The 72,089-nt window shown below is 43.8% G+C and overlaps 1 protein-coding gene across 1 annotated transcript; it reads left to right on the top strand.

Annotated features, from left to right (window-relative positions):
• The first annotated feature begins 55,684 nt into the window (after positions 1–55,684).
• Positions 55,685–57,294, top strand: LOC130357871 (protein spinster homolog 1-like). Its single transcript, XM_056560618.1, has one exon. It carries the CDS (start codon positions 55,700–55,702, stop codon positions 57,212–57,214), a length of 1,515 nt encoding a protein of 504 aa, XP_056416593.1. The 5' UTR covers positions 55,685–55,699; the 3' UTR covers positions 57,215–57,294.
• Positions 57,295–72,089: the final 14,795 nt, after the last annotated feature.

Genomic DNA, 72,089 nt, shown 5'->3' with positions numbered 1-72,089 from the left:
GAAGAAAGATCTTGGGAACCTGAGGAGCACATACTGGACCAAGGTCTGATTCATCACTTCCTGCAGCCCAAAAAGAGGGGGAGACCTAAGGGGGGGGGGTACTGTTACAAGTGGCCCCGCGGCCAGACATGCTTGCCACGGGCTCACTTCTACCCCGCTGTCTCTGGCACGAGCGGCACTGCTGCCTCCTTACCTGTCCCTGTCTGCAGCCTCCTGGCTGGCGGACATGCTCCCGATGCATTCCTGGCTCCACTGTGCTCTCTCACTGGTGCCACGCGTGTTCCCGGCTCCTAGAGCGCACGCAAGACGGCTCTCTGAAATTTGAAGGGCCAGCACACCAATAATTGGGCGCTGACCCTATAAGTAATTCTCACTTCCCCTTGACCCCTGCCGGATCTTTGTTGCCTAGTTGCCTTAGAGAAAGCGTTTTCTTGTGTCTTGCCTCGCCGTGTATCTGACCCTTGCTACGTATTCTGACCTTGCTTCTGTGCCACCTGCCTTCTCACCTTCTTGCTATGTTACCAGAACTTGCCACCTGCCCTGACCTCCTGCCAGTCCTGACTACGTCTGTGCCTCTACCTTCCTGGGCCACGTTAGTCCTCGGCTGCCTGAGGGGACGTGTCATACCAGTAGTAGCGACCAGATTGCCGCCTGCCACAGCAAATCCATCCCGCATTGCGGCGGGCTTTGGTGAAAACCAGTGGCACCTTAGACTCCGCTCCCTGGTACAGCCCACGCCATTATCCCCACATTGAATCCACCTTACCACAGCCGTTATAGTCCATTCATTTTTTTTTCTGTATATTTCTTTTTAGGTGTGTATTCACACACTAGTTTATTCTGAGCAGTTTGCTATTCTCCCTGGATTGGGAATGGTTAATGCATTCTCTGGTCGTTTTTGTGCAATACTGCTACTATGATGTCTGTTTGTGCAATACTCTGACTATGTCTGCTTGAGCATTTACCTTGTATTTATCTTGTGATTTTATCTGAGTTTTAGCCATGGTTGAATAGTCTTGTTTATTGTAGATTTTAGTCTGTTTTTTTTGTCTGTTTTTAGGATTTATTTCTGTTCTGCTCAGTCTGTGTTCACAATGTAAGAATCCTGTCCTGTTCCTCCACATAGTGGAGTTTGGTTTTGAATTTATCCTGTCTTGTATCTTGAAATATATCCTCTTTTGAATCTTGAGAAATATACTGTCTAGTATCCTGACCAGTGTTCCTCCACGTTGTAGAGTTTGGGGTTCTTGTATCCGTTTTATGAAGTTTATGTTTGTTATCTGTGTCCAGAGTGAACAGTGTCCTATCAGTTTAGTGTTTTAGCTTTCATTTCTTCCATCCATCCCTTGCATCTCTTGGATTCTGCTGTATTCTTGTTGCATACCTAGTCTTGTTCATTTTATCATGTCTGCCATTTATCTGATATCTGGTTTATGAACTGTTTGTTAATACACTATTTTCTGGCCTGTTAGTATTTGTATCCTGTCTGGTATATCTGGTTGTCTGGTAGTTTTCTGTTTCTGGCCTGTTACTGACTATGTATATTATATGTTTTTACACCACTGCCATGTAGCGCAGGGAGGTACCGGCTCCAAGTTGTCGATTCACCGCTTAGGGTGAATGGGCAAGTAGGCAGGGAGAGTGTCACTAGGGACAGCTTAGGGCTCACTCTCCCTGTCCCAATCGGTCATAACAATCGCATTACCAAAGTCAGGTAAAACTCCTGACAAACTGGCTAACTTACGCCCTATTTCACTAATTAATCAAGACAAAAATTTTTTTTGCATAGGTCATTGCAACTCACCTAAAATCTATCCTACTGCCGGTAAGTAGACAGCTCTCACCTCCCACTGGACACAGGTGTGCACGGACTGGCGGAAGCGCAACCGCCCAATACAGCAAACAAGAGAGAACGTCCAGAACTCGATGGACATCGAGTGCTGGACGTTCTCTCTTGTTTAAAATCTATCCTACTTACACTGATTAACTCAGATCAGGTGGGATTTACTATTGAATGCCAAGCTGGAGATGGAACTGAGTCCTAGATTTGATAGCCTGGGCTGAGAGGAAAAAAAACGCCTTCTCTGCTTCTTTACCTGGATGCAGAGAAAGCGTTTGACAGGGTGCATTGGGGTTGTTTGTCAGAGACAATGAAATCATTTGGGTTTTCACAAAAGATTATATCTACTATACTGTCCCTGTATTCAGCACCCTCAGCTAGAATATTCACCAACAATTTATACTCTGACCCATTCGAAATAAACAATGGTACATGACAAGGTTGTCCCCTTTTGCCCCTCCTGTTTATTTTAGCGATCAAGCCATTAGCTACCAAAATCAGAAACAGCCCAAATATTTCAGGATTTGAACACCCAGACGGCGTGAGTAAATCAAGTTTATTCGCCGACGATGTACTGTTACTGTTAATGAAACCTGAACAGTCATTTCAAGAAATACAAAAAGAGTTGCATGACTTTGGTTAAATATCTTGCCATAAAGTCAATAGTACGAAATTAAATATTACTGTAGGCAGAAACAGAACGAAATAGTTAGAACAATCTTACCTGTATACTTGGTCAAGTAAAGGAATTAAGTTCCTAGGCATAACCTTAAAAGGGTACTCCAGTGGAATTTTTTTTTTTAATCAACTGATGCCAGAAAGTTAAACAGATTTGTAAATGAGCTCTATTAAAAAATCTTTACCCTTCCAGTACTTTTTAGCAGCTGTATGCTTTTTTGTCTGGTCCACAGTGCTCTCTGCTGACACCTGATGCCCGTATCAGGAACTGTACAGAGCAGGAGAAAATCCCTATTGCAAACCTATGCTGCTCTGGACAATTCCTGACACGGACAGAGATGTCAGCAGATAGCACTGTGGACAAGACAAAAAAGAAATTCAAAACTAAAATAATTTCCTCTGTAGCAAACAGCTGCTAAAAAGTACTGGAAAGGTAAAGATTTTTTAATAGAAGTCATTTACAAATCTATTTAACTTTCTGGCACCAGTTGATTTAAAAAAATACAAAAAAATGTTTTCTACCAGAGTACCCCTTTAACCAAAAATGTCAGAGAGATTCCTGAAGCCAACTTTCCAAAATTATCCAACTGGAATTGGATAAATACTTTAAGCAAGGCTGGTCTTGGCTGGGAAGAATGAATCTATACAAAGTGTTCTTTTTTCCATGAATCAACTACCTATTTTGAACCATCCCCTTTCAAATCCCTAACAAATATTTAGAAAAACTTCATACACAAATGTCAAAATATATTTGGGGCCTGAGGAAACTTAGACTTTCTAAACACTTCTTATCAAAGAAAATTATGGCTGAATATCAGCTGACTGGTGGTGATTTGCACTGATGTGTGTTGTTTCATAATGTTTTATAACCATTTTGTACTGTTTTAAACAGTTTATTTCAATCTGCCAGGTATTACTGCAAAGGCTTAAAACACACACACACACACACACACACACACACACCTAGAAGTCTTCATAAGGGAGGAAGGAAGTTGCTCTGGTCTACACTCTCTAGTGAGAGGAAAGGGAATTTTAGTCAGTTGGGGGACTTTAATTGCATTTATATAAAAGAATTCCTTGAAGTGTCAGTCACATATCTATACTGACATAGACTATTTACACAATAATATTGAAACGAATGACAAACAGTGAACAAGAGACAGGGTCATGGGTGCCTGAGGATTATGGATGTGTGTGAGGAATGAAGGCTTACCCATCTGGTCCGATCCCACAGAAGCTGAACAGATGTAACAAAAATGTTTTAAACAATTCTGGCTGGCCATGATAGAAAGAATCACGAACACACAGGGCATCGCAGCTTGCTGTTTTCCACCACATTCATTGCAAAACATAAACTAATGGCACTATGGGGATCTATTGTGGTATGTGTTCTGTTTCAAAGATGTCTGGGTATTTTAACACAATGTCAGTAATACATATAGTAAGTCATGCCAGAGGTAAGCCTCATTAACTAGGAATATTGTATCAACGTGTCCATGTAATTTATGATGTATGAGTCATATGTGTTTTATGTGTGTTGAGGTCTTTGCATGTTTGTTCCAATGTTTTTCTTTATCTTAGGCACCTCTAGCTACCTAATTGTCATCATAGTAATCCTATAAATAATAAGATTGTGTAAGAGATAATTTTGACCCAAATTTATAGACACTGTTCAGAAAATTTATAGATACTGTTCAGAATTAGTTAACATGCTAACATTTTTTTAAAGGCAGCACCAAAATTGGCCATAAGTTGGTTGTGGTATTGCAGCTGAGCTCAATTCACTACAATAGAGCTGAGCTGCAATAACACACAGAGCCCATGGACAGATATGACGCTGTTACTGAAAGCCACCATGTTTTTCTAATTTTGTATAATCTTTTTAAGATGTAGCTTGTTCTATGTCGTCATATTCCTTTATAATCAGAAGTTATTTGCTTTAAGATTTCAAAGCCTGTTTTATTTTTTCTTAATTTAGCTATAAGAATTTCCCAGTGACCACAGCAACTTTGAGCAGAAGGTCCTCATCGAGAATCCGCAAACATAAGTCCATGGATTCTCTTTCATGAACCTCAGAGAGGAGGAAATACTTCAGAAGTGGTCACAATGATGTTGTGATGTCATCAACACAGGACAATTCAACTGAAACTGGAAGGACCACTGGAACATTGAATTTGGCAGGATGCATGATTGGAGGAAGTTACACTTTTGCATTGTATTGGGCAGCTAAACGTCCTCCATTACATGAAGAAATGTGCAGCTAGTGGCCGATCATTTTTGACTAGTCAATATGCCCCAATCAGCGGACGAACAAGCACTTGCTCATTCATCAGCTGATTGCTGGTGATTAAATCACCCCATTTAATAGGGCCCTACTATATGATGTTGTGATGGTTGATTTGTTGAACAAGTTTAAGGGGGGCCTATATATTACTCTTGTGACCAGGCAGTAGTTTATAACCATTGATTATTAATGTAACTCAATGCTGGCAATGCTAATATCTGTAATAACATTTAGCTTTGTACTGACTTCAATAGAAGGTTGTGTCAATAATTTAATGGTAATTGCTTCATATGTGGGCAATTACTAAATATCCACTTTGTTTAAGGCTGGGTTCAAAACACAGAAAACATTGGAACTCTTTCCATTATAGTTTTTTAGGATGTCAGTTTCACTCCTGGTTTTGGCCATAAATACTGTGTGTGAACCCAGCCTAAATCTGTGCATGTGATTTATAAGGAATAAAAAAAAGGGTAAAACTAATGAAAATGTATGCAAATTAAAAGTTAAAACCACTAACGCTGATGGTCACTGTAGATTGCACTGACTGAAATACTGTTTGATTACTATTATGCACTTTTTGCTATTCAGTTTTGTGTACATTTTTGAAAAATTTCCAATTACAAAAAAATTATGTTGATGATCCCTATCACTATTATTTCCTTAGCGAACACTTTTAGTGATAATTTGGCCAGTTGCTGCAGTCAGTGTGCAAATAAGGCTATTGTGGAACCAACCTACAGTACTGTGCAAAAATGCTACAAGGCTCCAATTTTTTTATTCTGCTGCAGGCAGTGACTAGAGATGAGCGATCTTTTGAAAAATTCGATTTGCCGGATTCAGCGAACTTTTTGAAAAAATTTGTTTTGATGTGAATTTATTCGCGGCGAATCTATATTAAAAACGGGTATTTCTGGCCTACAGAGAGCCTCAATAGGGGTGTAAAACACTTTGCTGTGTTCTAACATGCATATGGAGTGTGCTGGGGTAGTGAAATAATACTGTTATTCAGAATAAGATGCAGATTACCGGCATCGTTTTTAGAATCACTTCCGCAGAGTGGCATAATGACAGAGCCTGGAGGTGGCATCAGTATGAGGAGACCAAATAGTGGCTGAATGACACAGCGTGGAGGTTTTGGCAGTATGAGGAGACCATATAGTGGCTGATTGACCCAGCGTGGAGGTATTGGCAGCATGAGGAGACTATATAGTGGCTGAATGACACAGCATGGAGGTGTTGGCAGCATGAGGAGACCATATAGTGGCTGAATGACACAGTGTGGAGGTCTTGGCAGCATGAGGAGACCATATAGCATACAGTGGCTGAATTACACAGCATGGAGGTGGTTGGAGCATGAGGAGACCATATAGTGGCTGGATGACACAGCTTGGATGAGGCTGAAGCATGAGGAGACCATGTAGTGGCTGAATGACATAGCGTGGAGATGTTGGCAGCATGAGGAGACCATATAGTGTCTGAATGGCACAGCCAGGAGTTGGCAGCAGCATGAGTAGACACTAGGCCTTCACAATCCCTAAGATTAAAAGGTGAATTCTGATTTTTAAACCGAAGATTTTGGGTAGCTAGTGCTACCATAACAAAATGTTATTTCCCAGAGCCAGGCCGACCAGCATCAGTAAACCATAAATTGCCTGAATGGTACAGCCTGGAGTTGGCTGAAGCATGAGGAGACCATATAGTGTCTGAATGGCACAGCCTGAAGTTGACGGCAGATGAGGAGACAATAGGGCCTTACAATCTCTAATAATAAAAGATGAATTTTGAAATATCAATTGAAGATGTATGGTACCTAGTGCTACCATGAACATAAATAGGTAATGTCCTAGGCTAAGCAGCATCACTAAACCATGTAGTTGCTATATGACACACACAGGAGCAGGCAGCAGCATGAGTACACAAGAGGGATTCACAACCCCTAACATTAAAAGGTGACTGTTGAAATCTCTATTAAAGATGAATGTTAGCTACTGCTACCATCCAAAAGTTTAAGGCCCAAGCCCAGCAGCATCAGTAAGCCAAGTAGTTCCATAAACACACAGTCAGGAGCAGGCATTAGCAGTACACCAGAGGGTTTCACAACCCATTACATTGAAAGATCAATGTTGAAATTTCTATTAAGCATGTATTTAGCTCGTGCTACACATCCAAAAATGTAAGGCCCAAGCCCAGAAGCATCAATATGCCAAGTAGTTCCTGAAACACACAGTCAGGAACAGGCATTAGCAGTTACACCACAGGGTTTCATAATCCCTTACATTGAAAGATCAATGTTGAAATTTCAATTAAGCATGTATTTAGCTCATGCAAAACATCCAAAAATTTAAGGCCGAAGCCCAGAAGCATCAGTAAGCTAAGTAGTTCCTGAGAGATACAGAAGCAGTCAACAGCAGGCATCAGCAGTACACCAGAGGGTTTCATAACCCCTTACATTGAAAAATCAATGCTGAAAATTCTATTAAGCATGTATTTAGCTCTTGCTAAACATCCAAAAGTTTAAGGCCCAAGCCCAGAAGCATCAGTAAGCCAAGTAGTTCCTGAAAGACACAGAAGCAGTCAGGAGCAGGCATCAGCAGCACACCAGGGGGTTTCATAACCCCTTACATTGAAAGATCAATGTTGAAAATTCTATTAAGCATGTATTTAGCTCTTGCTAAACATCCAAAAATTTAAGGCCCAAGCCCAGAAGCATCAATAAGCCAAGTAGTTCCTGAAACACACAGTCAGGAGCAGGCATCAGCAGTACACCACAGGGTTTCAGGGTTTCATAACCCCTTACATTGAAAGATCAATGTTGACATTTCTATTAAGCATGTATTTAGCTTGTGCTAAACATCCAAAAATTTAAGGCCCAAGCCCAGAAGCATCAGTAAGCCAAGTAGTTCCTAAAAGACACAGAAGAGGTCAGGAGCAGGCATCAGCAGTACACCCGAGGGTTTCAAAAACCCTTACACTGAAAGATCAATGTTGAAATTTCTATTAAGTATGTATTTAGCTTGTGCTAAATATCCCAAAATGTAAGGCCCAAGCCCAGAAGCATCAATAAGCCAAGTAATTCCTGAAACACACAGTAAGGAGCAGGCCTCAGCAGTACACCACAGAGTTTCATAACCCCTTACACTGAAAGATCAATGTTGAAATTTCTATTTAGCATGTATTTAGCTTGTGCTAAACATCCAAAAATGTAAGGCCCAAGCCCAGAAGCATCAAGAAGCCAAGCCAACACAGGAGCAGTCAGTAGCAGGCATCAGCAGTACCCAAGAAGGTTCCACAACCCCTTACATTGAAAGATTAAGCTTGAAATCTCAATTAAGCATTTATGTTAGCTAGTGCTGCCAGAACATATTTGGAGTTAATATCCCAGTACCAGTAGCATCAGAAAACGATATATTGGCTGAATGAAACAGCCTGGAGGTGGGGAAAGCATAAGGAGCCCATGTAGTGTCTGAATTGTACAGCCTGATGGTGGCTGAAGCATGAGGAGACCATTGAAATACAAGAATTTTAAACAGAAATCTAAGATTTTTAAATTGAAATTGAGGATTTTGAAATGGAACTTTTAACTCCCAAGTTTTAGTGGCCCGGGCCCCGGCGTGTGGCTACAAAGGACCTAATCTAACAAGAAGTCCCTTGAGGGGAGGGGCATCTAACTGGACATGACGTAGGACGCCGAGTTTCTGCTCCTGCTATGCACCGAGTATCCTGAAGCTCCTGAAACTGTACCAGCAGACCACGCTCAGCAAATTTCTTATTTCCCTGCAGTGGTTTAGTGTGCTTTGGAACTTTTACCGCCCCCCTTCCATCTTGGTAGCTACGTGCTCGATCCTCTCCGCGGTTTGAGGACCAGGGGCTCGTGCTGGAGTAGCAGCACCTGGGGAGAAGTGCGCACAGACAACGGACACGGTATACTTGTGATACATTCTGACAGGAACACTGAACGAAGTGTGTGCCGGTGGATGAACGGCTAATTGCTGAAGTAAGTGTTGGGATCTAACTGCACTACAGATTGTTGGATATGTTAGACTGTAGAACCTCTGCTGTGGAAATTTAAGCACTGTGTGTAGCCAATGGACTAGTCTGGCCATAATATAGTAATATAGTTCGGTCCCATATATCCTTCAGTTGCCCGCTCTTACATTAACTGTACAATTGTATATCTGATATGGCGAGTGCGGCCAAAAGAAGGGCTAAGGCATTGGCCAAAGCCCTAGCCATACAAGAGGCAGCTATAGCCAAGGCCTCTTTTGATCTTGCGGACTCTGAAGAAAACCGGAGAGCTAGGACGAGATACACTAATTCAGAGATATGCAATCAGCAGTCTGCTTATATCATTGAAGGAGCTGTTAAGACATCCACACCTGCAACTGATACAATAGTAAATCAACTCTCTTTTCAACAGAGCGGTGACCGTTATGAGGAACAGGATGACCCTGAGGATACTGCAGGTCCGATGAGCTCGGGAACTGTAAGTCATAGGGCGGGGGGCCATGCTGTCTCTAGTATTGCTGCAGAGAGTGATATATCTGTATACCTGGATGATGATAAGGGACAAAAAGAACCCACATTAAGAGATATATACCTAGCGATCATGGGCTTATCTACCCAGATTGGTCACGTACAGCAAGATTTTTCTGTGATCCGCAATGATATCAAAAATATTTCTTCTAGAGTGACCGAGGTGGAGCAACGTATTGCTACGGTGGAAATCAAACTGTCTGATTGTGATAATGCTATTGTTAAATCATCTCAGGACATTAATACAGCAGTATTGAAAATTGATGACATTGAAAACCGCCTGCGTAGAAATAATATTCGTTTTATTAGTTTTCCCGGAAAAAGCAGAGGGAAGTAATGAGGCGGGATTTATTGAGAATTGGCTTATGGCTCAGTTTGGCCGTTATCTCTTGTCAGCTGTATTTGCAGTGGAACATACGCACCGCCTCCCCACTAGACCCTTACCTCCGGGTCGCCCCCTCCCCCCGCCCTATACTTGCAAAATTTCTAAACTACCGTGATAGAGAGACTATACTGCGGAAGGCTAGAGAGTGTTCTGATCTACAGTATAATGGATCACGCGTCTCTCTTTATGCTGAATTTTTAGGAGAAGTGAAAAAACTAAGACTAAAATTTAATGATATTAAGAAGAGGATGCGTCTTTTACTTTTACCATACTCTATGATGTATCCCGCACGCTTGAGAGTTGTTGCATTTGGGAATACTAATTTTTTTAACAATCCTAAAGATGCTAGTGACTGGTTGGACACTAATGAAAGTCTTCTAAGGCAGAATATACAGACTGTCTCCTGAATTGATAGAAAAAGGGGAAATAAAGATATCAATGTAGATTATAAGTAAATAGGGGGTATAGAGGGGACAGCGGTGAAGAAAGGATTTCTGGTGGTATATAGGCAGCTGGGTTTATACAGAATATGGGAGTAGAGCATTAATCTATTTCTATTCAGTATATTACACTGTTAGGTGCATGGTAGGGGGGCGCATTCTTTTTGTGTTATTAGGGTTAGGTATTTAGAGATGCCTCCAATACCTCTTATAAGAAGAGGCTGTGTCGGGGGGGGTGTATGGAAAGGTGCCATGGGGAGAATTAGTCGCCCGTTTTGGGCGCCATCATTTTTTATTTCTCTCTGTGTATATTTTTAAAGGGATGGCCTCATTACTAGTTAGTTGGAATGTCAGAGGAATGTTAAATAAAATACAGAGAGATGCTATATTTAATTATTTCTTAAAATCTAATGCCGATGTGCTTTGTTTACAGGAAACGCATTTAACCCCTGACCGCCTGCATATCTCCAGTAGACCATCGATACAAGCTGCTTAACCTACTCGAATACTTCAAGAGGTGTGAGTATTTTTGTACATCGTAGATTGCCGTTTTGTCTACTGGAGAGGTATGTGGATGGTCAGGGGAGATATGTTATTATAGTTTGTGTTATTCATACTGTTAAAATGGTACTTGCAAATATTTATATTCCCCCACCATATTCTGCTAAAATATTGGGTAAGGCTCTCTCCATTGTTTCTACTTATCAAAATATCCCAGTATAACTGATGAGTGATTTTAATAATGTTATGGATTGTCAGATGGATAGATGTATGATTCGGAGCAATAGTGTACAGTCCAAATTATCCTCGCTTGGTGTCCTTATTAAGGAAACAGGCATGATTGATTTATGGCGACATAAATATCCGCGGACGAGACACTTTATCTGTTGCTCTGCATCATACCATATATTGTCAAGAATTGACTTAGCAATTGGGAATAACTATATCTACACGCACTTGTCCAAAATATATTATGACGCTTTCTCTATTTCCGATCACTCACCGCTTTGTTCCTCCTTTTTATTTCAATCAGTGAGCAAAGGGCTCACTTTTTGGAAGCTTAGCCCTTGTTGGTTCCCTACTATGAATAATGACAAAACAATTATAGAGAAGCTGAAAGAATATTTTTTGATCAATGATAATACCTCTTCCAAACAATTAGTATGGGAAAGCATGAAGGCGTATTTGAGAGGCATTTTATTTAAATGTATAGCTAGGGAAAAGCGAAGCAGAGCGATCCAACATGATAATCTCCAAGATGCAGTTCGGCTTGCAGAAGGGGAATTCATAGAGGACCCCTCAGAAACAAAGGCTGCGATTTTAAGGGGAGCCCAAAAATCTCTGAATTCCTACCTTCGGCAGGAAGCTAATAATAGACTGCTTCAGTATAGACAAGAGCTGTATGCAGAAAGAGAATCAGCTGGGCATATGTTAGCCAAAAACTATAAGTTAACGAAAGAGAATATTTAGACTCTCCATTGACAATGGACGAACTGGATCTTGCAATTAGATCATCTGCCAATAATAAAGCCCCTGGAGTAGATGGCCTCCCTTTGGAGGTCTATAAAAAATATTTAGAAGTTCTCCAACCAAGATTACAGGACCTCTTTAATGTTGCCCTGGTGGACCAGTATCTACCAGATTCTATGAGGGAGGCAATCATAACTTTAATATTAAAAAAATGAAAAGATCCTCAGTTACCTGAGTCGTACCGGCCAATTTCTCTTATCACAAGTGATATCAAACTTTTAGCTAAGGTTTTGGCTGGTCGACTAAATAAGGTTGTTTCAAATTTGATACATACTGACCAAACTGGATTTATTCCAGGAAGATCTACTACGACTAATATTAGGCGTTTATTCTTAAGTCTACAGATTCTTCCGGACTCTCCCAGAGACAGGGCCATTTTTTCATTAGATGCTCAAAAAGCTTTTGACTCTGTGGAATGGTCCTTTCTCTGGGCGACTCTGGAGGAAATGGGGTTCGGCCCTAGGTTTGTATCATGGATTAAATTATTATATATGAAACCATCAGCTCGCATTAAAATAAACGGGACCATTTCAGACAGTTTCCCTCTTTATCGAGGGACAAGACAAGGGTGCCCCTTATCCCCTTTACTATTCGCCATTGTTATGGAGCCTCTAGCAGAGCACATTCGCCTCTCTTCTGAAATATTAGGGTTTAAATATGGTGATTATATAAACAAAATCGCCCTATATGTGGACGATGCTCTGCTTTTCTTAAATGACACAAAGGGGTCGCTGAGAAATGCAATGCAGTTGTTAAACCAGTATGGGGAGCTTTCTGGCGTGGCAATAAATTGGGAGAAATCCTTTTTGTTGCTACTGGATAGATCTGCAACCGAGGTTCAGGTAGAGGGATATTGTACTATACAATGTGTAAAACAAATTAAATACCTAGGTATAGAAGTAACGCCTAATGTACAGGACTTTGTACCTCTGAATGTAATACCTCTACTTAAAAAAATGTAATCTAAGAGCAAGGCTTGGGGAAAACTTCCAATTACTCCAGTGGGCAGAATAAACCTAATCAAAATGATAATCACACCACAGCTTTTATATCTTTTGCTAAATTTCCCCATCTGGTTGCCACCTGCTTTGTTCAAGCGGGTTGATTCCCAATTGAGGGAATTGATTTGGAGGGGCAGGAAACCTAAACTGAAATTGTCAAACTTACAGTGCCTAAAACATGAAGGCGGTCTTGCATTATCCAATATCTGGGCTTATTTTCTGTCATCACAATGTAAACATTTTGAAAATTATGCAAGTATAGATCTTAAGAGCAGCTCTGGCCTAATGTTATCAAGGTCTCTGTCTACAGTAAATATATTATCCTTCTTAGAGAATGAAATGGTTAGGAAAATCAAACCCTCTCTCCCTACTGTTATATTAAGGGATAAAATCTGGAGTAGGCTTAAACGTATTCTTGGGGTAGCAAGCTTACATCAGTACACCCCAATATGGGGGAATAGTAAACTTAAAGAGCTGAATAAACTACAGGGGTTTGATAGATGGATGCAGAAAGGTGTTCTATGGCTATCCGATCTGTACGATGGGGTAGCTGTAAAATCCTTTCAACAACTCTGTACGGATTATCAACTGTCACAAAGTTTCCATTATCAATACCGCCAGTTATGCTATGCACTTCATGCTCAAAATAAACAGACACCTCTAGAAAGAAAGCATGACTCCATTTTAGATACTATGGTAGGTAAAGACGGCTCTAGAGATATGATACCTAAAATATATCAGAGAATAATGTCTCATTTACATGAGACCTTTAGTATACCTGCCTTTGTTAAATGGCAAGCAGCGTCTAGCTTAGATTCAATAGAGTGGAGATCTGTTTTAGAATCAGTGATTAAACAATCACTAGGAGAAGGCCCTCGGTTGTCTCAATTATATATTTTATACAGAGCGTATCAGACTCCCTCGCTTATATCCAAATATGGTGCTGGTATGGATTCTAGTTGCCCACGCTGTATTGCTACTGGCGTGGACATTGAACACATGTTCTGGGCTTGCCTAGTGATTCAGCTCTATTGGAGGTCAATTCTTAAGTTTAGTGAGAGCGAGATTAAGATAAAGGTGGTGCCAGATCTTAAAACATGCATACTTGGATATCTTGATAATTATGGGTTAGATCAATATACTCAAATTACTCTGAGTAGCTTGCTTTTTAACGTTCGGCTACTTATAGCCAGAAACTGAAAACAACCAAAAGCTCAGACGTTGGAGGAATATAAATTAAAAATGGAAAGAGTTATTTCCTGGGATAAAGTGATATATAATAAGCGAGGCTGCAGTAACCTATTCTCTCAAATATGGTCATGTTGGCCTGATGAGTAGATTATGCATTCTAAAGGAGAGGAAAAGAGAAAATAATTTTTTTTTGTATGTGTGTATATATATGTATACATGTATGTGTGTGTATGTGTATATATGTGTATATATATGTATATATATATATATATATATATATATATATTAAGTTTTAGTTGCTTTTTGGATACCCATGGCATCAGATTGCTGGGGGGGGGGGGGGGGGGGGGGTTGTATATTTATTTTATTTTGATATTGAAACTTTATATTTTTGTTTGATATGCGTTATGTACCATTGATGAATGAATAAATTTAATTTAAAAAAAAAAACAAGGAGTCCCATGTCCCATGTCAACACAATGAAAGAACCTGGAGGTGGCATCAGTAGGAGGAGACCATATAGTGTCTGAATGGCACAGGCTGGAGTTGGCTGAAGCATGAGGAGACCCAAGGGCTTCACAAAAATTGTCAGAACACCACCTGACATTCAAAATAATAAAATGATAGATATGTTCTCTGAAGAAAAGGATCCTTCATTAGATGACAATATTAGTATTGTGTGTTCCAGTGAGATTAGCTCATCGAAGGAACAGGAAAAGATGATCCAACTTAATTCTGCAATTGAAGAACCACAACAAACAATGAATGACTTAAAGCCTAATGGAACTGAGGAACTTCAAAATGGTAAATCTACCACCTTGGATAGTCTGTCAGTTCTAACAGCCGGTGGTCATTATCCACAGTTCCCTGTTTCTGCTAGTCCTTAGCAATATTCCTTTTATTACTGGTCTGGTAATAATGGCAATAATGCTGGGAGAGTAACTCAAGGATAGCCACATGTTTCCTGCAATACACAGCCAATACACGGAGACCATATAGTGTCTGAATGGCACAGCCTGGAGTTCGTGGCAGATGAGGAGACACTAGGGCCTCACAATCTCTCAGAATAAAAGATGAATTTTGACATTTCCATTGAAGATGTATGGTACCTAGTGCTACCATAAACATAAATAGGTAATTTCCTATGCCCAGCAGCATCACTAAACCATGTAGTTGCTGAATGACACAGACAGAAGCAGACAGCAGCAGGAGTGCACGTGTTTCATAACCCCTAAGATTGAAAGATCAATGTTGAAATCTCAATTAAGCATGTATGTTAGCTAGTGCTAATATCCAAAAATTTAAGGCCCAAGCCCAGCAGCATCACTAATCCAAGTAGTTCCTAAAACACACAGCCTGGAGCAGGCATCAGCATGAGTTTACAAGAGGGCTTCACAACCCCTAACATTATGTTAATGTTGAAATGTGTATAGAAGATGTATGTTAGCTAGTGCTAACATCAAAATGTTTTAGGCACAGGGCCAGCAGCATCACTAAACCATATAGTTGCTGAAACATACAGCCTTGATCAGGCAGCAGCAGAAATACACAAGGGGCTTAATAACGCCTAACATTAAAAGGTGAATATTGAAATCTGTATAGCACATGTATGTTAGCTAGTGCTAACATCCCAAAAATGTTGGCACAGGCCCAACAGCATCAGTAAGCCAAGTAGTTCCTAAAATACACAGCCTGGATCAGGCAGCAGGATGTGTACATAAGAGGGCTTCACAACCCCTAAAATTAAAAGATCAATGTTGAAATCTTTATTGAGCATGTATGTTTGCTAGTGCTACCATAAAAATGTGTAGGTAATATCCAAGACAGTCCCAGCAGAATCAGAAAACAATATATTGGTGGAGTGACACAGCCTGGAGATGGGGAAAGCATAAGGAGCCCATGTAGTGACTGAATGGCACAGCCTGAAGGTGGCTGAAGCATGAGGATACCATATAGTGGCTGAATGGCACAGCCTGGAGGGGGCATCAGGAGTCCTGAAAGTGACCCTAATCTAAGGAATTTCTGAAACTGGGGACCAGCACCTTAATTATGTTTTGCAGTATCCATGGCAGCACAATTAGAGAGCCTGGAGGTGGCAGCATCAGCATGAGGAGACCATATGCCAGCATAATGACAGTGCCTGGAGGTGGTAGCATCAGCATGAGGAGACCATATGGCGGCACAACGACATAGCCTGGAGGTGGTAGAATCAGCATGAGGAGACCATATGGTGGCACAATGAGAGAGCCTGAAGGTGGCAGCTTCAGCATGAGGAGACCATATTGCGGCACAATGACAGAGCCTGGAGGTGGTAGCAATAGCATGAGGAAACCATAGAGCAGCACAATGACAGAGCCTGGAGGTGGCAGCAGCAGCATGAGGGCCATGCCAACTGAGGGTTGAGTGTGAGGAACCCACCGACGTTGACTGGGTGTGTCGGATGTCACTTGAGATGAAGTGGATGACCGAGTGAACCGATCAATCATGGCTGCTGAGTTGCTGGTAGCGACACGACTGCTAGCTGACACCGGGAGCTCAGACCTCTCGCTGCGACTCCGGCTGGCACACACCCCTACTGTGCTGTGACCTCTGCCTGTGCCTGATGAATTTAGGCCACTCCTCTGTGCAGGTCCTGGCAATACTCTTCCTGACATATTTATTGCATATATGAGGGGAGTACACTTAAAACAGTATTTGTCTAGAAAAGCAGCAGGTGTGTACTATTGGCTGTCCTTTCACAGTATCTAGGCCCTTGACTGATTAACAAGTACCCTTGCCCGGCAAGGCAAACTCCACGGAACAAACAAAAGCAGGTGGTCCAGCACATCAAAGAATGCAGCTTTATTAAAGATAACAGCACACGTACAGGTAGATGTCAGACGTGTTTCGAGCGCATGCGTCCTTCCTCGATGACGTCAGTGTCGATCCAGGTGAGGCATTAAATCCCATCCTGGGGCAGAGAAGCCGGGGAGGGCACCTCCTGCTCCACCAAGAGCGACACCGATAGGAGAATCCATATCCAAAGGTCAAATCAACAGTGATAAAATAAATAAATGCACATATAGCAAAATTGACACACATAGTATAATAATTATACCAATGCGTGAGAAATAAGAGGGGGCAAGATACTAATAATGAAAAAGAAACTCCCAACGGACATTTGATCTGTGTCTAATAGATGTGGTGCTACTATCATTGAGATGCTCTAGTGCACGTATTTTGAGTTTTCTTGTGGTGTAGCCCACATATTTTAACTCACATGCCAAACATTCAATGGTGTACACCCCATTTTTACAGTTACAATTCATGTAGGAATTAATAAAATAAGTTTTAGTGCCATCAAAGTTCTGAAATTTTTTGGTAGGTTTAACATAATTACAAGTGCGGGAAACATATTATGTCCACACTTGAAAAAACCCTTTTGGGCCAACCAATTGCTGCTATTATGGACAGACATATGCGCCACGCTGGGTGACACCACGCTCTCTTCGACACCACATAACAACCCTCACTTAAAATACTAGACAAGGTTTCGTCTTGTTTGAGTAAGTGTAAATGCTTATATACTATTTGTTTTATTTTGTTAAAGTGAGGAGAATATGTAAGTGCCAATACGGTTTATGTTTCCTAACAGTTGTAGATTTTGGGGGATATAGGAGTTCTTCCCTGCATTTGTAAGCAACAATGGCCCTCATTTACTATTGCAAACCCGACATGTTTTGTCGGGTTGTGCACCAGATTCAGTCGCATTGCGCCAGAAATTCTGTCTGCGCCAGAATTGGAAAAAACCCCGACTAACTCTCCATTTCGCCAAGAAAATCCGAAAAATGGGCGTGACTGCTGGGAAAATGGGCATGGTCTCAAAAAAGGGGCGTGTTCCCAACATTTTTACAAAAACCCAACATATTTACTAAGGTTTCCACAGAAAAAGTTGTGCATTTCAGCTGAGGAAAACCCTACTGTTACGCCGAGCGCTCCGGGTCCCCGCTCCTCCCCGGAGCGCTCGCTACACTCTCCCCGCTGCAGCGCTCCGGTCAGATCCACTGACCCGGGGCGCTGCGATTCCGCTTCCAGCCGGGATGCGATTCGCGATGCGGGTAGCGCCCGCTCGCGATGCGCACCCCGGCTCCCGTACCTGACTCGCTCTCCCTCGGTCCTGTCCCGGCGCGCGCGGCCCCGCTCCCTAGGGCGCGCGCGCGCCGGGTCTTTGCGATTTAAAGGGCCACTGCGCCGCTGATTGGCGCAGTGATTCCAATTAGTGTCTTCACCTGTGCACTTCCCTATATCACCTCACTTCCCCTGCACTTCCTTGCCGGATCTTGTTGCCATCGTGCCAGTGAAAGCGTTTCCTTGTGTGTTCCTAGCCTGTGTTCCAGACCTCCTGCCGTTGCCCCTGACTACGATCCTTGCTGCCTGCCCCGACCTTCTGCTACGTCCGACCTTGCTTCTGTCTACTCCCTTGTACCGCGCCTATCTTCAGCAGCCAGAGAGGTGAGCCGTTGCTAGTGGATACGACCTGGTCACTTCCGCCGCAGCAAGACCATCCCGCTTTGCGGCGGGCTCTGGTGAAAACCAGTAGTGACTTAGAACCGATCCACTAGCACGGTCCACGCCAATCCCTCTCTGGCACAGAGGATCCACTACCTGCCAGCCGGCATCGTGACAGTAGATCCGGCCATGGATCCCGCTGAAGTTCCTCTGCCAGTTGTCGCTGACCTTACCACGGTGGTCGCCCAGCAGTCACAACAGATAGCGCAACAAGGCCAACAGCTGTCTCAACTGACCGTTATGCTACAGCAGTTACTACCACAGCTTCAGCAGTCATCTCCTCCGCCAGCTCCTGCACCTCCTCCGCAGCGAGTGGCCGCTCCTGGTCTACGCCTATCCTTGCCGGATAAATTTGATGGGGACTCTAAGTTTTGCCGTGGCTTTCTTTCCCAATGTTCCCTGCATCTGGAGATGATGTCGGACCTGTTTCCCACTGAAAGGTCTAAGGTGGCTTTCGTAGTCAGCCTTCTGTCTGGAAAAGCCCTGTCTTGGGCCACACCGCTCTGGGACCGCAATGACCCCGTCACTGCCTCTGTACACTCCTTCTTCTCGGAAATCCGAAGTGTCTTTGAGGAACCTGCCCGAGCCTCTTCTGCTGAGACTGCCCTGTTGAACCTGGTCCAGGGTAATTCTTCCGTTGGCGAGTATGCCGTACAATTCCGTACTCTTGCTTCAGAATTATCCTGGAATAATGAGGCCCTCTGCGCGACCTTTAAAAAAGGCCTATCCAGCAACATTAAAGATGTTCTGGCCGCACGAGAAATTCCTGCTAATCTACATGAACTCATTCACCTAGCCACTCGCATTGACATGCGTTTTTCCGAAAGGCGTCAGGAGCTCCGCCAAGATATGGACTCTGTTCGCACGAGGCGTTTCTTCTCCTCGGCTCCTCTCTCCTCTGGTCCCCTGCAATCCGTTCCTGTGCCTCCCGCCGTGGAGGCTATGCAGGTCGACCGGTCTCGCCTGACACCTCAAGAGAGGACACGACGCCGCATGGAGAACCTCTGCCTGTACTGTGCTAGTACCGAACACTTCCTGAGGGATTGTCCTATCCGTCCTCCCCGCCTGGAAAGACGTACGCTGACTCCGCACAAAGGTGAGACAGTCCTTGATGTCTACTCTGCTTCTCCACGTCTTACTGTGCCTGTGCGGATGTCTGCCTCTGCCTTCTCCTTCTCTACTGTGGCCTTCTTGGACTCTGGATCTGCAGGAAATTTTATTTTGGCCTCTCTCGTCAACAGGTTCAACATCCCAGTGACCAGTCTCGCCAGACCCCTTTACATCAATTGTGTAATCAATGAAAGATTGGACTGTACCATACGTTTCCGCACGGAGCCCCTTCTAATGAGCATCGGATCTCATCACGAGAGGATTGAACTTTTGGTCCTCCCCAATTGCACCTCGGAAATTCTCCTTGGACTTCCCTGGCTTCAACTTCATTCCCCAACCCTGGATTGGTCCACTGGGGAAATCAAGAGTTGGGGGCCCTCTTGTTCCAAGGACTGTCTAAAACCGGTTCCCAGTAACCCTTGCCGTGACTCTGTGGTTCCTCCAGTAACCGGTCTCCCTAAGGCCTATATGGACTTCGCGGATGTTTTCTGCAAAAAACAAGCTGAGACTCTACCTCCTCACAGGCCTTATGATTGTCCTATCGACCTCCTCCCGGGCACTACTCCACCCCGGGGCAGAATTTATCCTCTCTCTGCCCCAGAGACTCTTGCCATGTCTGAATACGTCCAGGAAAATTTAAAAAAGGGCTTTATCCGTAAATCCTCCTCTCCTGCCGGAGCCGGATTTTTCTTTGTGTCCAAAAAAGATGGCTCCCTACGTCCTTGCATTGACTACCGCGGTCTTAATAAAATCACGGTTAAGAACCGCTACCCCCTACCCCTCATCTCTGAACTCTTTGATCGCCTCCAAGGTGCCCACATCTTTACTAAACTGGACTTAAGAGGTGCCTATAACCTCATCCGCATCAGAGAGGGGGATGAGTGGAAAACGGCATTTAACACCAGAGATGGACACTTTGAGTATCTGGTCATGCCCTTTGGCCTGTGCAACGCCCCTGCTGTCTTCCAAGACTTTGTTAATGAAATTTTTCGTGATCTGTTATACTCCTGTGTTGTTGTATATCTGGACGATATCCTAATTTTTTCTGCCAATCTAGAAGAACACCGCCAGCATGTCCGTATGGTTCTTCAGAGACTTCGTGACAATCAACTCTATGCCAAAATTGAGAAATGTCTGTTTGAATGCCAATCTCTTCCTTTTCTAGGATATTTGGTCTCTGGCCAGGGACTACAAATGGATCCAGACAAACTCTCTGCCGTCTTAGATTGGCCACGCCCCTCCGGACTCCGTGCTATCCAACGCTTTTTGGGGTTCGCCAATTATTACAGGCAATTTATTCCACATTTTTCTACCGTTGTGGCTCCTATCGTGGCTTTAACCAAAAAAAATGCCGATCCCAAGTCTTGGCCTCCTCAAGCGGAAGACGCCTTTAAACGACTCAAGTCTGCCTTTTCTTCGGCTCCCGTGCTCTCCAGACCTGACCCTTCCAAACCCTTCCTATTGGAGGTTGATGCCTCCTCAGTGGGAGCTGGAGCTGTTCTTCTACAAAAAAATTCTTCCGGGCATGCTGTCACTTGTGGTTTTTTTTCTAGGACCTTCTCTCCGGCGGAGAGGAACTACTCCATCGGGGATCGAGAGCTTCTAGCCATTAAATTAGCACTTGAGGAATGGAGGCATCTGCTGGAGGGATCAAGATTTCCAGTTATTATTTACACCGACCACAAGAACCTCTCCTACCTCCAGTCTGCCCAACGGCTGAATCCTCGCCAGGCCCGGTGGTCTCTGTTCTTTGCCCGATTTAATTTTGAGATTCACTTTCGTCCTGCCGATAAGAACATTAGGGCCGATGCTCTCTCTCGTTCCTCGGATGCCTCAGAAGTTGAACTCTCTCCGCAACACATCATTCCACCTGACTGCCTGATCTCCACTTCTCCAGCCTCCATCAGGCAAACTCCTCCAGGAAAGACCTTTGTTTCTCCACGCCAACGCCTCGGAATCCTCAAATGGGGTCACTCCTCCCATCTCGCAGGTCATGTGGGCATCAAGAAATCTGTGCAACTCATCTCCCGCTTCTATTGGTGGCCGACTCTGGAGACGGATGTTGTGGACTTTGTGCGAGCCTGCACTATCTGTGCCCGGGATAAGACTCCTCGCCAGAAGCCCGCTGGTTTTCTTCATCCCCTGCCTGTCCCCAAACAGCCTTGGTCTCTGATTGGTATGGATTTTATTACTGATTTACCCCCTTCCCGTGGCAACACTGTTATTTGGGTGGTCGTTGATCGATTCTCCAAAATGGCACATTTCATCCCTCTTCCTGGTCTTCCTTCAGCGCCTCAGTTGGCTAAACAATTTTTTGTACACATTTTTCGTCTTCACGGGTTGCCTACGCAGATCGTCTCGGATAGAGGCGTCCAATTCGTGTCTAAATTCTGGAGGGCTCTCTGTAAACAACTCAAGATTAAATTAAATTTTTCTTCTGCATATCATCCCCAGTCCAATGGACAAGTAGAAAGAATTAACCAGGTCTTGGGTGATTATTTGCGACATTTTGTTTCCTCCCGCCAGGATGACTGGGCAGATCTCCTTCCATGGGCCGAATTCTCGTATAACTTCAGAGTCTCTGAATCTTCCTCCAAATCCCCATTTTTCGTGGTGTACGGCCGTCACCCTCTTCCCCCCCTCCCTACCCCCTTGCCCTCTGGTCTGCCCGCTGTGGATGAAATTTCTCGTGACCTTTCCATCATATGGAGAGAGACCCAAAATTCTCTCTTACAGGCTTCATCACGCATGAAGAAGTTCGCGGATAAGAAAAGAAGAGCTCCTCCCGTTTTTTCCCCTGGAGACAAGGTATGGCTCTCCGCTAAATATGTCCGCTTCCGTGTCCCTAGCTACAAGTTGGGACCACGCTATCTTGGTCCTTTCAAAATTTTGTGTCAAATTAATCCTGTCTCTTACAAACTTCTTCTTCCTCCTTCTCTTCGTATCCCTAATGCCTTTCACGTTTCTCTTCTTAAACCACTCATCCTCAACCGTTTTTCTCCCAAATCTGTTCCTCCCACTCCTGTTTCCGGCTCCTCGGACATCTTCTCTGTCAAAGAGATCTTAGCTTCTAAAAAGGTCAGAGGGAAAACTTTTTTTTTAGTGGACTGGGAGGGTTGTGGTCCTGAAGAGAGATCCTGGGAACCTGAGGACAACATCCTAGACAAAAGTCTGCTCCTCAGGTTCTCAGGCTCTAAAAAGAGGGGGAGACCCAAGGGGGGGGGTACTGTTACGCCGAGCGCTCCGGGTCCCCGCTGCTCCCCGGAGCGCTCGCTACACTCTCCCCGCTGCAGCGCTCCGGTCAGATCCACTGACCCGGGGCGCTGCGATTCCGCTTCCAGCCGGGATGCGATTCGCGATGCGGGTAGCGCCCGCTCGCGATGCGCACCCCGGCTCCCGTACCTGACTCGCTCTCCCTCGGTCCTGTCCCGGCGCGCGCGGCCCCGCTCCCTAGGGCGCGCGCGTGCCGGGTCTTTGCGATTTAAAGGGCCACTGCGCCGCTGATTGGCGCAGTGATTCCAATTAGTGTCTTCACCTGTGCACTTCCCTATATCACCTCACTTCCCCTGCACTTCCTTGCCGGATCTTGTTGCCATCGTGCCAGTGAAAGCGTTTCCTTGTGTGTTCCTAGCCTGTGTTCCAGACCTCCTGCCGTTGCCCCTGACTACGATCCTTGCTGCCTGCCCCGACCTTCTGCTACGTCCGACCTTGCTTCTGTCTACTCCCTTGTACCGCGCCTATCTTCAGCAGCCAGAGAGGTGAGCCGTTGCTAGTGGATACGACCTGGTCACTTCCGCCGCAGCAAGACCATCCCGCTTTGCGGCGGGCTCTGGTGAAAACCAGTAGTGACTTAGAACCGATCCACTAGCACGGTCCACGCCAATCCCTCTCTGGCACAGAGGATCCACTACCTGCCAGCCGGCATCGTGACACCTACAGATCTGAGCATGTGTTAAAAAAGCAAAGTGTAGGGAAAGTGGAAAATGTAGGGAAACCTTAGTAAATACTGTGGAAAATAAATTGTAGGGAATTAAAACCCACAATGAAACCTACACTCCACTCTTAGCAAATGAGGGCCAATATGTTTGGCCCTTTTTAATGTATGTGAGGAATATCTCCTACATGTCAATCTACTTTCCAACTCTAGGGATTGTTCAGTAAGAGTTTCAATATCAGTACAGTTTCTTTTTAAGCTTGTGAACTCTCCCACTGGGATGGCTCTAATCGTATGGTGTGGATGATTACTATTAGCTCTGAGTACTGTGTTACCAGAAATAGGTTTACGATGGGTGGCTGTGGAGATTGTGTACTGTGGAGTGATGCTGAGTGTCAAATCTAAGAAAACTATGGGGGAAGGATTAACGGAATGCGGGAATGTGAGATTGAATGGATTATTGTTCAGGTATTTCACAAACAGTGGCATGGCTGCAAGGTCTAACCTCTAAGGGGAGGTTGCAGATGCAAAAAATTGGCCGACAGAGAAGACTATTGGCAGTTTAAATTGGGCACTCGCTCGTCCACGGGCTTAAATGTCCGTCGGGAGTTTCTTTTCCATTATTAGTATCTTGCCTCCTCTTATTTCTCACGCATTGGTATAATTATTATACTATGTGTGTCAATTTTGCTATATGTGCATTTATTTATTTTATCATTGTTGATTTGACCTTTGGATATGGATCCTCCTGTCTGTGTCGCTCTTGGTGGAGTGGGAGGTGCCCTCCCCGGCTTCTCTGCCCCGGGATGGTATTTAATGCATCACCTGGATCGACACTGACGTCACTGAGGAAGAGCGCATGCGCTCAAAACGCGTCTGACATCTACCTGTACGTACGTGTGCTGTTATCTTTAATAACGCTGCATTCTTTGATGTGCTGGACCACCTGCTTTTGTTTGACCAGCTGGTGAGTACTATTGCTTGGACTTTCACAGTATGTAGGCCCTTGACAGATTAACAGGTACAAAATGGTACACTACTTAGATGTACGTATGCGGTATGCACTGATGAGGGCAGAAAAATGGGCTACAATACACCTAAAAACTCTGTATTTTTTTAAAAACATCAGCCGTTGAGTACTTTTGCTTGGACTTTCACAGTATGTAGGCCCTCGACAGATTAAAAGGTACAATATGCACATATGACGGCAAAAAAAATGCGATACAGTACACTTGGAAAACGTAATTTTCATAAAACAACAGCCAGTGATTAGTTTTCCCTGGCCTTTCACTGTATGTAGGCTTGTTACAGATTAAAAGGTACAAAAAAGTGCACTACTTAGATGTAGGCATGTGGTATGCATGTATGAGGGCATAAAAATGCGCTACAGTACACTTGGAAAAAGTATTTTCTTAAAACACCAGCCGGTGATTACTTTTGCCTGGACTTTGCCAGTATCTAGACCTGTTACAGATTTACAGATACAAAATCGTAGATAGCTTTGATGTAGGCATGTGATATTCACTTATGAGGGCAGAAAAATGCGCTACAATGAGCCTAAAAACTCTGTAAGTTTTGTAAAACACCAGCCAGTGATTACTTTTGGCTGTCCTTTCACAGTATGTAGGCCCTTGACAGATTAACAGGTACAAATACTTTGATGTACGTATGCGGTATGCACTCAGGAGGGCAGAAAAATGAGCTACAATGAGCCTAAAAACTCTGTAATTTTTATAAAACACCAGCCGGTGAGTACTATTGCTTGGACTTTCACAGTATGTAGGCCCTTGACAGATTAACAGGTACAATATGGTACACTACTTAGATGTAGGTATGCACGTATGAGGGCAAAAAGTGCGCTACAGTACACTTGGAAAACGTATTTTCATAAATTAGTTTTCCATGGCCTTTCACTGTATGTAGGCTTTTTAGAGATTAACAGGTACAAAACAGTGCACTACTTAGAAGTAGGCATGTGGTATGCACGTATTTATCCTTCAGTAAAAATGTGCTACAGTACACTTGGAAAACTTATTTTCGTAGAACACCAGCCGTTGATTACTTTTGCCTGGACTTTTCCAGTATCTAGGCTTGTTATAGATTTACAGATACAAAATAGTAGACTGCTTTGATGTAGGTATGTGGTATGTACGTATGAGGGCAGAAAAATGCACTACAGTCCACACAGCAGCAGGACACAACAGTGCAGCACCACAAAAAAAAATTGCACTCTATCACGAAGTATTAAGAATGGTGTGAACTGCTTGTTATTATACAATCTACAGACTAGTATAAGCAGCAGATGATTTCTTGTGGAAAAAATATACAGAATTGCGCTGAATAATCATTCCTGCCTCCTGTGCTACGGTTCATGAAGTTAAGGCAGCTTGTTAATATGTATGAGGCAACGAAAAGCTATCTGCCCCTCTCTGATAAAATGCGGAATAAAGTGACTGGGAGGTTAATGGCTAGCGTAAAAATCCTTCTCAGTGAGAACAAGCAAAGCAAAGCACTGCACTGCTCTCTATCCACAACGCTGATGTGACTAGCAGTTATAAGTGGAACGCTGCAGTACGATCAATTCAGCGTGTCTGTGTAACACAAAGAGACACACAGCCGTCTTCTCTATCTGCAGTGAATGGCATGAAATGAGCAGCCGCAAAATGGCTACAGATTATATAGGGCTGTGACATCACAGGGGTCAATAAATGCTGATAGGCTGCATCCTGCATGTGATTCAGGGTCATCCCACCTACCTCCCTTCCCACTTTCCCAGCATCCCCTGCCCTATGTACTGACATGTGGATCTGCCATTTTAGGTGTCCTGGAGCCTGGATGGAGTTTAACCCCTTAATGACCAAGGGCGTACAGGTACGCCTTTGCTCCCTAGTACTTAAGGACCAAGGGCGTACCTGTACGCCCGTGGGAATTTCGGTCCCTGCCGCGCAACGGTCGGGGACCGGACCGGGGTGACTGCTGATATCAATCAGCAGGCACCCCGCGCCAATGCCCAGGGGGGGGGGGGTCATCAGACCCGCCGATGTAGGCGATCGCCGAAAATCGCAAGTGAATTCACACTTGCGATTTTCGGCTATCGCCTACATCGTACTGACATGTGGATCTGCCATTTTAGGTGTCCTGGAGCCTGGATGGAGTTTAACCCCTTAAGGACCAAGGGCGTACAGGTACGCCTTTGCTCCCTGGTACTTAAGGACCAAGGGCGTACCTGTACGCCCGTGGGAATTTCGGTCCCTGCCGCGCAACGGTCGGGGACCGGACCGGGGTGACTGCTGATATCAATCAGTAGGCACCCCGCGCCACTGCCCAGGGGGGGTCAGCAGACTCCCCGATGTAGGCGATCACCGAAAATCGCAAGTGAATTCACACTTGTGATTTTCGGCTATTCCGGTGATGCGGGTCACGTGTGACCCGCTGACCCGGAGATTCAAGGTGATCGGGGGTGTAGAATACACCCCCTATCACCCTCTGTATCTATGGTGAGGTGGCGATTTCATCACCCCCCCCCAGGAACGCTGCTATTGGCCAATAGCAGCCGGCAGGGGAGGGGTTGACGGCCCCTTCTCACGGCTCTGCTTGCTCCCTGAGTTCATTCAGCGGGCAGAGCTGCGAGAAGGAGCCAGGGACCCCCCCCCCCTCTGTGAAGATCGGAGCCCCTCACAGGGGAAGACCCTAAAACCTAAAGGGTCCGCCACAATTTTTTGTAGTGTGACCCGGGCCCCATTAGGGGTTCAGGGCGCTGCATTTGGCCCCCCATTTTTTTTGGTCCGCAGTGCTTTTTTTCCCCCCCATACAGTTACAGTTACACCAATCACACACACTACATACTCACCCCCCCCACACACCCCCACCACCCCCGACACCAAACCCCCCCTCCGCCACCCCCCCACCACCGTAGAAAAAAGGCGATGGCTCGCCAGGCATTTTCGGCAGCGGAGGCATACGCTTTTCTTGCCTCCGACTCCGAATCTGTCAGTGAGGACGATGAAGATCCTACATTCCTGTGTTCTTCATCGTCCTCCTCATCATCTAGTACTGATGATGAGTCCCCTGTACGGCGGCGTAGATGCAGCCAGGCGAGGCCACGCACCCCCCATGATAGTGGCCCAGTGGCCAGCACTAGTGCGACTGGTGATGCCGCTCGTACTAGGAGTCCGACCCCCCAGACAAGTTTACCGGAGCCCCCTTCCGGTGAACCTGTCTGGAGACTCCCAGAGGGTTATCAGCCACGGGTTCCGGAGTTTGTTGGCGACTCCGGAATCTGGATTGACAATTTTGGATTCACTGAAATTGACTATTTCAGTTATTTTTTCAGTGACAGTTTTGTCAATCACATGGTGGAGCAGACGAATCTGTACGGCAGGCAGTTCATCGCCCACCACCCTGATTCTGTTTTGGCCAGGTCCAATGAATGGTACGCCATTGATGCAGCAGAAATGAGGACATTTTGGGGCCTCTTGCTGCATATGGGCCTGGTCAAAAAACCAAGTGTCAGGCAGTACTGGAGCGGGGACATCTTCTACCAGACCCCGCTTTACAGTATGGTCATGGCACTGAGGCGGTTCGAGGCCATTCGGAAATGCCTCCATTATGCAGATAATGAGGCATGTCCACCCCGAGGTGATCCCACCTATGACCGGCTTTACAAAGTGAGGCCGGTCATCGATCACTTTGGGGCCAAATTTTTGGAGACCTACGTACCCCACAGGGAGCTCTCGGTCGATGAGTCTCATATCAGTTTTAAGGGGAGACTCATCTTCCACCAGTATATTCCCTCGAAGCGGGCGCGGTATGGCGTGAGGCTCTATAAACTTTGTGAGAGTACCTCCGGTACACTCTCAAGTTTAGAGTATATGAGGGACGAGATTCCCGTATTGAACCCCCAGATTGTTCCCCCACTCATGGTGTTAGCGGAAAAATCGTTTGAGAGCTTGTGCACCCATTGCTGGAAAAGGGTTACCATGTGTACATGGACATCTTTTATACCAGCATCCCTCTCTTCACATCCCTTGCCGCCAGATCCACGTCCGCTTGTGGGACCGTGCGGAAAAACCAGAAAGGCCTCCCTCTAAATTTTCTGCAGACACCTATGCCCAAGGGTGAGTCCCGTGCCCTTACCAATGAAAACCTGTTGCTGGTCTGGTATAAGGATAAGAGGGATGTCCTTATGCTGAACACAATTCATGGTAACGGCAGCTCACCTGTCCCTGTGCGAGGTACCACAACACCGGTCCTCTAGCCCGATTGTATTCTGTACTACAATCGGTATATGGGGGGAGTTGATCTCTCTGATCAAGTCCTCAAGCCATACATGGCCATGCGGAAAACACGGGTATGGTACAAAAAAGTTGCGGTCTACTTGGTACAGGTTACCATATACAACGCTTTTGTACTGTCCCAGTACGCTGGCAACACAGGGACATTCCTCCAGTTCCAAGAAGAAGTCCTAAAGGTCCTGATCTTTGGCGACCGGGAAAGAGCAGGCCGGACTTCCCAAGGAACTGGAGTAATAGGTGCCAGGATCATCCCAGGCCAACACTTTCCAGGTGAGGTCCCCCACACTGGAAAGAAGGGACGATCCCAGAAAAAATGCAGAGTGTGTAACAGGAGGGGGATACGGAACGATACCACCACTCAATGTGACACTTGCCCTGATCATCCGGGCCTCTGCATTAAAAACTGCTTCAGGGATTATCACACTTCCATGCAGTACTAAATGTTCCCTCTTCATTTAAATTTTCCATAAACAAGTCCAGAGTACATTCAAAATTTTAACCCCATAAACCACTAAATTGCCCAAAAAAACTCATCTAAAAAAAAACAAAAAACTGATAAGACCTATGGGGGTATTTTTTTCTCTGGGTCATGGGTCACTAAGTCACTATCATCGGGGACTTTTTTTGTTGCCTCAAATGCGCAGGGCTCTCTCTCCACCTGAGCGGGGTGCGCATTTGAGGCAAAAGGTTAGGGACGGCCACACACGTCACATTCCCAGAATGATGACTCAGAGCACAGGGTTTGGGGCGGGCATATTTTTTAGTTTTGGCTATGCTCTGGGTCATCATTCTGGGAACACTGTTTTATAGTTTTATGTCCCACTGTACCCCATTTTAGTTATTTAGTGTACCCCAGTTATTTACCCCATGTAATGCCCCTTGAGGGGGGGGGAGGTCCCACTGTTCTGGCTACATAGGCCGCAATGCAGAAGCTCAAGGCCCCTGAATGCGACCTACTCCTCTGAGACCGGTGGGCATGCTGTTTACGCCCAGACTTGAGATATGTCCTTACTCCAAAGAAATGTATTTACACATTTACAATGACATTTTCTCCTTTTACCACTTGTGAAAATGAAAAATTTGGGGTAACCCCAGCATTTTAGTGTAAAAAAATAAAATTTTTCATTTTCACATCCCACTTCATGAATATTTATCAAACACCTGTGGGGTGTTAAGACTCACTGTACCCCTTGTTATGTTTCTTGAGGGATGTAGTTTGCAAAATAGTAGGCCATGTGTTTTTTTTTTGCTGTTCTGGCACCATAGGGGCTTCCTAAATGGGACATGCCCCCCAAAATCCATTTCAGCAAAATGTGCTTTCCAAAAGCCAAATGTGACTCCTTCTCTTCTTATCATTGTAGTGCGCCCGCAGTGCACTTGACGCCAACACATGGGGTATTTTCATACTCAGAAGAGATGGGGTTACAAATTTTGGGGGGCATTTTCTCCTATTACCCCTTTTAAAATGTCAAATATGTGGTGGAAAACCAGCATTTTAGTGAAAAAAATAAATAATTTATACATCCAAATTTAACGAAAAGTCGTCAAACACCTGTGGGGTGTTAAGGCTCAGCGGACCCCTTGTTACGTTCCTTGAGGGGTGTACTTTCCAAAATAGTAGGCCATGTGTTTTTTTTGCTGTTCTGGCACCATAGGGGCTTCCAAAATGGGACATGCCCCCCCGACTTCCATTTCAGCAAAATGTGCTTTCCAAAAGCCAAATGTGACTCCTTCTCTTCTGAGCATTGTAGTGCGCCCGCAGTGCACTTGACGCCCACAGATGGGGTATTTTCATATTCAGAAGAGATTGGGTTACAAATTTTGGGGGGCATTTTCTCCTATTACCCCTTGTAAACATGTAAAATTTGGTGGAAAACCAGCATTTTAATGAAATTTTTTTTTTCATTTACACATCCAACTTTAACGAAAAGTCGTTAAACATCTTTGGGGTGTTAAGGCTCAGCGGACCCCTTGTTACGTTCCTTGAGGGGTGTAGTTTCCAAAATAGTATGCCATGTGTTTTTTTTGCTGTCCTGACACCATAGGGGCTTCCTAAATGGGACATGCCCCCCAAAAACCATTTCAGAAAAACTCACTCTCCAAAATCCCACTGTCGCTCCTTCCCTTCTGAGCCCTCTACTGCGCCCGCCGAACACTTGACATACACATATTTCCTTACTCGAGAGAAATTGGGTTGCAAATTTTTGGAAGATTTCTCTCTTTTTACCCCTTGTGAAAATTCAAAAACTGGGTTTACAAGAACATGCGAGTTTAAAAATTTAAGATTTTGAATTTTCTCCTTCACTTTGCTGCTATTCCAGTGAAACACCTAAAGGGTTAACACACTTACTGAATGTCATTTTTAATACTTTGAGGGGTGCAGTTTTTATAATGGGGTCACTTGTGTGGTATTTCTAATAAGAAGGCCCTTCAAATCCGCTTCAAAACTGAACTGGTCCCTGAAAAATTCCGCTTTTGAAAATGAGTGTGAAAACTTTGAAGCCCTCTGATGTCTTCCAAAAGTAAAAACATGTCAATTTTATGATGCAAATATAAAGTAGACATATTGTATATGTGAATCAAGATATAATTTATTTGGAAAATTAATTTTCCTTACAAGCAGAGAGCTTCAAATTTAGAAAAATGCTAAATATTCAATTTTTTCATAATTTTTTTTAATTTTTCACCATGAAATGATGCAAGTATCGACAAAAATTTACCACTAAAATAAAGTAGAATATGTCACGAAAAAATATTCTCGGAATCAGAATGAAAGGTAAAAGCATCCCAGAGTTATTAATGCTTAAAGTGAATGTGGTCAGATGTGCAAAAAACGCTCTGGTCCTACAGTGGAAATTTGCCTGGTCCTTAAGGGGTTAATGAAGTGATTTGCATGATAGAATCGGGGCAATATTCGCATTTGTTGCGAATCGAATAAATCCTGAAATTCGTAAACAAATTCAGGTTCGTTTACTTCAATTCGCTCATCTCTAGCGGTGACCCCAAGCATATAGCCAATGTCATTATGAACTACTTCCAGCATAAAGCAAAACAATGAATCTTGGAAGTGATGATATGGCCCCCACAGAGCCCTGACATCATCAAATATAATTAGGGGAACAGTTGAAAATAGCAGGAAAAATACAATTTGCCCAAAATGCCAATGCACCAGAAAATGCTTGAAAAAATACCAAACAAGCGCTAGAAAACAAGAGCTTTAAAATACACTTAGATATATACAGTAGGTGGGAACCTTCCTGTATGTTTGAACTAGCACCCATTCTTCAGATCGTCCTGTACAAATTCCACGCTGGGCGATGCAGTTGCTGAGGCAACCATGCAGTGCTCAGCAGGTTCTGTGCATGAGCCTATTTCTAATCAGTAGGATGTGCACAGAACTCACTGGGTGGTCAGGTTGCCGAAAAACTAAGTTTTGCCATGCCTTATCCGAATACCAGGCAAGAGTTCAACTTCACAGGTACACTTTTCTGATCTGTCCATCTGCTTAATTTGCATAGTATGTTCACCATAATGTCAATTATGCAACCTGTATATTTCATAATATTCCATAATATTCTTTTACTGGTCAATATTTCATAAGTTGTCCTTACCTGTACCTGTCATATGGATTTATAATCAATACACTGGAGATACATAGTTATGATGATAATATGAAAATAGACTTTAAGTGAAATGTATATTTTCATATTGTTTAGTCTGTTGTGTGCTATAATAAATTAATATGGACAATGACAGTCCACAGGTTTAAAACCATTTGCTGTGCTAGTGGTTCGTAGTAATTGACTCTAATTTAAAGCTATTTTATTGAATAGAGGTTCTCACAGGAATGTAAAACCCCACGTTCTCAAGCAATATAAAATATCTCTCCGGCTGGAAAAAATCTATATCCATTTGTAATATTTAATTAGTATTAAAGTCCTTTTCCAGGTAACAAGTGAAAATTCAGTTTTGGCATAGGACTGAATATATTCCCTCAGTTCAAAAATCATGTACCGCCCTGCTTCTCATTGAACCTTGGTATTTTATTACAAACATAACTGGGTAGCAGGGGCTGTGCTGATGGCACCAAGCCACTATAGTCCTTTTTACAACTTTTGACAAAAAATATGGATACCAAATTCACAAATCACATATATATGACATAAGCATTCTGTATTCATGAAACATATCTTCAGCCAATGAAAGCAATTTACTTTATTAAATAGTATTGGAAATAATTCAATGTTGAGGAAATATTATGGAATCACCATGCAATATGAATTTCTAAAACATATAATGGTGCGACAAAATGTTTTAATTTATTCTGAAGTTAAAAGGGGAAGAGTTTGGAGACCGTTACAGTTGTTGGATTTGGCTAACTGAAAAAAAGGCAACTGAAAAGATAAAAAAACGTCTAAAAGAAGAAATTTTAACACAGAGTTGTGCAAAAGATGTTAGTTGTTACCAGCCACCTGTGTGTAGAATTTGGTGTAAGTATAAACAACAACATGTCAAGGTTATAAAAGAAAAACATATGGATATTCCAAGGAAGGTGTTAAAGTGTCAGACTATAAACTTAAAGGGGTACTCCCGTAGAAAACTTTTTTTTTTTTTAGATCAACTGGTGCCAGAAAGTTAAACAGATATGTAAATTATTTCTATTAAAAAATCTTAATCCTTCCAGTACGTTTTAGGGGCTGTATAGTAGAGAGGAAATGTTTTTCTTTTTGGATTTCTTATATGTCACGACCACGGTGCTCTCTGCTGACCTCTGCTGTCCATTTTAGGAACTGTCCAGAGCAGGAGATAATCCCCATAGCAAACATGTGCCGCTCTTGACAGTTCCTAAAATGGACAGCAGAGGTCAGCAGAGAGCACTGTGGTCCTGCAGCTGTTGCAAAACTACAACTCCCATGTACTGATCGCCGAAGGGCATGCTGGGAGATGTAGTTATACAACAGCTGGAGGTACGTAACTATAACTCCTAGCATGGCGAGACAGCCGTTTGCTGTTCGTGCATGCTGGGAGTTGTAATTTTGAAAGATTTAGAGGGCCACGGTTTAGAGTCCACTGCCCAGTGATCTCCAAACTGTAGCCCTCTAGCTGTTGCAAAACTACAAATCCCAGCATGCCCAAGCAGCAAACAGCTGTCTGGCATGCTGAGAGTTGTAGTTTTGCAACATCTGAAGAGCTACAGTTTAGAGACCACTGTATAGTGGACTCCAAACTGTAGCCCTCCACATGTTGCTAGGCAACTCACCGGCTTCCGTAGTCAGCAGGATCACTGCACCAGGGAGAGGATCACCGATCTCCGCAGGTAAGGGACCTCCACTGCCACCGCTGGTCACACTACAGTTCCTTTATTCTGCCCTGACTACGGTGGGTGGGCAGAACGGGGGAACCGAACTTTAACCGGGGGGGTCCCGGTTTAACCCCTCATCTGCTATTGGTCGGTCGCTTCTGACCGATCAATAGCAGGGATAGGAGGGGTGGCACCCCTGCCACCTCACTCCTATCCCTTCAGGGGGATCAGGGGTGTCTTGGACATCCCGATCCCCCTTATTTTCCGTGTCCCAGGGTCACCGGAGACCTGTATGACCCGGAATCACCGGTCTGAATTGACCGTCTCAGGACCCCCCCTCGGCGATGTGCCAGGATGCCTGGATGCTGGGATGCCTGCTGTATGATTTCAGCAGGCATCCCAGTCCGGTCCCCACCTGTACGCCCTACGTCCTTAAGGACTAAGGATACAGGGCGTATGATACTAAATGTTCTCAGATTAAAGCGGCAGAAGACATTGAATAAACAGCAGAGAAGAGGTCAGGAAAGGACAAATTGTCTGTTATGTATATGTATAAAATGAGAGAAATAACAGGAAACATAAAGATAGGAAATTATCTCTCACAAGAGATTAGCAATTTATCCTTCAGCTCTCAGAATCCATCAGGTGCATCTGTATTTAAATAAGCTGAAAGGAACTGCCAAAGAAAAATGATCTTTAGAACAATACACAACCTGAAGGCTGCACAAAACTTCACGCCAGTTTCCCAAGCCAAGACTATTGTGAAGAAGATACTTATAGCTCATTTTAATAATATTTTATGTGCTTTATAGGGGTACTCCGGTGGAATTATTATTATTATTATTGTTTTTTTCATATCAACTGGTTTCAGAAAGTTAAATAGATTTGTAAATTACTTCTATTAAAAAATCGTAATCCTTCCTTAATTATCAGCTGCTGTATACTACAGAGGAAATTCTTTTCTGTCTGACCACAGTGCTCTCTGCTGACACCTCTGTCCGTGTCAGGAACTATCCAGAGCAGGGGGAAATGCCTAAAGCAAACCTATCCTGCTCTGGACAGTTCCTGACATGGACAGATTTGTCAGCAGGGAACACTGTGGTCAGACAGAAAAGAACAAATCAAGGATAAGATGTTTTAATAGAATTAATTTACAATTCTGTTTAACTTTCTGGAGCCAGTTTATTTGAAAAAAAAAATGTTTTCCACTGGAATACCAATTTAATCCTCACTAAGCTATGACTTTGGTGCTTCTGCAACTAAGAAAAGTGTATAAAGTGTATCTCCCAAAATGTGATTTTGCTGAATAAATTCTTACCATTCATTTGCAGGCTATATAACTTTTCTGCCGAACTGCACATAGATTTTCAGTATGGGATGATGTCCCTTATTGGTGCCCACAATCCAATTTACCCATAACATACATATACATACAGTGGGGCAAAAAAGTATTTAGTCAGTGACCAATTGTGCAAGTTCTCCCACTTAAAAAGATTAGACAGACCTGCAATTTTCATCATAGGTGTACATCAACTATGAGAGACATAATGAGAAAAAAAAAATCCATAAAATCCCATTGTCTGATTTTTAAAGAATTTATTTGCAAATTATGGTGGAAAATAAGTATTTGGTCAATAGAAAAAAGTTCATCTCAATACTTTGTTGGCAATGATGGAGGTCAAACGTTTTCTGTAAGTCTTCACAAGGTTTTCACACATTGTTGCTGGTACTTTGGCCCATTCCTCCATGCAGATATCCTCTAGAGCAGTGATGTTTTGGGGCTGTCGCTGGGCAACACAGACTTTCAACTCCCTCCAAAGGTTTTCTATGGGGTTGAGATCTGGAGACTGGTAAGGCCACTCCAGGACCTTGAAATGCTTGTTACGAAGCCACTCCTTCATTGCCCGGGTGGTGTGGTTGGGATCATTGTCATGCTGAAAGACTCAGCCATGTTTCATCTTCAATGCTCTTGCTGATGGAAGGAGGTTTTCATTCAAAATCTCACGATACATGGCCCCATTCATTCTTTCTGTGGTGTTTCCAAATGTTTCCAATTGAAAGCTAATGGAACATTGTAAGTGAATGTGTTTCTTAAAGGGGTACTCCACTGGAAAACATTTTTTAATCAACTGGTGCCAGAAAGTTAAATATATTTGTAAATTACTTCTATTAAAAAATCTTAACCCTTCCAGTACTTATCAGCTGCTATATTATACTCCACTGGAAGTTCTTTTTTTTATTTTTTATCTCCTTTCTGTCTGACCACAGTGCTCTCTGCTGACACCTCTGTCCATGTCAGGAACTGTCCAGAGCAGTATAGGCATGCTATGGGGATTTGCTCCTACTCTGGACAGTTCCTGACATGGACAGAGGTGTCAGCAGAGAGCCCTGTGATCAGACAGAAAGGAAATTCAAAAATAAAAGAACTTCATGTGGAGCATATAGCAGCTGATAAGTACTGGAAGGGTTAAGATTTTTTTTTAAAGCAAGTAAATTTACAAATCTGTTGAACTTACTGGCACCAGTTGATTTAAAAAAAAATGTTTTCCAGCAGAGTAACTCTTTAACTCACAGCCAATACATAGGTGTATAGCAGTATAAAGCTGCACAAACACACATGAACAGTATAATACAATGCATTACAGTGATTCATTAACAATACACATCAGAATTACAGATAAATATTTGACAACCATCCACAGTGATAAAATCTGGAACACTACATAAAATTGTTAACATAAAATGAAGACATTTGCAAAAGTTCTGCAGTCACAATTAACAAGTTTTTAACATTGACCATATTATCTTCCCATAATGTTAGACTCCCTTGTTAAAACTGAGTTTGAGATATATGCTAGTGTGGTGACGGGGTGGTGCTGGTGATAGTGTAGGGTATATTGGTGTTAACCCTTAATTGTCATGACGCCAGGGTGTGGTTTCCTCAATGTAATGGTCTTACCGCTAACCATCCAATAATGGAATGTCCACAGCAGATTTTATGAAGTAAACTTGAAGTAACTTTACTGTATATTTTATGCAACAGCATGTAACACAACATTATTTTGAGAGAGAGAGAACCGTTGTACAGGTTCCTCACAGGTTTGCTGGGACTCCGGAATCAATGAGTTTTGTTTTCTTGCCACTGTGCTACTATTTTTAGGAGATTTGAGTTTCTAGTAGTCACACAGGATTCAGTAGTTTGAGCTTTGAGTAACTCACGTTTAGTGGCTGCGCATTCTTAGGCTTTGGGCCTGGCTTGAATTGATGATTTGTGCTGAGATTAGTGCTGCTTGATAGCCGGCACTAAGAGAGTGAATTTAGTGGCTGCAGCCCCTTATATTAAGGGGGTGGGACAAAACTCATTGGTCAGCATAGCCTGTCAGTCCTGACCCAGTGAACTCTGGGTATCACATGACCCAAAGGTCCTTAAACCATAATACAATCAATTTAAGGCACGTAACCTCTAAGGTCCTATACAGAGGTATTCCTAAATAACATCTTAAATACAGTATATATATATGTATTTATATGTTAAGTATAATCTATATGAGGCGACCAGGGGTTAGTCCTAAAGGAGATCCCTATTGTCATGGAGGGGCTCTGGCTGAGGGGACTTTAGACAAAGTGACAGGACCAGGTCCTGTACCGGGACACCACAAACCCCCTTACCTAAAACAAGTCATCCTCGGCGTTGTTCCACAAAGACAGAGTGACGAAATGACCATAAGGCCAGACACAGCATAAATGTAAATGTCCTTGATCAGGCTGTAGATTAATAACAACAAATAGTCCTTTTGCATATTAGGATGTCCATACAAGCTCTAAAACTGATATACAATAGGAGTGTTGGAGAGTAAATCACAAACAGGATGGTATGGATTTAGCTATATATCCTTTTAGTATCTCCATTTGACTTTACTTTATTACACACCGATTGACTATACTGGAAATTTTATAACAAATAACATTTGACTGACATATTTTTTTTCTTTTTACTGACAAATAGACTAACACACGACTAGAAGTATGTATAATGACAATGAAGCTACTACATACCTTAACAGATCTCACAATTTTTTTGTTTTTGTTGAAAAATACCAACTATTTATTATACCACTCATTTTTCCTAGAGTTATACACTTGTTGCGGGGCTCATCAGGGAACGAGAGGAGGCCGAAAAGGTAACACAAACCCAGTAAAGATAAATTAGATAGCAGGATTGATAATCACATACATGTTAGTTGACATGATTAGTGGGCACAATTGATGTCAATACATAGTACTAGATACAACAAATAAACGTAGAGATAGGTTAGCACAGCGTCAGTGGGTCAAAGATAGTCAGTCAGGCAGTCACCAGGAGAAACAGGGGTTTGTATGGTCCAAAACTATGTTGTGCACATGGACAAAACTCCAAAATTATACCAAACTCAGATAATAATATAATATAATAATGAAGCCATAACATAGGGCTATGTATATGGCCAAATGATATCCCAGCCAATTGGACAGATGCTTGATGAATGCAAGAATATTGCACTGAAAGAAGAAAAAGAGGAACACAAATTAAAAAAGGTTCCCCAAACATGAGTGATAAATTCATAATGCATACAAGAAAGTAGGAAAGGGCTTACCATATGTAGTAAGGCCCAAGAAAATAACCATGTGGAGCTGGTGATAACGATGTTGTCCCAATCAGGGAGCACCAGGACCAAACACCTGTAAATATATATATAGAAAGCACAATGACCTAGAGGTTAATGCCTGAAGATATCCTTAATAGGTGTAAATGTCCACTTACCCGGACTCGTAGGTACCGAGAGGACTAAAGATAGAAGTCAAAAGACCTAGGTATGCCACCAGATAACAACCAATAGGTATCCAAGGAATAAGGATTACACTAAGATAAAAGAATAATCATATTCCAAACTCAGATAAACCGCCACGGACAATCTAGTTATACATAAATGTACATAACCACATATGAGGATATCACAAAAACACTGACCTGTTGCTGTCAGGGTTACAGCGTAGGGAAATCCCAAAAGATGATGGAGAGACCGAAAGGATCGAAGTACAGTGTACTGTGAACATATATATATAGAAGACAATCCTAAGCAGTGGTCGGAAATTAAGAAGGGAAGGCAACACTACAATGATCGTGTAGTGAGACCTTACCTATGGTGCTGTCTTGCCCTTCATGGTGGCTGCTGGACCCCGATGGACGCCGCTGTGTAGGTGCCGCCGTTACGGCATTTAAATAGCCCTAATGGCGCACAATACTGGCACATTTCCGGTGGGTGGAACGCAAGCGTCCATCTACATCCGGGGCTTGGAACGCATATCCGGCGTTGTAAGACGGCCTGCGTAGGTATACTCAGCCGTATAACACAATACAGAGCAGTGGAACGCATAGCAAGCTAATTTCCGGCCTGGTGGAACGCATCGCATCCGGAACGGATCAGGAATAGCTAAACTTGCGTTCCAAAGGGGCAGCACAGCCTAAAATATAGAAAGATAATCTAATGCGTGTATTCCTTGCAAATATACACTACATGATAAAAAGTATTAAGAAGGTGGTAGCAATAGAAGGGAATTAATGTGATAATGTATAATTAATCATATAACCCACGACGCTGCACCTAATGAAATAGATAAATGGCAATTAGGACCTCCAGTTATACACGGTCCTAAAAATGAAAATGAAAACAGGGAGAAGACCCATGATGAGGAATTGATTAAGGTAAGTTAGACAAGGGATGGAAATCTATAGAAACGACCATATGTTGTACATGTAGACCACTTAGGATGGAAAAATGAAATAGGTTAAATAAATAAAAGGGGAGGGATAGTCACTCAGTTATATAAACGAAGCAAAAGATATTACATCATTCAAACCGGTGGGGATTACGGTTTTCAAACGATACATCCATCTCGCTTCTGTTTGCAATAATCTCTTGTCCAGATCACCTCCTCTATTGTCCAGTTTAACTATTTCTATGGCGTGGAACGAGATGTTGAGAGGACATCCAGGGTGAACGGAATGCATATGATGCGATAAGGTCTTGTCTCGTTTATTTTTAATATCGCCAATGTGTTCCAAGATACGGCGTTTAAATTGTCTAAACGTTTTCCCAAAATACCCTTTCGGGCACGGGCAAGAAGCTAGATAAACGACACCTGTTGTTCGGCAGTTGGCAAAATCATAGTTTTTGAATTCCTGTTGGTCAGCATATCTTAAAAAAGTTTTAGATACATTAATATATTTGCATGCCTTGCACCCGCCGCATCTGTATGTGCCTTTAACATTATGTGTTAACCAAGACACATTTCTAGGTGGGGAGAAATGGCTGTGAACTAGTAAGTCATTCAAATTTTTAGATCTTCTGTATGTCAAAATGGCCCTCTCCTCTACAAATTGTTGCCAGCTGAAGGTTTCCTGAATACCTTAGTGCTTATTTTGCCTTCAGGATTCCGTTCCAAAATGACATCTAGGAAGTTCAAAGTATTTTTATTGATCTCATGGGTAAATTTAAGTCCTATATTGTTAATATTCAAAGCAGCAATGAATTTTTCAAATGAATCTGCTGAAACGGACCAAATAATTGCTATATCGTCTATATAGCGTGCCCAAAGTACAATGGACTCCTGGTATTGGGTAAGTTGGTCCCCAAACACAATGGTCTCCTCCCACCAACCCAGGAGCAAATTGGCATATGTGGGGGCCACTGGGGACCCCATTGCCGTGCCCCTGAGTTGGTGGTAGACCTTGTTGTTAAATGTAAAAAAGTTGTGTGTGAGAATGAATGATAGCAAGGACAAAACAAATTCATTATGTGGCCTAAGGTAGACACTTCTACTCTTCAGATAGAAATCTACTGCTGCCAGGCCTGAAGTGTGTGGAATAGAGCTATAAAGAGCCTCTACGTCAATTGCACATAGCCAATGATGATGTTCAAGGACAATTCCTTCCAGTTTTAATAGTAGATCAGTAGTGTTCCTAATGTACGAGGGCAAACTAAGTACAAATGGTCGAAGGATTTGATCCAAATAAATGCTGGAATTCTGTGTTAAATTGTCAACACCAGAGACAATAGGGCGGCATTTTAGAGGAGGGTACCCCTTATGTATTTTGGAAAGGCCATAAAAAGTGGCTACACGGGGGTGAGAAGGTAACATAAAAGAGTATTCATTCTGGTCAATAAGACAAGTAGTGAGATATAGTTTGGAATTATGAGTGCAAAGTACACTAGTGAAAGTTATGAAATGTACTATGTATACACTATATTTTATGAGTGCAGTCAGTCTTGATATCTGAGAGTAATGTTTCCTTGAGTAGACCTTTGAGACCGACACAACACTACCTCTTGGGTTTCAGGAGTATCTTCTTCTCTCATCAGAACTCTTGTGACTTCAGTCCCAGAGGGACCAGCTTGAGGGCTGGACGCCGGGGATGCACTTAACTCTGGACTGAGAGAACCCATAGGGATTGGTGAAATTGGTTCTGATCTTTCTGGAGTTGTTATGGGAGACAGACTTATAGCAGGCGAGGAAACCAGAGACGGCTTGGCTGGAACTGGATAGGGCACGCCACAGAACATCGCAGGTTGATGGGGTGAGAACATCGGAATATCTATTGATGGATGGATCCCTTCTCCTGGGACATATTCTCTCCCGGGTCTAGCAGCTGTGGGAGCAGGAGGAGGCGGTTTTGGTAGGTACTCTCTGAGGCACAATTTAATCCGGTTCCGATGAACCACCTGCGGTTCAAATCCAGTCTTCTGGACTTCATAGATGTCTGAGTCTGGGTAGGGCACGGCTGTTATCGTATACAGTTCTGTCTCCCAGATGGAGTCTAGTTTGTGTGTTCTGGGAAACTTCCTCAGCCAGACTCTATCTCCCAGTTGTAACGGTTTAGCAGATGCATGACGGCTGTAGTCTCTCTGCTGACATTCTTGGGCCTCGCCCATTTTCTTCCCAACAATCTCCTTAGCTTCCTGAATTCTCCTTTGATGGTCAGAGACCCAGTCTTGCAAGGTTTGTGGAGAATTGTTGAAGGGTGCTTGCAGCCCAAATGCTCGGTCCTTGGGAAGTTGTCCATGTCGCCCCATCATGAGGAAGAAGGGAGTGTACCCTGTGGAGCAGTGGATGGTATTATTGTAGATCTCCAACAGTTTAGGCAATAGCCGGGACCACTCTTGCTTGGATACTGAAGCTTGTGTATGAAGACCTGGTTGATGTGTTTGCACAATCCATTCCCCTGGGGGTGGTAGGCTGTAGTCTGGAGCTTCTTGCAGTCGTGAAACTGGCACAGCTCTTTGAACAGTTGGGCTTCAAACGCTGTTCCCCGGTCCGTGAGGACCGCCTCCGGACAACCCAGGGTCTGGACCCAGTTGGAATAGAACATCTGCGCCTCAGTCTTTTCCGTGAGGTCCTTGACAGGCACTACCACTAACCACTTGGAGTAGTGGTTTACCATGGTGAGGGTGTAGGTGTATCCAGACCTTGTAGAGGACAACTTAACATGATCCAAGGTGACCAGCTGATTGGGTCTTTCGGTTTGGATGGGATGAAGGAGTGCTCTCGCATCCTTGCGGAGGTGCAGACAGTACATTCACCACACCACTTTTCAATGTCTCCTCGCATCCCTACCCAATAGAACCTCTGTCTGATGGTGGCTTCAGTTTTGTGGATCCCAAAGTGTCCTGACTGATCATGATAGGCATTAAGGAATGTGGCAGCATCTCTTCTAGGGATCAGGATCTGATGGAGTCGTTCACCAGAGACTGGATGCAGTGAGTTCCTGTATAGCATTCCTTTGTGAATAAACAGTCAGTTTCTTTGGTGCCACAACCTCTTTAATTCAAAGTCACACTGTGACCGGCGTAGATGGGTTGGTACCTTTTTTTGAAGTTCAGTTTCTTTGGTGCCACAACCTCTTTAATTCAAAGTCACACTGTGACCGGCGTAGATGGGTTGGTACCTTTTTTTGAAGTAGGTAGTCCAACAGATCCCCAATGACTCGACTCTCATCTTGTAGAGTCTTCCACATACAGAGGTCCTCAGGAACCTTGGTAGATTAAGGTTCACCATCTTCTTGTGTGGTCAGAACGTTTTGACTCACAAACCTTTGATAGAATGGGGTCATCTCCACGTCTTCCCACTCGTCCTCGCTGTGTGGTTCTTCGCCAGGAGCCATATGGGATAGTATGTCAGCGTTCACATTAGACTTGCCACTTCTGTATTTAATGTTGAAGTCGTAGTTGGCCAGTCTGGAGGCCCAATGCTGTTGAATGGCTCCAGATTTTGCGGTATTCAGGTGTGCTAACGGGTTGTTTCAGTGTACACAGTGAAAGGGGTGGCTGCTAGATAGTCTTTAAACTTTTCGGTAACTGCCCAGACCAAGTCAAGGAGCTCCAACTTGAAGGAACTGTAGTTGGCGTCATTCTTCTCTGCTCCTCGCAAGTGTCTGCTGGCGTAGGCCATCACCCTTTCCTTTCCTTCTTGTACCTGGGATAGAATAGCTCCCAAGCCTTCGAAGCTGGCATCTGTGTACAGCCTGAAGGGCTGACCATAATCAGGATACGCCAGGATAGGTGGCTCAGTGAGTAGGTAGTTCAAAGCTCAGAACGCTGTTTCTTGTTCCTCATCCCACTGAATCGGGAGTCTTCCGTTGTAGTTCTCCTTCGCAGTACCCCGGAGAAGAGCTGTAAGAGGTCCAGCAATTTGTGCGAAGTGAGGGATGAAGGGCCGGTAGTAGCCAGCGAATCCCAGGAAGCTTCTGATGTCCCACACCGTGCGTGGGGTAGGCCAGTCCTTGACAACACTCACTTTTTCTGGATCAGGCTGAACACCTTCTGCGCTGACCACATGTCCGAGGTAGTTTACCCGTGGCTTCAAAAGATGACACTTAGAAGGTTTAATCTTCAGCCCGTGTTGAATGAGAACTTGAAACACCTCCTTCAAATGGTCCAGATGCACTTGATAGGTCTTGGAGTAGACAATGACATCATCCTGATATAGTAACACGCTTTGGAAGTTGAGATGTCCTAGGCATCGTTCCATTAGGTGTTGAAAGGTGGCAGGAGCATTGCATAGCCCAAAGGGCATACTCTTGAAGTCAAAGAGCCCCATTGGGGGTCACAAACACGGTCTTCTCGCGGGACCGTGTGCAAAAGGTCGACAGTGTGCAAAAGGTAGACCATGTGCAAAAAGGTGTATTGTGCACAGAAAGTGGACCGTGTGCAGAAAGTGTATGAAAACAGTAAATGAAAGTATTTTAACTCTGAGCTTTGTGTCACTGGACAACATCAACTGAGGGGTACAAATAGTGGTGTCCTAACGTCCATCCAATTAGGTAGGGTGACTCCAGGATCCGTCACAGTGCTCCCCCTTTTAAAATGGCAGACCCGGTGCGATCCCAACGGATCCACTTGGGGCTGTCCGGGCTTCAACCACCAGATGCAGTTGTCCTGGTCCTCCTCTTGGTTGGAGTGTGCGGCAACAATGTAATCCAATACCAGCAAACCCTGTATGAAGCTTACAGGGGCTCCCCTCAAAAAATGTTTCTGCTTTTCCCCCCCCTCCCCGGCCAGGGGAGGGGCAAGGCCTGGCCTGGCCTGGCCCGTAGTCTGTGGGAAGGAGGCTAGCTTCCGAGCCCCTCCCAAGCAACATTTCCCAAAGGAAAACTCCATCTGTCACCAGTTGAAGGGGCAGGGGGCCGACTGCTTCCTCACTCGGTTGCAATATCTGTCACTGAGGAGCCGCACCGACTGTGCCAGCCCCTGTACTGTTCCACAGCCGCTGGGGATCCGGGTCAACCATCTGGGATCCTGACTGGACCGATGCAGGGACCACAGTCCCATCTGTAACTGCAGACCTGCCGGCAGTCTTCAGTGCTAGGCAGATTGTAGCAAAACTCTGCCCTGATGCCGACACTTCAGCCGGAGAAGTGATCACTAGGTGGAAAGGAAGTTCGACTACCTTCTCACCTGTTTGCAATGTCTGGCGCTGGGGAGTTAAACCGACCACTCCATCTCCTAATATGGAATTCTGCAGCGGGGAAGCTGCACCAACGGTGCTTTCACCAGTACCGTTAAACAGCCGCTGGGGATCCAGGCCGACTGCCTGCGATCCCGGATGTACCAGTGTAGGGATCACGGTTCCCTCTGTAGCTGCGTTATTCGTTGTTGAGCAGAGTATAGTAGGACTCTGCCCTGAAGCCGGCGCTTCAGCCAGGGCTGTGCTCAGTAGGTGGAGAGGGAGGTCAACTGCCTCCTCATCTGGTTGCAACCTTTTGCGCTGGGGAGATGAGCCGACCGCTCAATCTCCCGACGTAAAATTCTCCATCTGGGGAGCCGCACCGTCTGTGCTTGCTCCTGTGCTGGTAAACAGTCTCTGTGGATCCAGGCCAACTGCCTGCGATCCAGGGTGGACTGGTACAGGGATCACTGACCCCTCTGTAGCTGTAGAGCTGGCACTGGTGTCTGATGCTGGACAGAGTGTAGCAGAACTCAGCCCTAATGCCAGGGCTTCCCCCCTGGTGTCCTGACCGGATACTGCTAGAGCGTCGCGGTCCGGTGTGCAATCCAGGGGAAGGGGAAGACCAGCCGTCTCATCTGTGCTGGTTTCCTCTGCTGTACATGGCTCGTGAACGTAGAAATCCCCCTCAAACAAGGACAGGTAGTCTTCCTCGAGGTACCATTCCTGATACGTCAACCAGATCCGGTTCAAGGTCTGGCACCTCCGACTGCGGCAGCATCTCTCTCCGCTTGTCCTGGATGTCTCAGAGTCTGTATGCCTCGGTACGGCCAAAGTCGTACCGCTCCTCGAATGCATCCCACAATAGACCAGGCCAGCCAAAGTCTGTCCCTTCCGGAGAACAGGCTGTGTTTGGTTCCGACTGCCTGCAGCTTGCCCACTAGTAGAGGGCACTGTAATGAGCCTCGAGCTCCATTTCTTTCTGCACCAATCTGTGCAACTCAACCATTTCACTGCCCGTGGGTTGCTCTCTGAGGTAGCAAAGCCGCAAGTGGACCTCTTCCCTGAAGCGCTGTTCTGGGGTGGGCAGGACTCGTGCTCGGCTTCTCACCGACTCCTCGAGAACAACTTCCCAAATCTGCAAGCGAATTAAGGCTCTCTCTTGTATGGACATCTCTTCCATGGCATACTGCAGCTTGGCTATGAGGAGTTGTATCAGCTGTGTAAGGACCCTGTTCACACTCTCTCGTGGAGGATCTTTGAAGAGACCCAGGAACCATTGCACCTCTCTTCGGAAATCCTCCATCCTTACAGGCTCTTCCTCGCCAGGGTAAGTTGCTGAGACCGGGGTCAAGCCAGCGGCTGTATCACCCCCAGCTGGGCTGGTCTCAGTGTCGATCCTGGAGAAGTCAGATCCCACCGCTGCCACCAATTGTGACGGACTGACTCCGCCAAAAGTGACTTCTCCTTCCGGATGACAAGCCCCAGCAGATCACAGGCAATATCCCCAGGCAGAACTAGAGATTATTGCATCCTTGTACCCAAAGAACCAGGCAACACCAGTCTTCAGGTATAAAATCAGAACTCTTTATTGTGGAACAAGTGTCTTCTTTTATAAGAAGGACATCACAGGGGGAAGGGTCAGTAAAGACAAGTACAGGTGGCAGCGAGTCTGGGAGATAATCCAATAAAAATAGCTCTCCCTATACAGTGCCTTGAGTGCAAAAGGTGGAGGTGTGCAGAAGTCGGACTGTGTGCAAAAAGGAGAAGCATGTGTAGAATTAGTGCATTGTACAAAAGGTCGACAGTGTGCAAAAGGTAGACCATATGCAAAAAGGTGTATTGTGCACAGAAAGTGGACCGTGTGCAGAAAGTGTATGAAAACAGTAAATAAAAGTATTTTAACTCTGAGCTTTATGTCACTGGACAACATCAACTGAGGGGTACAAATAGTGGTGTCCTAACGTCCATCCAAGTAGGTAGGGTGACTCTAGGATCCGTCACAATCGGCACTTGCCAGTGTCCACTGATCAAGTCTAGGATATAGAAGTAGGCAGCTGATCCCAGGGCAGTCAGAGATTCCTCAATCCGAGGAAGATGGTAGGTATCTTTGTGAGTGACGTTATTCAGCTTCCGGAAATCCACGCAGAAGCGGATGGTCCCATCTTTTTTCTTGACAGGGACTAAGGGAGTGGCCCAGGGGCTTTGGCTCTCCCGGATGACGTCAATCTCCTTCATCTCAGCCAGCACTTTCTTCACCGTCTGGTACATACCAGGGGCCACCGGGCGATGTCTTTCCTTGATTGGGGGACTATCCCCTGTTAGGATCCGATGCTGAATCATCGTGGTCCGGCCAAAATCGGTGGGGTGCTTGTTGAAGGCCTCTTGATGTTGCTTGGCCACTTCTGCGGTTGGAGAATCACAGACCTCATATCCTGAATTCTCACATGGCAGATCTCTCCTTGGCGGTTGACGAACTTCTGTTCGGCTTACAGGGTCTTGAGATGGTGTTGCGCAGCTCGTCGGCCTGAGGGTGACATGTGAGGGAGAGATGCATACAGTGACCCTACAATCTCCTCAAAACAGTGGGGGAGATTTATCAAAGGATTTAGACTGGTTTTTCCTGTCTAAATTTGTCGCACAGAAAGTCGCAGTCTAAATATGTGCGACTTTTCTGCGACTTTTGCTGTAGAGGATTTTTAGAACATGATGCATGCAAGTCTATTTTAGACGGAAATGCATTGGAAAATGCATTGAAGCTGAATTTATCAAGTGCGACTTTTGTGCGACAAGTCGCATCTGCCCAAAATACGCTGAAATGTCAGATCATGTTGTAGCAGGTCTAAATGCAGTTTAACCCCTTAAGGACCCAGCCATTTTACACCTCAGGACCCGGCCATTTTTTGCAATTCTGACCACTGTCACTTTAAACATTAATAACTCTGGAATGCTTTTAGTTATCATTCTGATTCCGAGATTGTTTTTTCGTGACATATTCCACTTTAACATAGTGGTAAAATTTTGTGGTATCTTGCATCCTTTCTTGGTGAAAAATCCCCAAATTTTATGAAAAATTTGAAAATTTAGCATTTTTTTAACTTTGAAGCTCTCTGCTTGTAAGGAAAATGGATATTCAAAATCATTTTTTTTTTATTCACATATACAATATGTCTATTTTATGTTTGCATCATAAAATTTACGTGTTTTTACTTTTGGAAGACACCAGAGGGCTTCAAAGTTCAGCAGCAATTTTCCAATTTTTCACAAAATTTCCAAACTCACAATTTTTCATGGACCAGTTCAGGTTTGAAGTGGATTTGAAGGGTCTTCATATTAGAAATACCCCACAAATGACCCCATTATAAAAACTGCACCCCCCAAAGTATTCAAAATGACATTCAGTCCGCGTTTTAACCCTTTAGGTGTTTCACAGGAATAACAGCAAAGTGAAGGAGAAAATTCACAATCTCCATTTTTTACACTCGCATGTTCTTGTAGACCCAATTTTTGAATTTTTACAAGGGGAAAAAGGAGAAAATGTATACTTATATTTGTAGCCCAATTTCTCTCGAGTAAGCACATACCTCATATGTCTATGTAAAGTGTTCGGCGGGCGCAGTAGAGGGCTCAGAAGCGAAGGAGCGACAAGGGGATTTTGGAGAGTACGTTTTTTTTAAATGGTTTTTGGTGGGCATGTTGCATTTAGGAAGCCCCTATGGTGCCAGAACAGCAAAAATCCCCCACATGGCATACCGTTTTGGAAACTAGACCCCTTTAGGTACATAACAAGGAATAAAGTGAGCCTTAATACCACACAGGAGTTTCACGACTTTTGCATATGTAAAAAAATAAAAATAAAATTTCACTAAAATGTGTGTTTCCCCCAAAAATTTCACATTTTTGCAAGGGTTAATAGCAGAAAATACCCCCCAAACATTGTAACCCCATCTCTTCTGAGTATGAAGGTACCCCATAAGTTGACCTGAGGTGTACTATGGGTGAACTACAATGCTCAGAAGAGAAGGAGTCATATTTGGCTTTTTGAGAGCAAATTTTGCTCGGGGGCATGTTGCATTTAGGAAGCCCCTATGGTGCCAGGACAGCAAAAACAAAAAACCACATGGCATACCATTTTGGAAACTAGACCCCTTGTGGAACGTAACAAGAAATAAAGTGAGCCTTAATACCCCACAGGGGTTTCACGACTTTTGCATACGTAAAAAAAATAAAAAATAAAAAATCACTAAAAGGTGTGTTTCCCCCCCAAATTTCACATTTTTGCAAGGGTTAATAGCAGAAAATACCCCCCAAAATTTGTAACCACATCTCTTCTGAGTATGGAGGTACCCCATAAGTTGACCTGAAGTGCACTACGGGCGAACTACAATGCTCAGAAGAGAAGGAGTCATATTTGGCTTTTTGAGAGCAAATTTTGCTCGGGGGGCATGTCGCATTTAGGAAGCCCATATGGTGCCAGGACAGCAAAATAACCCCCACATGGCATACCATTTTGGAAACTAGACCCCTTGAGGAACATAACAAGGCGTAAGGTGAGCATTTACCCCCCACTGGTGTCTGTCATATCTTTGGAACAGTGGGCTGTACAAAATTTTTAATTTGCACAGCCCAATCTTCCAAAGATCTGTCAGACACCTGTGGGGTGTAAATTCTCACTGCATCCCTCATTACATTCCGTGAGGGGTGTAGTTTCCAAAATAGGGTCACATGTGGAGTTTTGTTTTTTTTGCGTTTGTCAAAACCGCTGTAACAATCAGCCACCCCTGTGTAAATCCCCTCAAATGTACATGGCGCACTCTCCCTTCTGGGCCTTGTTGTGCGCCCCCAGAACACTTTACGCCTACATATGTGGTATCTCCGTACTCGGGAGAAATTGCGTTACAATTTGGGGGGCTTTTTTCCCCTTTACCTCTTGTCAAAATGAAAAGTATAGGGCAACACCAGCATGTTAGTGTAAAAAGTTTATTTTTTTACACTAACATGCTGGTGTAGACCCCAACTTCACCTTTTCATAAGGGGTGAAAGGAGAAAAAGACCCCCAAGATTTGTTAGTCAATTTCTCCCGAGTACGGCGATACCCCATATGTGACCCTAAACTGTTGCCTTGAAATACGACAGGGCTCCAAAGTGAGAGCGCCATGTGCATTTGAGGCCTGAATTAGGGATTTGCATAGGGGTGGACATAGGGGTATTCTACTCCAGTGATTCCCAAACAGGGTCCCTCCAGCTGTTGCAAAACTCCCAGCATGCCTGGACAGTCAACGGCTGTCCGGCAATACTGGGAGTTGTTGTTTTGCAACAGCTGGAGGCTCCATTTTGGAAAGAGTGGCGTACCAGGCGTTTTTCATTTTTATTGGGGAGGGAGGGGGGCTGTGTAGGGGTATGTGTATATGTAGTATTTTTTACTTTTTATTTTATTTTGTGTTAGTGTAGTGTAGTGTAGTGTTTTTAGGGTACAGTCACACGGGCGGGGGATTACAGCGAGTTTGAGCTGCCGCGCAAAATTTGCTGCATTGCAAACTTGCAGCCCGATACTCACTGTAATCCCCCTGCCCATGTGAATGTACCCTGTACATTCACAGGGGGGGGACCTCCAGCTGTTGCAAAACTACTACTCCCAGCATGCCTGAGAATGTTTGGGAGTTGTGGTTTTGCAACAGCTGGAGGCACACGGGTTGGGAAACACTGAGTTAGGAAACAATGTTTCCCAACCAGTGTGCCTCCAGCTGTTTTAAAACCACAACTCCCAAACATTCTCAGGCATGCTGGGAGTAGTAGTTCGGCAACATCTTTAGAGCCAGATGTTGCCGAACTACAACTCCCAACATGCTTGGAGTTGTAGTTTTGCAACATCTGGAGGACTACAGTTTGCAGACCACTAATACAGTGGTTCCCAATCTGTGCCCTTCCAGATGTTGCAAAACTACAACTCCCAGTATGCCAAAACTGTCCAGGCATGCTGGGAGTTGTAGTTCTGCAACATCTGAAGGGCCAGATGTTACAGCACTACAACTCCCAGCATGCCTGGACAGTAAGGACATGCTGAGGATGTGTAGTTTTGCAACATCTGGAAGGGCACAGTGGTCCAAAAACTGTGGACCTCCAGATGTTGCAAAACTGCAACTCCCAGCATGCCCAGACGCCAAGGGCTGTCTGGGCATGCCGGGAGTTGTAGTTTACAGGGTCCTATTACAGCAATGCATGTCGCTTTACGGTGACGTACATTGCTGTAAAGGGCCCGACCGCGGCTGAAGATCAACTCACCTGTCACCGCTGCCGCCGTCTCCGCCGCCGGGATCCGGGTCTTCAGGGACGAGGTAAGTACCGGGGCCGGTCCCCAGCAGTCCCCCGTCCCCCGCCGCATCCTCCTGTCTTCCTCCCGTCCTCTCCGGACTTCAAGGGGCCGGGCAGGACGGGAGGAAGTAACCGCCCCCCCCTCCTGCGATTGGTCGGTTAACTAACCGACAGATCGCAGGGAATAGGAGGAGGTGGCAGGCTTGCCACCTCGCTCCTATTCTTTAGCATGGTCCTGGCTGTCTGTGACAGCCGGGATCATGCGAAATTACCGGGTGGTCGGGTCCCAGAGACCCGATCAGCCCGGTATCGCCGCAGATCGCAAGGGCGATTTCCCTTGCGATTTGCGGCGATCGCCGACATGGGGGGCCTACATGGCCCCCCTCGGCGTTTGCCTCGGATACCTGCTGAAGGATTTCAGCAGGCATCCGGTTCCGATCTCTGCCCGGCGAGCGGCAGAGACCAGAAAACGCCAGGACGTACGGGGACGTCCTGGGTCCTTAAAGCCCAGGGTGCAGGGACGTCCCCGTACGTCCTGGGTCCTTAAGAGGTTAAAAGCCTAAAGGTTTCCACACTAAACTAAGCACTTTTAAATGTGCACCCATTGTGTGTGGTCTCACATATGGGCACAGTTAGCATTACATTTTCGGATGATTACTGTAAGATCAGAACTATTTATAGGAACCTTGATCCTTTGCTAAGATTCTGACAATATATGTATATGTTTTTTTCCAGCCCAAAGTGGGATTTTAAATTTGCAATTGCAAATTAAATCCTTGCCAGGCAAGCAGATGGAAGATTTGGTTCTAAAGCTCCTAGCAGAAAAGTAGCTCCTGTTCTCTATTCATGAAAGTCACCTTTATTCTCAGAGAAGTGAATTGTTCTATTGTTTAGATTTGGAATTGCTGCTGCAAGTGTTGGGTACAGCCAGCCTGAATATATGTCAGTTTACATTCTTATAGTTTTGCCACTCAGAACCATAAAATAAATATTCACCATGTACCCTAAATTTCAGATATTAGACTGTTGTAAGCAATCTGTCATATACTTCATTAACTTTTGGTTCCTTATGGTTTACTTACAGCTAGCCATTTACCAGCTTACCACTTTGGTAGACTTAAAGGGGTATTCCAGCAGGGGCGGACACAGACAACAGAGGGCCCCTGTGCAAAGAATATGCCTGGGCCCCCCCCCCCCACCCAGATAATATGTTTGCTAGGTAAGCAGGTAGTATGTTTGCAAGTAGTAAATTAGGTAAGTAGAACATTCTCTAAGTAGGTAGGCAAGTAGTAAGTTTGCAAGTTATTTAGGCAGGTAGTAAGTTCAGTTGGTAGGAAGGCAAGTAAAAGGTTTTCCGCTAGGTAGGTAGGTTACCGTATATACTCGAGTATAAGCCGACCCGAATATAAGCCAAGGCCCCTAATTTCCCCCCAAAATCCCAGGAAAAGTTATTGACTCGAGTATAAGCCTAGGGTGTCTGTCTAAGTGCTCTCTGATGACACCTGTCTCGGGAAACGCACAGTTTAGAAGAGGTTTGCTATGGGGATTTGCTTCTAAACTGGGCGTTGCCCGAGACAGGTGTCATCAGAGAGGACTTAGACAGAAAAAAACAACCTTAACTTCAGAAGGTCATAAGTACTGAAAGGATTAAGATTTTTTAATAGAAGTAATTTACAAACCTGTTTAACTTTCTGGAGCCAGTTGATATATATAAAAAAGTTTTGGCCTGGAATACCCCTTTAAGTCCCAGGATGCCCTTGGTCCTAGTGGGGTTAAAAGGTCAAAAGATTAAAATATATAAACCAAGAAGACACTGTGAAGTACGGGGATATACTCGGCAGGCCTGGAGAAATATTTTTCTAAAAGATGTTTTTATGTACTTGATGTATTTCTAGGTATATATTAATATATATGTATATATATATATATATATATATATATATATATATATATATATGTCAAAGAAGAAAGCAGCACTCCTAAAGCGTGAGTAGGTGCCTCCAGCTAGGGTCCGGGTCCAGGATCCTGCATACGTAGTTCCAAGGAAAATGCTGTGGCACTCAAGGTATGGTGAAAAAATGAAAACTATTTATTCATCCCAAATGTGCAAAGAGCAACGTTTCAATGGTCTCACACCATCATTATCAAGTGGCTTCATAATGATGGTGTGAGACCATTGAAACGTTGCTCTTTGCACATTTGGGATGAATAAATAGTTTTCATTTTTTCACCATACCTTGAGTGCCACAGCATTTTCCTTGGAACTACGTATGCAGGATCCTGGACCCGGATCCTAGCTGGAGGCACCTACTCACGCTTGGAACTATATATATATATATATATATATATATATATATATATACACACAAATCCAAAAATATGTTGCAGTCTCTTGTAATACCTTTTTTATTGGACTAACAGAATTTTGTAGAGACAAGCTTTCAGGATTCCGCCCTTTATCAAGTCCAATAGTCAAGGACTAATGATCAAAGGACTTGATAAATTATCAGGGAGGAATCCCGAAAGTTTGTCTCTACAAAATTCTGTTAGTCCAATAAAAAAGGTATTGCAATCTGCATCACTGGACTAATATGGCTACTCACATTTACTATACAGATATACACATACCTGAAGATGGTTTAGAACCCTGTGATGTCACACATGCTTGTGATGATGTCACCGTAAGCTGTACAAGGAGGTGCGCGCCGGCTGCAGTCTCTTCAGTGTGTTTTGCATTCACAACCTGTGGTGCAAAGTGTTTGTTAGAGAGTTTCTATTTGCGATAGAGAATTCAAGATTTTGACCGTTCCTTGTCTGAAGAGAGAACCACAAGGTAAGTCTCAGCCTCTTCTATTCATACATACACAGGGCTTTTTGTTTGACAGTTTTTTTTTATTGCTGTTGCTTTTTTATTAGCAAAAAAAAACAAGAAATTAATTTCCAAAAGAAATAACAAAAGTTATATTCCTCATAGCATTGTGACAATACTTGGCTTAGGCATTAAACATAATAAAACGCACAGATAGTATCCTGACCAGAGCTTTTTCTTGCAAAACTGCTAAAATGCAATTATGCCCAAAAAAGCCCCCAAGAAAAAGAGTCCTAATTCATGAAGTTCTAAAAGATATAAGTCTATGAGAAAGATTTGGTGGTGTAGTAAAAGAATGACAGAAAGATTAGGGCAGAAATATAATAGTATATAATAGAATTCTGTGTGTACTAACAATAGAAATACTCCGGGTACTCCGAAAGGGAAAATTTTCAAATCAACTAGTGTCAGAAAGTCATATAGGGGACGGATAGATCCCAATGAGGTGGGGTAGGTTCATTATTAGTAAATGTATATAGCAGGATAGCCCAATTGTATCTACAGTATGAAGTTCACATGGCCCAGTGACCATACAGCCAAGCCCTTATAATCCACCATTACTGGGACAGATTCAGGGTTATCAGATATTACTAGGACTGGACAGGTTTAGGGTTATCAGATATTACTAGGACCAGACAGGTTCAGGGTTATCAGATATTACTAGGACCGGACAGGTTCAGGGTTATCAGATATTACTAGGACCGGACAGGTTCAGGGTTATCAGATATTACTAGGACTGGACAGGTTCAGGGTTATCAGATATTACTAGGACCGGACAGAATCAGGGTTGTCAGATATTACTAGGACCGGACAGGTTCAGGGTTATCAGATATTACTAGGACTGGACAGGTTCAGGGTTATCAGATATTACTAGGACTGGACAGGTTCAGGGTTATCAGATATTACTAGGACTGGACATGTTCAGGGTTATCAGATATTACTAGGACCGGACAGGTTTAGGGTTATCAGATATTACTAGGACCGGACAGGTTCAGGGTTATCAGATATTACTAGGACCGGACAGGTTCAGGGTTATCAGATATTACTAGGACCGGACAGGTTCAGGGTTATCAGATATTACTAGGACCGGACAGGTTCAGGGTTATCAGATAATACTAGGACCGGACAGTTTCAGGGTTATCAGATATTACTAGGACCGGACAGGTTCAGGGTTATCAGATATTACTAGGACCGGACAGGTTCAGGGTTATCAGATATTACTAGGACCGGACAGGTTCAGGGTTATCAGACATTGGTAACCTCAGGGAAGACGTCTCCATATAAAACACTTATAGAGAAGCGTCTTCTTCTGAGGCTGCGATGGTCTTAGTGTTATCTTGTGGTTCTGTGCTGGACATTTCTGCTCTGTATGAAGGATCTATTGTATAATGACAGGAATGATAACATGTTGTCTAATGTGTTCACTTATCTCTCTCTCTCTAGTGTTTTCAGGCTCTGACCTGTGACCATGGCCTCTCCACAAGACCCATTGCTGAAGGAGGAGGAAGAAGCAATGGAGGACCATAGTGATATGGATGTAGAAAAGGGCGATATCCCTGAGAGGCAGAACCTGCCATCTCTAAGCGTGATGTCCACCGCACGTTCCATCATCACCGTAGTGATCCTCGCCTTTGTTAATTTGCTCATCTATGCAAATCGCTCCAGCGTGGCGGGGGTGCTGCCTTATATACAGAAAGCATATGACACCAATGCTAGTCTGTCCGGCTTATTGAATACATTGTTCATTGGAAGCTACGTGCTGGTCGCACCAATTGCCGGATATTTGGGCGACCACTGTAATAAGAAATATACTGTTTGCGCAGGAGTCATCGTTTGGCTGAGCATGACACTTACCCTGTCATTCATCCCTGACGGGTACTTCCTGCTCTTCCTGCTGACGAGTGGACTGGTTGGGGCCGGAGAGGCGACTTTCTGCACCATCGCCCCCTCCATCATTGCAGACCTTTTTACAAGTGACCAGCGGACCCGCATGCTGAACGTGTTTTACTCCGTCATACCTGTAGGCTGCGGACTAGGATACATCATCGGGCCCAAAGTGACTGATGCAGCAAGGGGCGATTGGCACTGGGCATTTCGGATCACCCCTGGCCTGGGCCTCATAGCTGTGGCTTTGATGATTTTGGTCACAAAGGAGCTTCCAAGAACGACTACAAACAGGAAGAAGAACAACAAATCCCAGAAGTTTGCCAAATGGGCGACAGATCTGAAAAAACTATTTAAAAATCGAAGCTTCATGTTCACCACCATGGGATCGACGGCTGTATCCTTCATAGTGGGAGCCATAGGTGTATGGGGTCCGTCATACCTGACCCACGCACGAACACTCCTACAAGAGAAGGACCCTTGCCGTGCTGAACCGTGTGACTATCACGACATCCTAATATTTGGTGTGGTTACAGTCGTTTCCGGCATTCTGGGAGTTGTAGCAGGGACGGAGATAAGTAAAAGATATCGCAAATCCAACCCACGGGCGGACCCGCTTGTGTGTGGATGCGCGATGATGCTCTCCGCCCCTTTTCTTCTGTTGGCATTGACTTTTGGCAACATCAGCCTCGTTGCCACCAACATCTTCATCTTCATCGGAGAGACGCTTCTGTCAGTAAATTTCACCCTCATATCTGACATTATACTAAAAGTAGTAACTCCGTGGAGGAGATCTTCAGCCCTGGCCGTGCAGATGACAATCTATCACCTCCTAGGTGACGCCGGCAGCCCGTACCTCATCGGCCTGATATCTGACACCTACGAACGAGGATATGCCAAATCCCCTCTTCTGAAATACCGCAGCCTGGAGTATGCCCTCATGACCTGCACCATAATGGCAGTCATCGGAGGGGCCTTCTTCATGGCCACGGCCCTATATATAGAGAGGGACGAAAAAGAAGCAGAGATGGAATCAGAACCTCCGTCATCCTCCTCCTCCTCACTGCTTCCTGCCGATGAGGACCGCGCTTCAGACTGAGGAAAAGTCATTGCTTACCTTTATCTCGTTTACTTCATTAAAAAAAATTAAGAAAAACATAACTGCATTTGTTCTATGTTCCACTTTACCCCTTATTCTCTACCCAGGGGCGGACACAGACAGCAGAGGGCCCTTGTGCAAAGAATGTGCCTGTGCCCCCCCCCCCCAAAACATCAATTGTTCAGCACCCCCCCCTCCATGTGTCACTTACTCAGGTGGACCCCCATATGTCACTTGCTGTATAAGTTTCTAATTATTTATTAAGGCCTCCCATATGCCGCAGCTCATTCAAGCCCCCCACATTAGGTAGCATAGATTCCCAACATTAGGTAACATAGATTCCCCACATTAGGTAGCATAGTTACCTCACATTAGGTAGCATAGTTTCCCCACATTAGGTAGCATAGATTCCCTACATTAGGTAGCAGTTTCCCGACATTAGGTAGCATAGTTTGCCCACATTAGGTAGCATAGTTTCCCCACATTAGGTAGCACAGATTCCCCACATCAGGTAACATAGTTTCCCCACATTAGGTAACATAGTTTCCCCACATTAGGTAGCATAGTTTGCCCACATTAGGTAGCACAGATTCCCCACATTAGGTAACATAGTTTCCCCACATTAGGTAGCATAGTTTCCCCACATTAGGTAGCACAGATTCCCCACATTAGGTAACATAGTTTCCCCACATTAGGTAGCATAGCTTCCCCCATTAGGTAGCATACTTTCCCCACATTAAGTAGCACAGATTCCCCACATTAGGTAACATAGTTTACCCACATTAGGTAGCATAGTTTCCCCACATTAGGTAGCATAGATTCCCTACATTAGGTAGCAGTTTCCCGACATTAGGTAGCATAGTTTGCCCACATTAGGTAGCATAGTTTCCCACGTTAGGTAGCATAGTTTCCCCACAATAGGTAGCACAGATTCCCCACATTAGGTAACATAGTTTCCCCACATTAGGTAGCATAGTTTCCCCACATTAGGTAGCACAGATTCCCCACATCAGGTAACAAGGTTTCCCCACATTAGGTAGCATAGTTTCCCCACATTAGGTAGCATAGTTTCCCCACATTAGGTAGCACAGATTTCCCACATTAGGTAACATAGTTTACCCACATTAGGTAGCACAGACACAGACACACACAGAGACACACTTACCTGCCCTGCACAGCGCTTCTCCTCTCCAGCAGCGGCCTGACGAGTGACTTCACTGACGTCCTCCTGAGCGGGGCTGCAGAAGTACGTCACTTGTGTGACGTCCTTCGTCAGACCCCGGTCGGCCGGAGGCAGACTCACTGTCTAAAGTGCCCGCTGCGCTATTATACCCCGCAGCTGCTTTAGAACAGTGAGCAGCGGCGGCGCCAACCCTACCATGAACCTACTAGGCACAAAAAAAAAAAGGGGGCAGCAAAATGCCGCCCCTGAAAAGTGCCACCTGGGACTTATGGTCCCACCGGGTCCCATGGTAGGGCCGACCAGAGGCGGCTCTAGACTTTGTGAGGCCTTAGGCGAAACTTGAACATGAGGCCCTGCTTTATTATCTGCTGAAATTACATGGTGGTCCGGCTGTGAGATGGTTATACTGTGACATCACTGTGTATTATCCCTGTACTGTGACATCACTGTGTATTATCTCTATACTGTGCCATCACTCTGTGTATTATCCCTGTAATGTGAAATCACTGTGTATTAACTCTGTACTGTGCCATCAATGTGTATTATCCCTGTACTGTGACGTCACTGTGCATTATCTCTGTACTGTGACATCACTCTGTGTATTATCCCTGTACTGTGACATCACTGTGTGTATTATCCCTGTACTGTGACATCACTGTGTATTATCCCTGTACTGTGACATCACTGTGTGTATTATCCCTGTACTGTGGCATCACTGTGTATTATCTCTGTACTGTGCCATCACTCTGTGTATTATCCCTGTAATGTGACATCACTGTGTATTAACTCTGTACTGTGCCATCACTGTGTATTATCCCTGTACTGTGACGTCACTGTGTATTATCTCTGTACTGTGCCATCACTGTGTGTATTATCCCTGTACTGTGACATCACTGTGTGTATTATCCCTGTACTGTGACATCACTGTGTATTATCCCTGTACTGTGACATAACTGTGTATTATCTCTGTACTGTGACATCACTGTGTATTGTCCCTGTACTGTGACATCACTGTGTGTATTATCCCTGTAATGTGACATCACTGTGTATTATCCCTGCACTGTGACATCACTCTGTATATTATCCCTGTACTGTGACATCACTCTGTATATTATCCCTGTACTGTGACATCACTGTGTGTATTATCCCTGTACTGTGACATCACTGTGTATTATCCCTGTACTGTGACATCACTGTGTATTATCTCTGTACTGTGACATCACTGTGTATTATCCCTGTACTGTGACATCACTCTGTATATTATCCCTGTACTGTGACATCACTCTGTATATTATCCCTGTACTGTGACATCACTGTGTATTATTCCTGTACTGTGACATCACTGTGTATTATTCCTGTACTGTGACATCACTGTGTGTATTATCTCTGTACTGTGACATCCCTGTGTATTATCCCTGTACTGTGACGTCACTGTGTATTATCCCTGTACTGTGACGTCACTGTGTATTATCCCTGTACTATGACATCACTGTGTATATTATCCCTCCCTGTACTGTGACATCACTGTGTGTATTATCTCTGTACTGTGACATCACTGTGTATTATCCCTGTACTGTGACATCACTGTGTATTATCCCTGTACTGTGACATCGCTGTGTGTATTATCTCTGTACTGTGACATCACTGTGTATTATCCCTGTACTGTGACATCACTGTGTGTATTATCTCCGTACTGTGACATCACTGTGTATATTATCTCTGTACTGTGACATCACTGTGTGTATTATCCCTATACTGTGACATCACTGTGTGTATTATCCCTGTACTGTGACATCACTGTGTATTATCCCTGTACTGTGACATCACTGTGTATTATGCCTGTACTGTGACATCACTGTGTATTATCCCTGTACTGTGACATCACTGTGTATATTATCCCTGTACTGTGACATCACTGTGTGTATTATCCCTGTACTGTGACATCACTGTGTGTATTATCCCTGTACTGTGACATCACTGTGTATAGTATCCCTGTACTGTGACATCACTGTGTGTATTATCCCTGTACTGTGACATCACTGTGTATATTATCCCTGTACTGTGACATCACTGTGTGTATTATCCCTGTACTGTTACCTCACTGTGTGTGTTATCCCTGTACTGTGACATCACTGTGTGTATTATCTCTGTACTGTGACATCACTGTGTGTATTATCCCTGTACTGTGACATCACTGTGTATTATCCCTGTACTGTGACATCACTCTGTATATTATCCCTGTACTGTGACATCACTGTGTATTATTCCTGTACTGTGACATCACTGTGTATTATTCCTGTTCTGTGACATCACTGTGTATTATTCCTGTACTGTGACATCACTGTGTGTATTATCTCTGTACTGTCACATCATTGTGTATGATCACTGTACTTTGACATCACTGTGTATTATCCCTGTACTGTGACGTCACTGTGTATTATCCCTGTACTATGACATCACTGTGTATATTATCCCTCCCTGTACTGTGACATCACTGTGTGTATTATCTCTGTACTGTGACATCACTGTGTATTATCTCTGTACTGTGACATCACTGTGTGTATTATCTCTGTACTTTGACATCACTGTGTGTATTATCTCTGTACTGTGACATCACTGTGTGTATTATCCCTGTGCTGTGACATCACTGTGTATTATCCCTGTACTGTGACATCACTGTGTGTATTATCCCTGTACTGTGACATCACTGTGCATATTATCTCTGAACTATAACATCACTGTGTGTTATCTCTATACTGCAACATCACTGTTGATACTTACACTGCACTGTGACATCACTGTATATATTAAGCCTGTATACCCTAATGCCACTGTACATATTTACCTTGCACTGCGAGTGACAATACAGGGTAAATATGCACAGTGACATCACAGTTCAGATTTAATATAAACAGTAATGTCTCTGTACAGGGACAATAAACAGTTTTGCCACTACAGGGTTAATAAACGCAGTGTTGTCACAGTAGAGTGCAACTATACAGTGATGTCATTGTACCGGGAAAATATACACAGTGAAGTCAGCATTCAAGAATAATAAACTGTGATGTCACTACAGGGTTGTTATACACAGTGACATCAAATTATAGGATGGAGCACAGTGATGTCAGTTCATTATGAAGCACAGTGATGTCACAGTTTATTATGAAGCACAGTGATGTCACAGTTTATTATGAAGCACAGTGATGTCACAGTTTATTATGAAGCACAGTGATGTCACAGTTTATTATGAAGCACAGTGATGTTGCAGTTTATTATGAAGCACAGTGATGTCACAGTTTATTATGAAGCACAGTGATGTCACAGTTTATTATGAAGCACAGTGATGTCACAGTTTATTATGAAGCACAGTGATGTCACAATTTATTATGAAGCACAGTGATGTCACAGTTTATTATGAAGCACAGTGATGTCACAGTTTATTATGAAGCACAGTGATGTCACAGTTTATTATGAAGCACAGTGATGTCACAGTTTATTATGAAGCACAGTGATGTCACAGTTTATTATGAAGCACAGTGATGTCACAGTTTATTATGAAGCACAGTGATGTCACAGTTTATTATGAAGCACAGTGATGTCACAGTTTAGTATGAAGCACAGTGATGTCACAGTTTATTATGAAGCACAGTGATGTCCCAGTTTATTATGAAGCACAGTGATGTCTCAGTTTATTATGAAGCACAGTGATGTCACAGTTTATTATGAAGCACAGTGATGTCTCAGTTTATTATGAAGCACGGTGATGTCACAGTTTATTATGAAGCACGGTGATGTCACAGTTTATTATGAAGCACGGTGATGTCACAGTTCATTATGAAGCACAGTGATGTCACAGTTTATTATGAAGCACAGTGATGTCACAGTTTATTATGAAGCACAGTGATGTCACAGTTTATTATGAAGCACAGTGATGTCAGTTTATTATGAAGCACAGTGATGTCACAGTTTATTATGAAGCACAATGATGTCACAGTTTATTATGAAGCACAATGATGTCACAGTTTATTATGAAGCACAGTGATGTCAGTTTATTATGAAGCACAGTGATGTCTCAGTTTATCATGAAGTACAGTGATGTCACAGTTTATTATTAGTGTTGAGCGGCATAGGCCATATTCGAATTCGCGAATATTCGCGAATATATGGACGAATATTCGTCATATATTCGCGAATATTCGCAATATTCTCGTTTTGTTTTCGCATCTGCGAAAATTCGCGTATGCGAAAATTAACATACAAAATTAGTATATGCGAAAATTCGCATATACTAATTTTCGCATATGCGAATGTTTGCACGCCAATCTCACACAGTAGTATTAGAGCCTTCTTTACATCACACAAGCTGGAAGCAGAGAGGGGTGATCACTGTGATGTGTACTGTGAAAAAAATAAAAAATAAAAAACGAATATTCGTAATTACGAATATATAGCGCTATACTCGCGAAATTCGCGAATTCGCGAATATGCGATATTCGCGAATAATATTCGAATTGCGAATATTCGCGAGCAACACTATTTATTATGAAGCACAGTGATGTCCCAGTTTATTATGAAGCACAGTGATGTCCCAGTTTATTATGAAGCACAGTGATTTCTTAAAGTGCAGTTAGGACATACAGGTGCAGGGAGACAGGAACGCCGGCAAATCTGGTAGACTGGTCACAGCCGTATCGTGCTTTCGCACTTCGTCAGACTTGGTCTGACGAAGTGCGGAAGCACGATACAGCTGTGACCAGTCTACCAGATTTTCCGGCGTTCCTGTCTCCCTGCACCTGTATGTCCTAACTGCACTTTAAGAAATAAAGAAGTTTGTCGCTACCTGGACGTGGTGAGTGCCGCTCATTTCACATTCTTCTACACGTCTGATTTATGATCCTGCCAAGGCCGAGCACCCCACCGGAGGTGACGCTTGTACACACCTGTTTCTGCTAAGGAGAGGTTTTTGGCTGTATGGCTGGCTGTGCCGAACACTGTTTCTTGTTGCAAGCATAGATTTGTAAATTACTTCTATTAAAAAATCTTAATCCTTCCAATAGTTATTAGCTTCTGAAGTTTTCTGTCTAACTGCTCAATGATGATGTCACGTCACGGGAGCTGTGCATGATGGGAGAATATCCCTTGCATGATGGGAGAATATCCCCATAAGAACTGGACAGCTCCCGGGACGCGAGTCATCAGAAAGCAGTTAGACAGAAAACAGCAACTCAACTTCAGAAGCTAATAACTATTGGAAGGATTAAGATTTTTTAATAGAAGTAATTTACAAATCTGATTACCTTTCCGGAGCCAATTGATATATAAAAAAAAGTTTTTGCCTGGAATACCCCTTTAACTGTTTTATAGTGATGTGTTGTCTCAGGTCATTTTGATCCTGTGGCTGGCGGGGCAGATACATTGAGTCCTTGATGCAGCCCCATGGAAAGAAGTTGCAGGGGTTAGATCTGTCAATCTTGAATTCCAGTGCAATATTGGTGAATTGTTGTTTTTATTTGGATGTTTAACTAAACCTAAATGAATGAATCAGAATGTTGGATTGGCCACTCCAAATTCAATGATTTACCAATGGTGTGCTGGCATCCAAGACTGCCAGATCTAACATCCTACAACCTCTTTCTGTAGGGCTACATCATGCTCCTCATTGTATCCAGCAATAATCTAAGCGATCATTGTGTGTTTCGGGTTGTTGTCATGCTGAAAGACCCAGCCATGACCCATATTCAATGCTCTTACTGAGAGAAAGAGGTTGTTGGCCAAGATCATGGCCCCATCCATCCTCCCCTCAATACAGTGCAGTCATCCTGTCCCCTTTGCAAAAAAGCAGCCCCAAAGAATGATGTTTCCACCTCCATGCTTCATGGTTGGGATGGTGTTCTTAGGGTTGTACTAATCATGCTTCTTCCTCCAAACACAGTGAGTGGAGTTTAGACCAAAAAGTTCTATTTTTGTCTGATCAGACCACGTGACCTTTTCCCATTCCTCCTCTGGATCATCTAGATGGTCATTGGAAAACTTCAGATGGCCTGGACGCGCTGGCTATAGCAGGGGGACCTTGCGTGCGCTGCAAGATTTTAATGCTTGACGGTATAGTGGGTTACTAATGGTTTTCTTGGAGACTGGTCCCAGCTCTCTCTCCAGGTCATTGACCAGGTCCTGCCCTGTAGTTCTGGGTTGATCCCTCACCTTCCTTATGATCATTCATGATCTACAAGGTGAGATCTTGCATGGAGCCCCAGACTGAGGGAGATTGACCATCATCTTGAACGGGTTCCATTGAACGGCTCTAATAATTGCGCCAACTGTTGTTGCCTTCTCACCAAGCTGCTTGCCTATTGTCCTGTAGCCCATTCCAGCCTTGTTCAGGTCTACTATTTTATCACTAATATTCTTACACAGCTCTCTGGTCTTGGCCAATGTGGGGAGGTTGGAGTCTGTTTGATTGTGTGGACAGGTGTCTTTTATACAGGTAACGAGTTCAAACAGGTGCAGTTAATACAGGTAATGGTTGAAGAACAGGAGGGCTTCATAAAGAGAAAATAAGAGGTCAGTGAAAGCCGTAATTCTTCCTGGTTGGTAGGTGATCAAATACTTAAGTCATACAATAAAATGCGTATTATTATTTTTTTTAATCCTACAATGTGATTTTCTGGATTTTTGTTTTAAAAAGTACCTATGATAAAAATTACAGACTCTACAGGCTTTGTAAGTAGGAAAACCTGTAAAATCAGCAGTGTATCAAATACTTGTTCTCCTCACTGTAGATAAAACCTGAAGTGTGTCACTTTTCAATAAATTTGTTCTTTCGGTTATAAACACCAAGGCAATAATTGTGCGCCATCCTTTTTAAATAACCCTGTAGTTTGGTTCATGTTGCTTGGTGCTGCTAAATTAAGGTAAACTGATTGCTTATATATTTCTACTCACAGTTACAGTTTGCTACAGCCTGCACTGTTTGCATTTTTAATGGGTTTTACTATGATCACACATAATCGTGGCTCCAAAAAATACAGGGCAAAGTAGGGGGTGTAAAATTCTAAAGCCAGAATCCACAAAATTGACACTTAACTAAAAAAAATAGTAAATACACATTACATTAATGTCAGGCATGCATGCTAATTTTGGCTAGAACAACCAACTAGCAAATGTGTATGGAGGTATTGTAACTCTCCCTTGATTCTTTGTTCTCATAGGAGATAAACTCCTGCCAGAGGTTTCCAGCTGTAGCTTATTCTCCTTTCCCGATTGAGAATGCATGTGTAATGTCCCAGTACAACTAAGAAAGCGTGTCTAAAGGTTTGCTTATTGTGTACAATGTGGATCTGGTACTGGAGAGTTAATGTGGATGTATTTATGTGCATTGCACTAAAGTTTATTGCATGGAACTTATTGTTTATTGAGGTATTGGATACTGTAAAGGGTTAACATTTCTTGCATTTACAGTTGAATGATGCTTTTCTCACATGTTCCTAGTCAATCATTGCAGGAGAGGTCTCCAGTAGAACGTCTCTATCCCAGAACTGGTGGACCTAAGCCAGCTAGAACCAGTCAGTTAGCCTAGGCCTGGCCTTGGCCAGAGTATCTCCTAACCCTGCACTTGCCGAGGGCTTCAGTCAGCAAAGTGTATATATGCTTTTATTGCTGACATATGTCTTAGAAGGCTATATGTCTTATACCTAGGTCTACAATGAAGTTACTGTTCCTGTACATGCTGGGGGACATGTATCATTTCCAGTGTATAATAGAAGTTTTTTACCCCTCTGCCTGTTGTCTAAATTTGGCGCAGCTGCATTAAATTTATCATTCTTGCGCAGCTACTTTATTGAATTGCGTTTAAATTTAGAATTCTCCTCAGAGCATACATTTACACTGCAGCTCTATTTAGTAGGAGCTTTGTCTGCAGTGTATCTGCACCTAAACAGTAAGTGTGTCCTCGTTATTAGTTTTAGAAATTTTTTCTTCATTATGTAGTTTTAATCTCACAATAATACCACTTTTTGCACCCAATTATAACACATCAATTATACCAATGTCCTTATTCTTCATTTAACATCTGTGACACCCCTGTGGAAATCACCTCAAATGTACATGGTGCACTCTACCTTATGGGCCTTGTTGTGCGCCCGCAGAGCACTTTGCGCCCACATATGTGGTATCTCCGTACTCTGGCTAAATTGTGTCCCAAAAATTCACAGCGAGTTTGCTGCATCTCAATCTTGCAGCACTCCCTGTAAACCTCCGCCCATGTGAGTGTACACTGTCCATTCACATTGGGGGGAGGGGGGGGGGGGGGGAACATCCAGCTGTTGCAAAACTACAACTCCGAGCATGCCCTTTGGCTGTCCGTGCATGCTGGGAGTTGTAGTTTTGCAACAGCTGGAGGCACACTGGTTGCGAAACACGGAAACAGACTCAGTGTTTCGCAACCAGTGTGCCTTCAGCTGTTGCAAAAACTTCAAATCTCAGCATGCAGTGACAGCAGAAGGACATGCTGGAACTTGTAGTTATGCAACAGCTGGAGGCATACTGCTACAACTCCCAGCATGCCCTTTGGCAGTCCGTGCATGCCGAGGGTTGTAGTTATGCAACAGCTGAAGGCACACTGGTTGCAAAACACTTGAAAGTTTTTTTACTTAACTTAGTGTTTCCAAACCAGTGTGCCTCCAGCTGTTGCACAACTTCAATTCCCAGCATGCATGGTCTGTCAGTGCATGCTGGGCGTTATAGTTTGCTGGAGGCACACGGGTTGGGAAAAAGAGTTAGGAAACGAACAATGTTTCCCAACTAGTGTGCCTCCAGCTGTTGCAAAACTATAATTCCCAGCATGGCCAGACATGCTGGAAGTTGTATTTCGGCAACATCTGAAGGGTCAGATGTTGACGAACTACAACTCTCAGCATGCTTGGGCAGTCTGGGCATGCTGGGAGTTGTAGTTTTGCAACAGCTGGAGGTCCACAGTTTGTAGACCACTATATAATGGTCACCAATCTGTGGTCTTCCAGATGTTACAGAACTACAACTCCCAGCATGCCTCGACAGAGTGGGCATGCTGAGATTTGTAATTTTGGAACATCTGGAAGAGCACAGATTGGATACCATTATACAGTGGTCTCCAAACTGTGGCCCTCCAGATGTTGCAAAACTACAACTCCCAGCATGCCCAGAAAGCCAAAGTTTGCAGTTTTGAAACTCCCAGAGGCAGCAGTGAGATCGCTTTATGGCGATCTCACTGCTGCCAATGAAGATGCCGCCCTGCTGCCGGAAACTCACCGCCGGGATGCACCACCCCCGGGACTGCCTAGAGGACGCCGCTCGCGCCGGGACCGCTCGGGGCACCGCATGGCCGGGTAAGTGACGCCGGGGGATTGGTAAGGGACACTTAGCAGAGCGGTGTGTGTCCCGATCCCTGTGATCCGGACTCACACACCGCGCTGCTAAGTATTCTCATAGCGAAACGCTGCTATCAGCTAGTCAGATTTGACTAGCTGATAGCAGCGATCGCTGGGGGGGGGGGGGGATGAAACCCCCCGTGGTCACATGGTAAGATGGCTGGCTAGCAGTAATAGCCACCATCTTACCGGGCGCTGGGGAAAAGTATAACGGAAAGCAGTACATTTTAAAAATAAAAGGAGAATGATCTACAGTGTTAAGTTTCCTAAGTAAATGTATTAAATTGTTGGATCATAAAATAACAATACCAATATACAAGTGATCTAATGAATAACTGAACTGTAAACAAATATTCTATATGCAAATTACTTTATTTTAAAAGTGCTTTGGAATAACCAAGGAGTAAAAATATAAAGCAAACCAAAGGAGGAATTGAGATAGGAAAGTGATAACATTCTGGTGGTTCCTTAGTAGAACTTTCCTTCAGGAATAGAAAGGATTTCGCTACATGCAGTTAAAGATGGCTTATATTTGCGGGGAAAAAGACGCACTTGCGTCAAAATTTTTGGTGCAAAGGAAAAGAACGCAGGTAATAAATCCATGTGTACTATAGATGTCACTCCAAGGTACCCTGATTCAGCCACATCTGGACGACATGCTCTACCAAAACGTGCGCAAAAAAATGCGCAAAAAAAAGGGCTTGCGCAAAATTTTGCGCAAAAAAATACCCACAAAACAGGGGTAAAATCTTTGATACATGTCCCCCACTGTGAGGACATTGCTCTAAAAAAGTCCTGTCTCCAAGATTGAGAACTGCACAAGACTGAACAAAGGCCTTTCTGACCGAAGGCCAATGTAGAAATCAGTGTAATTCAGAATCAGTGCTGCCTGTCTGTCATATCAGGTAGACTTCCCTGGATGCGCCTTTCCAAGTGTCGTGTTAAAGTGGTATTCTGGGGGAATTTTTTTTTTTTTTTAATCAACTGGTGCCAGAAAGTTATACAGATTGTAATTTACCTCTATTTAAAAATCTTAACCTTCCAGTACTTATCAGCTGCTGTATACTCCACAGGAAGTTTTTTTCTTTTTGAATTTCTTTCCAGTCTGACCACAGTGCTCTCTGCTGACACCTTTGTCTGTGTCAGGAACTGTCCAGAGCAGAAGTAAATCCCAATAGCAAACCTCTCCTTCTCTGGACAATTCCTGACATGGACAGAGGTGTCAGCAGAGAGCACTGTGGTCAGACTGGAAAGAAATTAAAAAAGAAAACTTACTTTGTAGTATACAGCAGCTGATTATTACTGGAAGTAACTAAATAAAGTAATTTACAAATCTGTTTAATTTTCTGGGACCAGTTTATTTTAAAAGCATTGTTTTCCACCCGAGTACCCCTTTAACCCCTAAATGTACATCCTGGTGCCCTGGTACTTAACGTGCCAGGATGTACATTTATGTCCTGTACATGACCGCGAGCACCAGAGTGGTGATCGTGTCATGTGCGTCAGGTACTGGCTGCTATCAAGAGCCAGGGACTCGCGAGTAATGGCAGACATCAGCGATAGCCCTGATGTGCGCCATTAACCCCTCAGATGCCATGATAAATACAGATCACGGCATCTGCGGCAGTGCAGTTGGTAAAATGGATGATTGGATCGCCCACGGCGCTGCAGCGGGGATCCGATTCTTAATGGCAGACGGAGGTCCCCTCACCTGCCTCCGTCCGTCTCCTGGGGTCTTCTGCTCTGGTCTAAGATCGAGCAGACCAGAGCAGAAGATCACCAATAACACTGATCAGTGCTATGCCCTATGCATAGCACTGAACAGTATTAGTAATCAAGTGATTGCCATAAATAGACTCCTATGGGCACTATTAAAGTGTAAAAAAAAAAGGATTTTTTTTTTTGAAAAATCGCTGCATGCGTAAATGTCCGAACTATCAAAATCTAATGCTATTGATCCCGTACGGTGAACGGCATTAATGTTATCTTGTAATATTCAATTAAAAGTTTCAGTTATATGCAAATGTGGTATCAATAAAAAGTACAGATACCACATTTATACAGAACAATGAAAAAGTTATAGGTGGTCAAAATAAAGGGATTTTAAACGCACTAATTTGGTTAAAAAGTTTGAGATTTTTTTAAAGTGGTAAAATAATAGAAAAGTATGTAATCATTGTATCATTTTTATTGTATTGACCTATAGAATAAAGAAAATAGGTAATTTTTATCTGTAAAATGTAGAATGTGAAAATGAAACCTTCCAAAATTAGCAAAATTGTGTTCTTTTTAAATTTCCCCACATAAATAATATTTTTTTGGTTGCGCCATACACTTTATGCTAAAATGAGTAATCTCATTACAAAGGACAACTTGTCACACAAAAAACAAGCCCTCATACTCGTCTGTGGGTGGTAATATAAAAGAGTTATGATTTTTAGAAGGTGAGGAGGAAAAAGCGAAAATGCAAAAATAAAATTGGCTGCGTCCTTAACCCCTTAACGACCACGGACGTAAATGTACGTCCTAGTTTGGCGGGACTTCCCGCACCAGTACGTACATTTACGTCCTGTGTATGACCGCGAGCATCGGAAGGGTGCTCGCGTCATACACGGCAGGTTCGGGCTGCTAGCAGCAGCCGGGGACCCGCCTGTAGTGGGCGACATCCGCGATCACCATTAACCCCTCCGATGCCGTGATCAATACAGATCACGGCATCTTCGGCATTGCGGCACTTTGATTGGATGATCGGATCGCCCACAGCGCTGCCGCGGGGATCCGATCATCCAGCATGACAGCCGGAGGTCCCCTTACCTAGCTCCGGCCGTCTCTCGCGATTGAGCAGACCAGAGCAGAAGATCACCGATAATACTGAGCAGTGCTGTGTCCTATGCATAGCACTGCACAGTATTAGCAATCAAATGATTGATATAGATAGTCCCCTATGGGGACATAAAAAGTGTAAAAAAAAAAGTTGAAAAATGTAAAAATAAAAAGTAAAAAAAAAAGTGAAAAATCCCCTCCCCCAATAAAAATGAAAATTGTCCGTTTTTCCCATTTTACCCCCAAAAAGCATAATTTTTTTTTTTATAAACATATTTGGCATCGCCACGTGTGTAAATGTCCAAAATATCAAAATGTAATGTTAATGATCCCGTATGGTGAATGGCGTAAACGTAAAAAATTAAAAAAGTCCAAAAATGCTGCTTTTTTGTCACATTTTATTAAAAAAATTTATAAAAAATGATCTAAAAGTTTTATATATGCAAATGTGGTATCTAAAAAAAAGTACAGATGACGGCGCAAAAAATGAGCCCTCATAAGGCCCTATATAAATGGAAAAATGAAAAAGTTATAGGTGGTCAAAATAGGGCGATTTTAGATTACTGATTTTGTACAAAAAAGTTTTAGACTTTTTTTTGAACGGTACAAAAATATAAAAGCATCTAGCCATGGGTATCATTTTAATTGTATTGACCCACAGAATAAAGAACACATTTCATTTTTACTGTAAAGTGTACAGTGTGAAAACAAAACCCTCCAAAATGTGCAAAATTGTGTTTTTCATTAAAATTTCCTCCATAAAAATTTTTTGTTGTTGGGTTCACCGTACATTTTATGGTAAAATGAGAGGTTTCATTACAAAGTAAAATTGGTCACGCAAAAAACAAGCCCTTATATGGGTCTGTACATGGAAATATAAAGGAGTTATGGATTTTAGAAGGTGAGGAGGAAAAAACTAAAACGCAAAAAATAAAATTGGCCTGGCCCTTGAGGTGAAAATGGTCTTGGTCATTAAGGGGTTAAAGAGGTACCCCGCTGCTCAGAATTTGGAACAAACTGTTCTGAACGCTGGAGCCGGGGCCGGGACCTTGTGACATCACACCCCGCCCCCTCAATGCAAGTCTATGGGAGGGGGGCGCGATGGCCTGTCACGCCCCCTCCCATAGACTTGCATTGAGGGGGCGGGGTGTGATGGCATGAGGGGGTGGGGCTATGACATCAGCTCCCAGCTCCGGCTCCAGCGTTCAAAACAGTTTGTTCTAAACGCTGAGCAGCGGAGTACCACTTAAGGCTAAAATAGTTGTGTCCTTAAGGGGTTAAAGGCAGCCAACATTTGTACCTTGAACCACAGTAAACCAACGTATGAAAATCTTTAACAGTAGTTTTAGTTATATTGGGCTGAGAACTTAAGAACCAGTGGCCATTAACATTTGCACGTCAAATTCAGTAAAGCTGTTTTTAAAGCATTAATTAAAGAGACAGTGACCAAATCTCAGCTTCACTG

This window comes from Hyla sarda, chromosome 2 (genome assembly GCF_029499605.1).
Source record: "Hyla sarda isolate aHylSar1 chromosome 2, aHylSar1.hap1, whole genome shotgun sequence".
In the NCBI taxonomy this organism is placed as follows: domain Eukaryota; kingdom Metazoa; phylum Chordata; class Amphibia; order Anura; family Hylidae; genus Hyla; species Hyla sarda.
The sequence above is the reverse complement of the archived record's forward strand: the minus strand, read 5'-3'. Positions and strand labels throughout refer to the sequence as shown.

Excerpts from the sequence above, each read along its gene's own strand:
- LOC130357871 (XM_056560618.1), top strand. The coding sequence starts at position 55,700 with ATGGCCTCTCCACAAGACCCATTGCTGAAGGAGGAGGAAGAAGCAATG.